This window comes from Marmota monax, unplaced genomic scaffold (genome assembly GCF_021218885.2).
Source record: "Marmota monax isolate L192 unplaced genomic scaffold, Marmota_monax_Labrador192_F-V1.1 WCK01_AAM20220418_F8-fsc00198, whole genome shotgun sequence".
Taxonomy (NCBI): domain Eukaryota; kingdom Metazoa; phylum Chordata; class Mammalia; order Rodentia; family Sciuridae; genus Marmota; species Marmota monax.
In genome coordinates, this window is record NW_026693558.1 from 554,546 (window position 1) to 626,634 (window position 72,089).

A 72,089-nucleotide genomic window follows, 5' to 3' on the forward strand; every position below is an offset into this window, starting at 1 on the left:
AGTAAGAATGAGTCCTGAAGCAGTATGATAAAATCTCTCACCATCATACCTTTACCTTATTCAGGGATGAAGTGTTAAAGGGCAGTACATTGTGTTTTGATTTGTTGCTATCTACAATGGCTGAAATAAAGGTAATACTAGAGAGAAACTCTAGGGACATTTTAACTTTAATAGCTATTACATGTGGGGTTATAGCCAAGTGTAAAACTACTAAAATGGAGGTGCTGTGCCATGGTTTTATGGTACTATACAACAATTATCTGGGAATTGCATCCATACTGGAAAACTCCACAAGTGATCAATCATACTCTTCAGAAGAAAAATAGCAAATGAATGTACAAGATTGCATCTGTGCAGGGAGTCACTGGGAGCCAATTGAAAGATGCTTGAGTTGCAAAAAGCACAAAATAATCAGAAATCTCAATTATCATCTATGCAAACTCACTCCTACCTTCACTGTACCAGGTCAACAATTAGATGTGTTGGTTGAAAAGCTAAGCTTGTTTTCTTAAAACCAAAGGATAAGATAATTTGTAGCACTCAGACCCCAAGGGCACTGGATAGAGTCAAGCTGTAGCTAATTTGGATTTTTAAAGATGGGAGAACATCCTCTGGTAATTTTATACCAGTTCCCCTTTTGAAGGAGTTCTTAAGCAAATGTTTACCTTGTCATCATGTGTAACTTGGGCAATATGTTCTGAGTATTATGGGGTTATGTGCTCCCACTGTGAGTTATTCACAAAATTTCCCTCTAGTTGTTGTGCAAAGCAAGTTACTCTGAAGGTTCTCCAACGTTCTGGTTGACTTGTATTTGGAATAAGTCTTTTGTTGTTATTTGCTCTTTGACAAGAGGGACTGGAAATTGTCTGGACTTTGGAACAGACTTTGTGATGTTTGGACAGTGTTCTCAAAGTAAGTGGTGTATTAGCATGTGGTTTACTTATGCAAAACAAGCCAAAACATGGTTTGAAAGTACATTTCTTAAGAGTTTTGAGTGTTTTTGAGAAAAGCCCTTAAAAGCCCAATGTGGTACAACAGACTCACTCTAGCTAAAACATCTAGCAAGGTACTTAACTATGGCCTTTTGTAATCTGAGTTTAGCAATGCTGCAAAAACAGCTTCTTCTCTTTCCACACATATGAAGTACAAAAGTATAACTTATTTCAGAACCACATCTTGAAAATTAATTAGTGATGCCACCTGCCTGCTACTACATGTTTCCAAGGTATAGCATTAAGTTTTTAAACAGCAGAAACACAAATCCAACTCAATTCTATAGTGACTAGCTCAACTTTTTCTTTTTTTTTTTTTTTTTTTTTTAAAGAAGAATATTGTTTTTAATGATACACCAATGAAGAGAGGAAAGGAGTGGCAAAAAATGGGAAAAGGTGAAAAGTACTTGCTTTAGCCATCTATCCATTTCAGCCCCAACTCTAACCCATAGTCACTGACCCAATATGGTAACTTACAAAAATTAAATACATGTCTTGTGGTTTTTCATAGGTTTTATGTGTTAACTGTGTACCAGGTGTTATGCTGAATCCTTTACGTATATCAACAAAGGCATTTGACTATTTGCTTTTAGAAAAACTCTGACCTAATAATGACTGACTGGAAGATGAAATGCAAAGACATGGCCCTTATGGGAGGCTCTTTTTTCACTTGGGCATGGTTATCTTCTGTCTCACTGTTGAATTTTGCAGCAGTGGAAATTGAATCAAATCAATGTTTAAGTCAGAACTCTTGAATACTGTTTTGTGAGGGGAAGTAAATATTTTCCAGTATTATTTACCAACTGTATGGCTTAAAGTAAATTAATCTAACACTTGTTTCTATCATACTTAGATACTTTGAACTTTAGAAAAATTAGGTTAAATGGTTAGAACTTTAGTAACTGTCTCTAACATTGTCTGATCAGGATTCTAATCTTGGCTAAAGATAATCATCATGGGGTGTGTGGAAAGGTGCCTATTCGTATTTATTATTTCAAATGGAAGCAGACATGGGAAAGTCTTAAATATACATACCAAAATTGAGAATATGATTTTTGCCCCTGGGGGAAAACATGCCTGTGATTATCTTTGTGGGAAGAATCTGAAACTCGGAATTAGCATTAATTTGCCCAATTTGGTCGAATCATTTTTATTGCACTTTAAAATATTTTCAGTTGTAAAAGAATTTTGAGTGGTGTTATATTTTCTGCACACACAGATACATAATCTAGGCTGGTCTAGAAAAATAACTGAATAAAGAAAATGTCAGCGGCTCAGGAGACTAAGGCAGGAGAAATGCAAGTTCAAAGCCAGCCTTAGCAACTTAGGGACGTCCTAAACAACTTAGTGAAACCCTGTTTCAAAATAAAAATGGTCTGGGGATGTTGCTCAGTTATTAAGCACCCCTTGGTTCAACTTTTTCTTTTATAATGGGAGGTTGGGGAGTAGGTAAGCTGCTAAATATATTAGAGGATGCACATTTTCATTTAAAAAATCCACACTTTTCCTTAAGTTGTATTTCTGTAGCCATCTATACAACTCCAGTTGGAAAACAGCAGTATAATAAATTTGATGCCCTTTGAAAATAGGGGTCTGTGTCAAAGGGCTCTTCTCCCCAATATGCATCCCCCCAAGTCTCCCTACACCACTAGGGGAAAAACACTGCATTATTTTATTCTAGCTCTATTACTAAGTCCCAGAATCTAAAAATAAAATAAAATTTAATTAATGATTTAATTGATATGCTATGAGTTGTTCACCTACAAAAACAGAACATCATCCTTACCTAAATACGTATATACACAGGCTGAACTGTGTACATAGGATAAATTTATCACATTCTGGATGTCAATTGTGAAACAAAGCACCTACCACTCCCCATGCTGGAGTACTGTACTGCCACCAACAGTACAAGACACTTCTGCATGCTCATCTCTTTTATCAACCAAAGGCACATTATTCACCACACAGAACACTATTCTGTTGCCAAATCCAGTGATTAAGGAAAAGTATTATGTGACCTTTGGTTTGTCCCTAGGGAAAATTCAAGTATTATAATAATAGAGCTTAAAAAAGTTATTTGTGTGACAAACTTAGCCACAGAAATTCTGACAAATGTGTATTTCTAAGAAATGCCCAGTTCCGGTTCTAGGACTTCAGCTGCAGCATTTGCTCTGGTTTTCTTTTCCTGGCTACCCCTAGCTCCTGCACTGTCAGCCCTACCCCTGAGTTGCTACCTCTAAATATTAATGACTAGAATGACAAGAAAGGCTACTGTAACTAATGCCACAATGTAATTTTTTTACTAGGTTTGTCCCCTTAAACAGTACAACACTAGAGAGAGCAGGAATAACAAGCCAGGAACATGTTTATCTTAAGATGCCCATTCCAATCCAGGAAGACAATAAGCTATCTTGCACATTTTTTCATCTAGGTCCCAAGCATTAATCTGAGATATGAAAGGTACTAGGAAAGCATATTTTTTTCAGCTATGCACCAGGGATGAAGACTAACAGCTTGTGAAAATCCTTTCTCTCTTTTCTCCACATTTGTATTTTCATTCATTCATTAATTTACTCATTTACTCTGAACCCTAAACTCAGCCAAATAAAAACTGGCTCATTGGTGGAACCCAGTAAATATCAGTCGAATGAATGAGTGTTATAAAAAGCTTTGGAATAAAATTAATAGAATTAATAGTTGAAGAATTTGTGGAGTAAAGACAACTTGGGAAGTGAGTGGGAATACTCACTTCTACAGATAACTAGGAGTGTCTTCTAAAAAAGAAATTTTATTTATCTAGAGCACAAAAATGCCAATGTGTAGATTTAACAGGAACTTCCAGCCTAATAAAAAACTTTCAATACTATAGCAGTTATATTTCAATGGATTTCCTTATATCAAGTTATTCATATAGCAAATAATCAAGAAAGGTACAAACAGAATAAATGAAATTATTATTGTATATCTGTAGTTGTTAAATTTGAAAGTAGAGGAAGTTGTAATGGTTTGCTCTATTCAGCTCTGACTCTAGATTTTATTTCACACTACACTTATCCATCAAAAGGTCAAGAATTGTTCACAAAAAAATACTTATTGTAACTCTCTAAGCTGTCAGGTGTCACCTCAGTGCCGTTGTACATGATCTCAGTTGCCATGAACCTGCATTCTACCAAGCTTAATTATCTAGGAAGCAAGTCAAATCATTTCTATGTCTATCTTTTCTTATTTTTTTGATATAGAAATAAGCTGCATTGATATGGCAATGTTCAACTATGAGAAAAAAAATCTCAAACCTGATGAGAGCCAATAGAAAATTCTCCCAAATCAATTTTATAATCTTATTTCTAAATTCATTATGGTACAATTTTAAAGATCTACTGACTTCACTATTGTTAAAGATCATGCTGCTGGTTTAGCATTGCATCAGCCTTTAGAAACATCTACTTTCTATGTATTTTCTTTACTTCTTTCTACATAATTTGAAAGTAGCAGCACAAGCTCTTATAACTATTCGTCAAAGTTTCATTATTATAATTATTACACCAATGATATTATTCTCCCACCTATACGTTTTTGCATATATTACTCTTATTACAGAGAATCTGATAATTCTCTACTCACCCCCCATTCCTGCTATCTATATTCAGTTATTATGAGTCAGAAAATAACCCTAGATGATTTTTGGAGACTACTTCTGTCACCCAAATTCAGAGAATTCTCTATTCTTAGAACTCTCAAAGCAACTGAGGCCCGATTAGGAGCTTAGTGTGGTAGGTATTCTCCAAAGAAAGCCTTCAAAAATGCCTCCACTGCCATCTGCTGTTCTCCACATCAGACGTGGAGCTTATGGCCCATCCCACCCTCCTTGAATCAGGGTTGATCTTGTGGCTGCTTTGACCAAGAGAATGTGGTGAAAGTGGATATTCTGGGAGTACTAAAAACTTTGACTTCCTGATTCTTAGAGGCCAAGAGTCTGAAAATTAAGAATCGCCTATTATTTAACTAACTGTTTCATCAATGAAAGCACCTAGTACATTTGACAGGGCATCATCCAGAATTCCAGACCTTAGGTCTAGTACCAAATGCCTCATAGAGTGCTATCACCCTAGATTTAGTTTGGATTTTGTTTGGGTCTTGAATGTCCCCCAAATGTCTATGCTAGCACTAAATCTAGTGTGCATTTTCAACATGACTGTCAAACTCTTGGAGTTAAGAAGCAATGGAGTGAGAATAAAACAACTGTGTGCTACATTGTTCCTGGAACAGCACCCTAAAGAAAAAAAAAAGACATTGTTAAGCAGAATTTGAAATGGTCCATTTTGGTGCTGAGATACAAAAAAACAAATTCTATGTAACATTAATATCTGTACACTAAAATTAGAAAGTCCAAGAAACTCTCTAAGAAAGTTACAAATTGGACATCAGGTTTTGTTTATAGCCAATCTATCTATCTATCTACCTATCTATCTATCTACCTACTTATCTATCTATCTGGTATTGGGAAATAAACCCAGGGACACTTAACCACCGAGTCACACCCCCAACCCTTTGTATTAGGGACTTGCTAAGTTGCTGAGACTTGCCTTGAACGTGTGATCCTCCTGACTCAGCCTCCCAAATCACTGGAACAACAGGCTTGTGCCACCATGCCTGCCCAGCCAACTAATTTTTGAGAAAGGGACCAAAAGCCCACAATGCAGAAAGACTAGTTTTTTAAATAAGTAGTGCCAAGAAAACTGGATATCCATATGCAGAGAATGTAACTAGACCCCGTTACTCAATAGTTACAAATAATATCTCAAAATGGGTTATAGACATTAGTAATAATAAGACCTGAAAATATGAAACTACTCAAAGAAAACAGGTAAAATAGTTCAAGACATTGACTTTAACCAATAGTTTTGCACACACACATACATACACACACACACACATACACACGAAACGAAAGCAAAAATTGACAAATAGGATAATACCAAACTAAAAAACTTCCTCACAGTAAAATAATCAATAGAGCCAAGAGAAAATCTAGAAAATGAGACGCTAATCAAATTCTAAATCTAACAAGGGGTTGATAGTTAAAATCTATAAGGAACTCAAACAACTCAGTATTAACAAATAGTCTGATTTTAAAATGAGCTAGACATGAATAGACACATCTCAAAAGAAGACATATAGCTTACAAACATAAAAAAAATGTTCAACATCAATAACCATCAAGAAACAAATATCACAACCACAACAGTGTGCCTCCTCACCCCAGTTAGCATGGCTATTACCAAAAAAGACAAAAAATTAATTGCTGGCAAGGATACAAAGATCTCGCAAAAAAAAACGGTTTGTGGGAAACATAAATTAGTATACATACTAAAGAAATGAAGTCCCCATGATAAGGAGATACCTACCTGGACATCAGTTTTAATCTAACCTGCACAGATACAGGAAATTTAACAAATTTGAGTTCCTTTTGGATGGAGAGGTTGATGGGAGATATCCTTGAATGAGTTCACTTTGATCTATTCTACTACATGAGATGAGATTTCATAAAGGCCTATGTGCTGCAACTGGAATTGTACTTGATGAGTTCAGAACCAAAGGTTCATGCTAATTACAAACAGAAATATGAGAAAATTTTGAAAAATATCATACTGAGAAAGAGAACATAACTGAGTCATGGCTAGGGCATGTCACTAAAATTGTCCAAAAATCTCAAGAAAAATACCAGATTTGGGGGGCTGGGGCTGGGGCTCAGTAGTGGGGTGCTTGCCTAGCATGCGTGAGGCACTGGGTTTGATCCTCAGCACTACATAAAAATAAACAAATAAAATAAAGGCCTTCTGTCCATCTACAACTCCAAAACATAAAAAAAAGAAAGAAACACCAGATTTTAAGTCTTCAAATGGACTCATGTACCTAAAAAATGCTGTATTTAACATAAGTAAAGCAGGCCAAAGAGGAGTGACTCAAAGAATATGTCCTCATCTAAAGGGAGGACATATCTTCTACTTATATCCGACTCATTGTGGATGTTTTATTGAAGCCAGAAATTAAATTGGCATATCAAAGTTAATTTTAAATGTTATAAACTAATTAAAAAATAAAAACTTTATGTAGGCTAAATAAAATTTATCTTCAGGCCAAACAGTACCTGAACTGCCAGTTTATGGTCCATTCCATGATAGATAGCCGGCTGATGAAATCCTTTCACAAATCTAAACAGAAAACACTTCCTAAGCTTATCTACTTGCTGTCCAGAACTCAATATAAAAATCACAGATTCTCTTCACTTGGCAGTATACTGTTTCTGTCTAGGCAGTGCTGCTGATTCACTAAAACAGAAATCTTGGTGGTTGTGAGTACACAAAGAATCCTCAAACTGAGACTTTACAGACCTAAGCCATCTTTCTCTCAAACTATTTTTCTATGTTAACTAGAAATATATTTTCAAGATAAAATTTAAGTATACAAGCCAAAACTGTTTCACAAAGTCCACACAAGAAATATCTTTGGAAGAACTTCTATCTTTCAGCAATTTGAATCTTCACTGAAAAATCTCTTTTCAGTACAAATAATTTTTATAGAAAGTTACAGATCATGGGGAAAATTTAGAATAGAGGAGGACATAGGAAGAAGAATTAAGTGTAACAGGTTTTTTAAAATGTTGATCATAAAATGGCTTCTCTCCTCCAATGCTCCAATACAAATGAATTTTAAAGTATTAGGGGTGCTGAAGTGATATAATCAATGTGGTTCATGAACTTGAGACAATATGAGTTAGGGTTCTAACCCAAATAATAGAACATGCTTTATGTTAGCTTTCTCAAAAGCCATTGTCTTTATTTCTTTTAAGAGTTAGAGGCTAGAAACAATTTCCTTCATATGCTTAATTTATATAGGAAGTAAATGAAACCACTTTTTGCTTAAGTGTAATTTGTGGCAGAATCAAAACATTCATCCAGATTTCCTTGCAGCAACGTTCTTTCCTTTGGATTTTCTTATTTCTAGAAGGCCATGAATGCACATTTATGAACATTGCTATTGTAATGCCAAATTTGTGGGACCCCAATAGACTTCCAGGAACCAAATCTGATGCAATCACACAAGAGTCTTTATTGCAAGCTTGAGCCTGGACTCACAACCATTTCCAATGCAGTGGTCCCTAGGAGTGAGTCCCGGTCCTTTGTTCAGTGAGATTTTATAGGTTTTTTGGGGATACTCTATGCGTCACAACACCACACAGCAAATCATTTCACACAACAAGGTGGATAGGGGTGGTTGGTTAGTACAAGAGGGGGATTCATTTGTACTGATTGGTTTAAGTCACGAGAGGTGTACGTGCTAAACTACATGGTTTCCTAACATGTTATCAACCACCATAAACTATGGGGGGGGGGGTCATCTGGCATCCCAGGTATTTTTCTTGTCTCATGCTGATTGGGGGTTGCTATGGGGCCTCACCTAGCCTGAGTCAGGGACACCTGACAGCAGATCTCTCCTGTTATTTGCAACCAAATAACTCAGCAGGGTGGGTATGTGCCTTGGAGTGCTCTGTGGGTTTTTCCAAGGACAAGGGTCATACCCCCTTCCTTGGACAGGCTTTGCTCTGAAGTAGAGGCTGGTTCTCAAAAATGGAGTCACATCAGTTTCTCACTATTGGCCGTGTGTTATTGGGAAGCAGCCAGTGCCTCCTTAGGGGGTTCTTCTTCCTGCCAAGAAGCATGTAAGCCACCTAAGAAATTAAAGTCTAGAATAATTTAATGAAGAACAAAAACCAAAGTTGGAAAGATAATTTCAAAAGATGGAGCCTTGATAGGTACAGTTGCACAGAAGCTGAAGCCAGACAATTAGAAAATGGATTCCATGGTTTATTTAAGGGGGTACATCAAAGGCAGGGATAATATTTCAGGGGTGGAGTCTTGCTTCAGGATGTCTTGCAGTTGCAGGTTGATTGGCATCTTGGCAGGTCACAGGGTTCTCAGAGAGGCCGTGCAGCTATAGCAGGTCACTCCATCTCTAGCGCTGTGTGGGACCTTTGGCAGAGCTTTGATAAGGGTTCACAATTTGTCTGGGCAGTCAAGCAGAGGAAATATCCACTGGAAGTTCCCAGACATCAGATTCTCTTATTCATTAGGCTGCAGTGTGCAATGTAATCCACACCAGCCCATGGATGGCTCTGGACAATGTACAGCTGGATGAATTGATGATTTCCCTTCATCATGGTCTGTCAGTTCAAACTCTAATGGTTGTTTTGGAAATTAAATAAAAATATGTATATGGGCTTTGAGGAATTAAAGAATTAGCAGCTCTTTCCTTAGAAGTAAAATAAGGATATAAAATTCAAATAAAATAAAAGACAGCACAAGTGCTATCACATGTGAAAGCTTTCAGAATGAAAATGGAGTCACTTTTGTTAAATCCTAACCAAAAATAGATAAACAACCAGGAAGTGACAATGTGGGAGATCTCAAGCATATAACCTAATGACAAGAACTATATATAAAAGACCATGCTAGAACCATAATCCTAGTGCAAAAAGACCACTACAATCTTATGCAAAAAAATGCTTCTGAAAGAATGTCTACCCAACCACTATTTAATCTTGGATGGATGCCAACCTTGTTATTGATCCTTGTAGACAAAGATTATGTTTCAAATATCTTATATAATTCTCATTTAACCTTTAAATATTTCCTGATCTCTACCTCTTTGATTAACCAATAATATAATATAGCATGTTTTTTTTTTCCCATTGCAATGCTAGCTGTGCTATTCCCAAGTAAACTTAATATTTAGAAAATTTCTCTGATTGTTATTTAGGTGACATATCTAGTTTCCAGAGAGAAACCTGAAGCAAAGCGAAGTTCAGAGGAAATAGAACGTACCTAGAACCAAGTATATCAACATTGAGCTTTTTCCACTTTGTTTCCATGGCTCAACTTTTTCTGCTCTAGTGAGTCTTCTCTCAAGTCAAGCTCACTTCTTTGTAGAGGATTCCTGCTGCCTTTATTTGGATCTGGTCCAAATAAAGAATGTTGAATAACTTTTGGAGACTCAAAAAGTCTTGTCTTTTCTGACAAACCCTTTACAGTATAAAAACACTGTCCTTTCATGAAGTCTTAGTACTCAGATTTCCACAGAATTTACATTCTGTGAGAACTTCATATGATTCCATGAGCCTAGTTTACTATTTTATTTGGTGTGCAAGCCTAATTTAAAATTGTTATAAACATCTTGATTTTGGTTTCATTTTGCTTTAGTTACATGCACTTATAAATGATTTGACTTTTATTTATTTTGTTTATCATTTCTTGTTTCTGAACTTCATTCAAGGGCAAAAATAAAAATTCAGTAATGAGCATGAGAAGGCCAATTAAAAGTTACCAGGCAGTGCCCACTATCTATGAGGGATTCTGATTCCCAAAGATAAAATCTCTCATGATGATTACCTGATCCTGGATAGTACCATTAAGGCAGCTTCCAGACACAAAACAAGTATAGTGCAATTAGGGAAACCTTGCTCAGATCAAACCCGGGCAAAGGGTGTGTAAAAGAATCCTGTCCCAGGTACACTTGTGAAAGCAAAACATTTTTTTCCAAAGCCCTTAAAATTTTCTCACAGGGTTTTCACTACTCTCAAGGGAATAGGAAACAAAATGGGACGTCCAAATCATAAACATGCAAAGTATCCCTCTCTTCAAGAACTCCACATGGCTGTATATATGGTTCATTGTTATGTAAGCTTTCTTTCTAATCAATAGAAAAGGATAATTCTAAACTGCAATTATAAAGCTAACATGTAAAGGCTTTTAGCTCTTTTTTTCTTGACCTATTTTCAATCTGCTTTTTTGTTTACATAAGATAATGAAAATGGCAAAAATTAATTTTTTCCTTAGGATATTTCAGCTAATATAGGAAAAAGCTTTCAAATTAAAGAGCTTACAAGTTATAATGGCCCCCTAGCTGATCTCATTTTGGAAATAAAAATTTAGGTGTGCCTAACAGTAGCTTAGGGTGATGAAATAGTTTTTCTTTCTTTTTTTAACTACCTTAATCTTTCTTAATTACATTAGTCAAAATCTTTAATTTAAGAGCAATAAAAAAAGATCTCTGTGTCTGGCATAAAAATTGCTTTGTCTGTCACATGGCAAAGGAAAAGTGTAAATAACGTTTGAAAAATGATTTCTAAAAGTATTTCCCACCCTTATTGTGAGGGGAGGCTTTTTGAAAACAAGTTTCTATGTGAACTACTTTACCTGAAATCTGATCCATAAACTTCAGAAAAGACTACCTATCAGCAAAAATTTAATTCTTAAAATTTAGCTACATAAACAGATGACCTTAACTTATTCCCCTTTTATCAGAAATGTAACTTGGAATCAATCATATTTTTATAAACTAAGTTTCATATTTTTTACTGTCTTATGATTAAATCCTAAAATAAAAGCTACAAGATCTTTGTGTATGTATTTCTGCATGTTACACATGTGTACATGGTGTCTGTTGTCTATTTTCTTTTAAGATATTATAATGAAACTAGTTTACAGATAAATGAGTGATCACATAAATTTAAATTGTTAAGATTAATTAACGCAAATACCTTTTAAGCTTACATGACTTAAATAAATACTTAAGTCATGTAAATTTTTTAAGTCATGTAAATATTTAAGTCATATTTTAAATATTTTTTAAATATGTAATTAATTCTTTTTTGTTTGATCTTCATTAGGAGTTTGATGACCCTATCAGTTTCTTCCTTTAAGATTTAAATATTTTTTAAATCAGCTGATTTAAAAAATTGTTGGCAAAATAAAAATGAAAATGTCTTCACACTTGTTTGGATACATTTTGGGTTGAGATTGCAGGCCAGGCAAAGTTATATTTATCTGTCAGATATTTAGATGAGAAAAAGCAGCAGTTCAATCTAAGAACAAGCATGTAGATAAAAATACAACACAGTATCCATTGCTTCTTGTGTATCAAACAAAACAATTAATTTTAGGGCTTATCCTTGAAAAATAACTTGAAATGATAAGGACGCTTATCTACTCAGTTTCCATAAATAATCTAGGTATAATTGCCAAAAATAAATAAATTACATAAATGTAAATGAGACAAACATTTATGAAGCTGAATCATTTAAAGTCTTAATGAAAATAACTGAACTTCCTTGTCAATTGCTGAATAATAGCTATGCTAAATCTTTTGTCATCCACAGCTCTGACACTTCTCTAAAAGCATTTGAAAGCAGAGTCAAAATAATTGTATTAATACAGTTTCTGAAAATTTTAAGACCAATGGAATAAATAAAACCTTTTAAAACTTAAAGGAAGAAACTAATAGGGTCATCAAACTGCTAATGAAGATCGAACAAAAGAGAATTATATGATACTGCATAAAATAATAAAACTCAGAGCTTTCGAAATCTGTGATTACTATAAATCGCATTTCTTGCTGTACCTAGGTAAATAATCAAGTCAAATGTGATACCACTGAAGTTATTTTGCAAGTAAATTGGGCTTTCTTTGATTATCTTTGGTAAAAAAAAAAATCACTACAACTACAGAGAAAAAAAGTTCCTTTTTAAAAAACATTCTTGGATATTTACTTAAATATTTATGTTTTCTGAAATTAATAAAACTTCTTTATGTATAGCTTACAACAATTTGGTAAAATTTCCTTTTGCAAACGAAATGGTAATATTTATTTTTCTCCCTACTTGATTTCTCCCAGTTACCAATTACTTCCCCTGCCAGGGAACCACACCAGACTAGACCAACAACTGAGAAAGGCCTATCTATCTCAGCACAGAGAGATCATCAAAATCTAATAACAAGTAGGGCACAGTGGCACACACTTGTAATCCCAGCTACTCAAGAGGCTGAGGCAGGAGGATTGCAAGTTCGAGACTAGCCTCAGTAAGACCCTATCTCAGTATCAAAAATAAAAAGTTCTGAAGGTATAGCTCAGTGGTAGAGTGCCGATGGGTTCAATCCCCAAATAAGGGATGGGGGGAAGGTGGTAGAGAGCTAATTACAGGACTATTAATCAATGAGGCTTTTGGTGAAAGAGCTGGATCACAAGTGGGAAATGTGAAAGTGGTTTGAATGGAGTAATTTCTGTCAAACCCTAACCACCCCCTAAAAAAAGTCTTTTCCATCTTCAGGACCTTATAAAGGAGATTCTGTATATGCATGGTTCATAATAAGAACTATTCACAAAAGTCTACCAGAACCACAACCTCCTTTGAACAAAGGCCACCACAATCTTACATAAAAAATACTTCTGCAAAAATGTCTGCCCAACAATTGTTTTTTTTTTTTCTTGCCAGAATGTCTCATAAAACACCAAATATACCTCTATAAAGACAGAAGGTAAAATAATGCTAATTCTGTGAATTATCACTTATCATATGAATCCACATACTGCCGCCAACTGACAAAAAGAACTCACGGAAAAGATGGAATTGATTGTTTAATATTAGACTGATTCTTTTTTTTTTTTTTTTTTTTGAGAGAGAGAGAGAGAGAGAGAATTTTTTTAATATTTATTTTTTAGTTTTCAGTGGACACAACATCTTTGTTTGTACGTGGTGCTGAGGATCGAACCCGGGCCGCACGCATGCCAGGCAAACGCGCTACCGCTTGAGCCACATCCCCAACCCCTGGACTGATTCTTGTAGCAAGATTATTGTCACAAAATATTTTAAGTAATCTCCCTCCCCCTCCCAATTTAACTTTAAAAACGTCTCCTTACCAAAATCTTTTGACTATGCCCATAGTTTACGGTAGCTATGTATTCCCACTGCAATGCCATACTGTTCCCAATAAACTTAAGTTTTACAGAATAGCTTTGATTGATATCACATTGACATACATGACAGATAATAAGTATAATGAATAGAAAATAAAATGAATCATAATATATAACTTAATCCAAAAGAAAACAAAAGCAAAAAGATACTTAGAACAGCTGTGTCACATAATAAACAAATGGTAAAATAATAACTATAAACCTAAATATAACACTATTACATTAAATGTAAATGGAGTAAAAACTCCAATGACTAAAACTACCAGACTAAAGATTAAAATGTCAATATATGCTGATTACAATAATGTACTTTAAAGGATACAGTATGTTTTGAAATATCAATATAAAATATATATAATGCAAATACTAATTCAAAAAAACTCTTAAAGCATGTCAGACACAGCAGAGTACAAGATTCATTAAGGTAGATCTCTTTAAAAAGAAAATTGCAGAGAACATAGTCAGAGATGACAATATCTCAAGATCATAAAGGAAAAGTTATAGTATACCGATTTTACTAAGTATCACAGTTCAATGAGGCATAAATAAGAAGTAATATAAGTAGCAATGGGTTCTTTAAATCTTATTGATAATATTTTGAAATAACAGTTGGAAAATAAGACTGACTACATGCATCAAATAAAAGGAATGGTTTGTTTTTTGTGTCTTTTATTTGTACTTTCTAGATATGCATGACAACAATAGAGTGTATTTTGTCCTATTGTACATACATAGAATAAGTACAACTTCTTGCAGAAGAGATCCCATTATTGTGGTTGTACATGTTATGGAGTACAATGGTCATATATTCACATATGAGGATAGGAAAGATGTCTGATTCATTCTACTGTCTTTTCTATTTCTATCCCTCCTCCCTTTCCTTCATTGCCCTTTGTTGAGTCCAATGAACTTCTAACCTTCCCCTCCCTTGCTGTGGGTTAGCATCCACATCAAAGAACATTCTGCCTTTGGTTTGTGCAGACTGACTTATTATCACTTAGCACAATATTTCCAGTTCATGCTGTCATTTCATTCTTCTTTATGGCTGAGTAATATTCCATTGTGTATACATATACCACATTTTCTTTATCCATTCATCTGTTGAAGGGCACATAGCTTGGCTGTTATGAATTGAGCTTCTATAAACATTAAAGTGGCAGCATCACTATAGTATACCGATTTAAAGTCTTTTGGGTATAAGCCAGGAATTGGGATAACTGGGTTAAATGGTAGTTCCATTCCAAGTATTCTGAGGAATCACCATACTTTTTTCCATAGTGGTTGCACCAATCTGCACTCCCACCAGCAATGTATGAGTGTACCTTTTCCCTCACAACCTCCCCAATATTTACTGTTTTACTTATATTCTTCATAATTTTTGCCATTCTGACTAGAGTGAGATGGAATCTCAGTTTTGATTTTCATTTCTCTAATTGTTAATGTTGTTGAATATTTTTTCATATATTTGTTGATCATTCATATTTCTTCTGTGAAATGCCTGTTCAGTTCGTTAGCCCATTTATTAATTGGATTACTTGGGGGGTTTTCGGTAGATATCAATCACTCTACTGACTCTGCATCTACTATCTTGCCTCATCTCAAACTATTCTGCACCCACCACACTTACACATACTTATCTTTTGAACATACATACAACTTCCTTCTTAGGCATCAAGAGTGTGGGTCTCTATAGAGGCAAAATCTTGAAGACTCACCAATCACCTAGTCAGAATCCTATTTTATGCATCAATTATAGACACCTACAAACATACTCTCTAGAAGCTTTCACAATTAAGGGTTGGAGTGTGATAGAAAAATAGCCCACAGAACTCTATTAACAGAGAATATACAAAGTGCAGATTATTTAAAAGACCCTCATTGGGAAGAAGTAGCCTCAACTAACTACATTATGCATGTTTATTAGATAGATATAGATGCCCAAGGTAAAGAAAAAGAGGGGTAGCAGGGAGGCATTCTTCCAAAAATATTTTTTTTATGTTACACAGAAAAATTAGGCTGCCAAGATGGATATGGCTACCCCATGATAGTCTTTCATAATTTGATTTCTGTTGCTCCCTTGGGGTAATACCTGGTTCTCTCTTGCTACATCCTGCACAGTGAATAAACAGTTCACTAAACACAGACTGTGAGAAGAATTGAGAAAATTAAAAGTTATAAAAGAAATAAAGACAAAGGGCAGGAAAATAGGTTAAAAGTGGGGTTTGGTGGGTTGGTCAGCCAGATGGGTCTGACCTCTAACAAAGAATGAGGGCCTGTGTGTTTTATTTTATATGCAAACACATCAAAGGAATTTATTGTGGGAAAAACTTTTACAAGATAAACAAAAGTAAGGCTGTGGGGGACATAGCCTAATTGGGAGATTATCAACTTGCCATAGTATTTCTTCCTCCTCTAGGCCGCTGGCACCTCAAGGCTATTTGGACACACTGATATCTCCTCTACCCCTGGGCAGCTGTATTTGAACCTACTGTTGTTTGAATGAATAAATTCTGTGGAAGAGAGAATTCTCTCAGCGCAGGGTGTCAGCAAAAACTGAGCTCTCTCTAATCAGTGAAATATCAATGAGAGTATCAGAGGAGCAACACCCCTGCCTTGAGGTGGCTGAATTCATTCGTGGATCCTGAAAGTTCTCTGCTCATTAACATATTCACCTAGCTGGAAAACTTGCCAAACAACACTGCACACAACACTGTACCAGATCATAATTAATGTTATACATAGCTTCCATTTTAGCCAAGACAAAAGTAAGCCACTGAAGGTTTTTCAATAGCTGTATGAGATGATTATGTTTACATTTTAGAAAGATGACTCAAGAGTTGTAGGGACTATGGGCTATGTAAAGGTAGGGCAAGGAAACAGAGATTGCATAGGATACTAAAATAATCCAGGTGTGAGATACAAGTATTCCCATCAACAATGAATAAAAGTTCCCTTTTCTTCAGACCCTCACCATACTTCCAACTTTAATACATGTAATATGGCATTTTCATTATTTCTGAAATGAATATCCCTGTGAGGTTGGACACATTTTCATATTCCTGTTTGTCACTTATACATCCTCTTGGAGAACTAATAACATCTTTACCCATTTTTTAAATGGAGTTATTTTATTTTTGCTATTGGGCTTGTAAATTTATTTTTTTTTAGATACTAACTTCTGATATGTTTTGCAAGCAATTTTTCCCATTTCATAGGATGCTTCTTCACTGTTTCCTTCTTCAATGTTTCTTCACAAAAATTTTGTTGTGCAGAAAGTTTTGTTTGATGAAATTTTGTGTATTTTCACTTCTGTTGTTTATGCTTTTGGTGTCATACCCAGACCAAGGTTAAGAGCTTTATTCCTATTTTCCTCCAGCAATTTTATAATTTCAGGTCTCTCATTTAAGTCTTTAATCCATTTTGAGTTGATTACAGAATGAAATAGGTGTCCAACTTCATTTTTCTGTATTTGGCTAATTTTCCCAGCACAATTTATTGAAGAAACTACCTTTTCTATGCTGCCTTGGCACACTTGTGGAAGATCAATTTTCATTCAACACATCCACTTATTTCTGGGTACTCTGTTCTACTTGTCTGTATGTACACTTTTATGCAAACATTTCTTTTATTACTGTAGCTTTGCATTATATTTTGGTGGCAGCACATGTGATACCCACAGCTTTGTTCTTCTTACTCAAAATTTGACTATTTGGAGTCTTATTGGCGTCCATATAAACTTCAGGGTTTTTTTTTTTTTTTTCCCTCCCCTCCTAAAAGAATGCCATTAGAATTTTTTTTTAAATACCTTTGTTTAGTTTTTTTATGTGGTGTTGGGGATAGAACCCAGTGCCTCATGCATGCTAGGCAAGCGCTCTATCACTGAGCCATGGTTTTGATTATCATTAAATCTGTAGATTGTTTTGAGTAACATTACATCCTAACACTATTCTAATCCATGAACATTTCTTTCCATTTATCCTTGTTAATTTCCTTCATCAATGTTATAATCACGTATGAGTTTTTCACTTCTTTGTTCAGATTTATTTCCCTTATGGGTTTTGTTGTTGCTTGCTATTGTGAATGGTATTGTTTTCTTAATATCATCTTGGGTTGTTTCATTGTATACAGAAACATGACTGATTTTCGTATGATCATTAAGCCTTAAAAAATTCAGGTTTTGAATATATAAAATATCCTGCAATATGATCAAGTGAATTGAAAACAAAGATTTTTATTGCTTACTTTCAGACTTGAGTATCTTTTCTTTTTCTTATCCAATTGTTCCAGAAGATCTGTAAGGCTATGCTGAAGTGATAAGTATAGACTGCTTTCTCCAGATATTAGAGGCAATGATCTACAGTTTTTCCCATTAATGCTACCGCAGACCGGCTGGCTGGGCAAACTAACAGGGGTGTGACAAGGAATTTGTGTTGATTGATACAGCAGGAGTGGGAGCCATTTATTGTAGGACAGGAGGGGTATATATACATTCCACACAGCTTATCTTAATTAACATAAACTAGATACAGCAGTCAACCAATAAGGAATCTCCACACTTAATGGCTCCCTGGCGTTACTTCACAAACCACTCCCTCTGGCAAAATGCCAGGCGCCATCTTGACTAGTTTACAGACCCTAACAAACGTTAGCTAGGAGCATTCATATACGGTCTTCATTGTATTGAAGTATATTCCTTCCAAACCTGTTTGGTGAAGTTTTAATTAAATAGATGTTAAACTTTATCAAATGCCTTTCTGCATCTAAGATGATCAGGTGCTTTTCATTCATTAATGTGTTATTTGCATATGTTGACCATCTTTACATCCCAAACTCAAACCCAACTTCGTGTTGGCTTATGATCCGTTACTGTGTTGTTTGCTAGCATTTTATTTTTATATCTATGTACATCAGGACAGTATGTTTGTGTCTGGTTTTGGTATTAAAGTACATTGGTCTTATAGAATGAGTTCCCTCTTATATTTTTTGGAAGAGTTAAACAAAGATTTATATTCTTTTGAAATTCTGGTAGAATTCACCCTTGAAGTTATCTGGTACTGAGTTTTTCTTATTAGATTTCTGATTACTAATTTTTCTTAGTTGTTATTGGTGTGTTCAGATTTTCCACTTCGTAATTCACTCTTGATAGGTTGTATGTTTCTAGGAATTTATCCACTTTTCTAGTTATCCAGTAATTGGCACATAATTGCTCAAAATTGTCCTTTATGATTCTTCTTACTTCTGAGGCATCAGTTGTAATGTCTCCTCTTCCATTCTAATTACTTTATTCCCTTAGCCTGTTTGTTGATCTTTTTTCAAAAAGTTTAAAAAAAAATAGTTCTCAAGAGTGCGGTTAAGTTTCCAAATATTTGTTAATTTCCCAGTATTGCTGATGTTTTCAATTTCATTCCAATGTGGTCAGAAAAGATTCTTGGAATGATTTAAATCTCCTTAGATTTGTTAAGACTTATTCTGTGATATGTGGTCCATCCTGGAAAATGTTCCATTAGCATTTGAGAATTTGTATTCTACTGTTGAGTGGAAATTTTTATATATGTCTGTTAGGACCATTTGGCCTACAGTTTTGTTCATTTAATAATTTTTGTCTAGATGTTATCTCTTGCTTTAAGTAAAATACTGAAGTCCAAACTATTTTATTACTGTTAATTATGTCACATCTGTCAATATCAGCTTTAAGTTCTCTAATGTTAGGCTCACATATATCACTATCATATCTTCCGGTTGAACTGGCCCTTTTATAATATTCTATCAACTTTTGTGGTGCCTAGAACTTTAGACTTAAAACAGTATTTTGTCTATGTACAGACATTTCTGCTTTCCTTTGGTTATCACTTGAGTATATTTTCCATTCATTTCCTTTCAGCTTATGTGTCTTTAAAGAGTATCTTGTAGCCAATATATCACCAACTTATTTTGTTTTTAATCCTGTCTATGTTGATTGACTGGATTTAATCCATTTACATTTGACATGATTAGTCAGCCCAATGTATCCACAGGTTCTACATCTGTGAATTCAACCTGAAAGATTGAAAATATTTTCTTAAAAAATTGCACATGTACTTAACATGTGAATTTTTTTCTTAACCTTACTCCCTAAACAATCCAGCATAGCTATTTACACAATGTTTGTTATATCAGGTATTTTAAGTAAACTGCAAAGGGTGTATGCAATGACTAGGACACTGGGACACAGGCATGCTTTCTGTAGCAGTGGCATCGGTATCAGAGATACAGCCTTCCACAAAATGGCCTCAGAGCTAGGGTTCTGAGTATAAGCATGCAGGATGCAACCTCAGCTCCAGGATATACGTACAACTGCATTGAGACAGAAGCACAGCAAGTCAGGCCCTTGGGTGGCTCATCAATGGCTATTCCTAAAAGGTTGAGGGCAAAGTTGCATAGCAGTGTGTGTTGTGAGCAGGTGCAATAGCTGGGATCATCATTGGCAGACTTCAAAGTCCTTGGTGGTAAAAGTGGCAGATGTTCACTGCAATGACAAGTGCTGCCAGATCTTCCTGCTATTGTTTTGCCTTGCAGAGAGAGGTCATGTAGAAGAGATTCTTCTTGGTGACAAGTTATCCTGGGTTAGTGAATGTTAGAACATACATAAGATCTTCTATACTATTTATTTTTGCCATCCTTTTTTGTGCTAGGAGTTGCTGAAAGTTCCTCATTATACAATGAAGTTTTTCCAAAGATAATTTCAACAATATTGTTTGTTATGTTTTATTCTACGGGGAACACATGAGCACTGAGACCTCCTAGTCCACCATCTTCCCAATGTCACTTTCTGGGAAATTATTTTATAAGTACATCCCAAGAGTAGCAATTTTCTAACAGGATGTCTTAGTTCCAATGTCAAAGTGAAATTTTTTGCTTAATATATACCATCATTAAACAAAACTGTTTTATTCAACTTTTTTTTTTGTCATTGTGAACAAAATACTCCACAAGAAAAACTTAAAAGAGTAGGAAAAGTTTATTTGGGGTTCATAGTTTCAGAGATCTCAGTCCATAGATAGCTGATTACACTGATCTGGGCCCAAGGTGAGGTAGCACATCATGGGGGAAGGGTTGTGTGGGAGAAAGCTACCCAGCTCATGGCAGGATCAGGAAGCAGGGAGAGAGAGAGGGGGGTAATGGGGGAAGAAGGGGCCACAGCAAGAACAACCCTTTCAAAGCATCCACACACACACTTCTTCCACCCAGTTAACAGTCCACTGAAACTAGGATGGACTGATCAGTTTACAGCTCTCATAATTTAAACATTTGACCTCGGCATATTCCTGCATTAACAGGAGCTTTGGCCAGTGGGGGGCATCTCATCTAAACAAAAACTAATGAAGAAGCAACTTTATGTTGAGAACTTTTCAAAATATTTCAAAACTCTAAGAAAACCAGAACACAAGTGTTAATTTAGGCATGGTGACACACTGATCTCAGACTTCCAACAATGAGAACTGAGAAGTAAATTTGTTGTTTATAAGCTGCTCACTTTATACTACTTTGTTTCAGCAGCGCAACTAAAACGAGTATAAGCCATTACAAAACTGCAAATTAAAATTGTAAGAATAACTAAAATTTAAAAAATTAACAATAGTAAATGTTTATGAGAACTTAAAGACAGTGATCTTCTATATACTATTAATAGAAATATAAAATGATACAGCCATTCTAAATAGTTTGGTGATTTCTTTTCTAAAAGTTAAACATATATTTACCATTTGACCCAGCAATCAAATTGCCAGGCATTTATCCCAGAGACATGAAAATTGATACATGTATAAAAACTGTACAATTGTTCATAACAATTTTATTTTTAATAGCCCAAAACTGGGGGGAAAAAAAACGGAATACCGATCAATAAGTAAACAGTTAAAACTGTGATATACTCACACCATGAAAAATCGCTTGGGAACACAGAGGAACCACCAAAATGTGACAACTTCAATGAATGAATCACTATACTGAGTTAAAAAAAAAAAAAAAAAAAAAAAAAACCTCTCCAAAGATCATCTCTTATGTAATTTCATTTATATGACACAAAATTACAAAATTGCAGAGATGAAGAACAGTTAGTACTTGCCAGGAGTTAGGGATGTTTGCCAGGGTGGAAGACATGGTGGGCCAGGTGTAACTATAAAAGAACAGCATCAGGAAGATTTTGTGGTAATGACATAGTTCTATATATTGATTATGGTAGTAGTTATATGAATCTACACATGATAAAATGGTGTAGAATTATAAACACACTACTTGTAAAAAAAATTCCTGGTTCTGATATACTGTCAGTATGTAAGACATAACCATTGGGAAAACTGGGTGTAGAATACATGGGTCCTCTTTGTACTACACCTTTGTAGCTTCAAGTTGGAATCTATAATGAGCTCAAAAAGTTAAATAATAATAACCACTATTGGATGATATGCAATAAACTTCTAAATGATTTTAGAGGAGGAAATATCCCATCTACTAAATCCACACAATTTGAAGAAAATAACTCAATTTGATCCAGAATTTCTATTTTTGGTTTGGAGAAGGAGATGTGTTTTGAAAAAACCCAAGTGATGTTTACAATCTTTCAGATAATTATATTGTTACTATTGACATAACAAAAAAGTAGACTGTATTGCTTTGTGAAAGCACTGGGGGGAAAAACACATTTAAAATGTACCTAGATCTGACTCCATATTGTCCTTCTGTAGAAATTAAATTTGTTGCACAGTTGTGGTTAAATCTAAATATATAAACTTAATTGTATGAAGTGCATCTCTTCAAGCCACTTAAAACAGTCAGATTTCATGTTTGATAGTTAAAACATTTATAAGAACAAAACAAGTAAAAAGAACTAGGGTTCTCTTAAAATAGATTTTTAAAAAATGTAAAATAGTCCTTTGTGTTTGAGATATTTCAATGCCAGCAAAAAAACAGACATTCCCCATCTAGCCAATATTTTAATAACCCAAGAATAAATCCATACATAAAAATATGTTAATGACTTGTTACCACCTAAAACAGCATATCATGTAATTTTCAAGAACACGTTCCTTGACTTTTAACCTCTGCTCTTCTTTAGAATTACCTATGGAAGGGAAAAAAATGAAAATTCATATTATACCTACAGAAAACAAAACATAATTCCTCATAGCCCTTTGTGAGCAATATACAAGTCTTTTTCTCACTTTTAAAAGCCAGTTCAGAAGGTAATTAGGGAATACTTTTCTTATAATAATCTTAAATTCCTCTAAACTAGTCTACTTCTCTCATTGAATGTAAAACATGTTTACATCCTCAAAACTTGGTCTTACTAATTACCTCTAGCTGTTAATATCTTCAATTGTCTTGTAAAAGGATACAGATTAATGTTCTCAAACTTGAGGTTTTTAGAAATTGGTGATAGAAGGATATAGAGAATGCTCTAAACCTCAAAAAGCTATTACAAATCAGGTATTTTCACAACAATAAAGTAGCACAAATCCTCTACCAAGTAAAATTTCTCACATCTGGGTTAGAATTATATCAGTTGGAGACCAAGACCGATCATCTTGTATTGAACAGCCTAGTAAGTAGAAAATTTTCAAAACACTTCACTGTGACAGAAATAAGACAAAATAAGATCTTTACTGGTCTCCCAACTTAAAAAAAAGAAAAGAAAAAAAAAGAACTTGGATACTGTTTTGGCTAGGTACACTTACATAGTTTATTAATAAAAACAAACCTAAATTTAAACATGCACATCTTTAAGCTCTGAGTTCTTGCTTTCCTTTCAGAGGGGAAAAGTTTATTGTGACTCTTAACAGTGGAATGTTTGTAATACCAAGAGAACATAAAAAGCCTCTTTTTATTTATTTATTTTTTTTAAGAGAGAGAGAGAGAGAATTTTTTTTAATATTTATGTTTTAGTTTTCGGTGGACACAACATCTTTATTTTATTTTTATGTGGTGCTGAGGATCAAACCCAGCACCCCATGCATGCCAGGCAAGCGCGCTACTGCTCGAGCCACATCCCCAGCCCCATAAAAAGCCTCTTTAAAAACTGACAGATCATGCACGCTCCAAGGCTTCCAAAGAGGCCCTCAAATAGGTCTACAATCTAGACCAGCAATTCTACTAATACAGACAGCAGAAAAGAAAGCATCATGTACTCAAATGAACTTACAAAATGCTAAATATTTATATGTACTCAAATAAATTTATAAAATGCAAGTTGAACAGAGTTCAGCAAGTTTTATATTGGTACATTTCTCATAACCTTTCATAACTTTATAGAACTATAGTTACATAAGATGTTGGCATTTGTGGGAAATGGGTAAAGGGTACATGGAGCACTAAACTGTTTTTGCACATTGTTAGTCTACAATTATTTCAAAATAAAAATCTATAAAAAGTAAACAAAAAGGTAATCTGTCAAAACTAATTCTCTCTTCTACACCATCCCATCAACTACAGTGACCAGTTTCTTGCAGATTCTTATAGAAAAGCTCTACATATAAACAACACTGTGACTAATAAAGGAGATATGGTATATTCACTCTTCTGAACAGAAGCTTATGAGGTGGGGCATCTATAAACATCTTTTGGAAAGAAGGTTCTCAGGAACATATCTGGGAAATTCTGTCCTAGGCATCATATTCTAACATTATAAAGGTATACCAATAAAATGCAATCTTCTCTGATTGTAAGAGATTTAATTTGTAAATCAATCAAATCTCAAAACAAAGCTAGAAAATAATTCAGGAAACTTAAAAAAGTTTCGACAAATTTCAAGGTTATAAAGTTTGTTTGCCCACAGATTACCAAACAAACAAATAAACATTCACTTTCTCCCATTTAGTGATAAAATGGTGGCCATTAAACTTGCCATCAGAAATCCATAATATACATATTATGTACATCTGTGTGTGTGTGTGTGTGTGTGTGTGTATGAAAAATCCATCAATATGAAAAGTCAAATAACAACTTAAACAACAAAGCTGAAAAAGGTACCTTAATCAGGCAGAGGTAATGACTCAGGTGGTATTTTTTAAGTTAATTCTTTTTTCTTTTTTTTAAAGAGAGAGAGAATTTTTAATATTTATTTATTTATTTATTTATTTATTTATTTATTTATTTTAGTTTTCGGTGGACACAACATCTTTGTTGGTATATGGTGCTGAGGATCGAACCCAGGCTGCACGCATGCCAGGCGAGCGCACTACCACTTGAGCCACATCCCGAGCCCTATTTAAGTTAATTCTAACTCAAGAAAAGAAATTCGATTTTACCTTTGCTGCAGCCACTACATGATCCTTGTTAATGACTCCACATTTATTCTCACAAGCATTTGCCCTGGACTCTTCTGCTAATCGATGAACAAAGAGTAAACAGTTCAAATGAACCTTTAAAAGAGAAAATCCAAATCAATTTTTAAGCTCAAACACTAATGTGTTTGAAATAATATTCCAAAATGACTTTCAAAAATACAATCTTCTCTATAAGAGGTTTCATTCATAAGCCATTCAAACCTCAAAACAAAGCTGGAAAATAAAATAGGGAAAATTGAAATCACTGCAAAGAAATTTCTGACAGATTTCAAGATTATATAAAGTTTCTGGTCAAAATTTATTCTATTATTTGCTACTAATAGTTAAGTCAAGTAACTACAAAGCTAAATAGAAACCAGTTTAATATAACTCAATCTTAGATTTCATCCATAGAGGTAGTCATTGTAATATAAGAAACAAGGCTATATATAAGGTAGACCAAAGGCCACAGACAACATCTTTGAAAAGCATCACTATATAGCAAAACTTAACGAGTCCTACTTCTGATTTCAAATAAACTTAAACTTGTAATGTATTTAAATTTCCAGAAAATGTTAAATCAAAACTCTTAATTCACTATAAGACATCTAAGAAGATATCTTAGCCAGATATTTAATTACAAAAATTTATTTAAAAATATATTAATAACTAAAATTTCTAAAGAATGTTGAAGTACAAAATTACATGCCAAAGTCAACCTACTTATCTGTGAATTTCATAAAATAATCATACCTACAATTAATAATCTTTAAACCTCCTTTTTAAAAAACTATTTGATAATACAAACAGTACAAAATTCAAAAGCTTAAAGGGTTCTAATTGTGTAAGAAATTGTAGAAAATTGGGTAAAGGATACATGGGAACTCTGTACCATTTTTGCACCTACTTGTGAGTCTGTAATTATTTCCAAATAACAGTACAAAATAAAAAATATAAAAGCATAGACTGTCAAAAGTAAGTCACTCTTTCACATCATCCTTAGCCAGTTTCTTATATATTCTTACAGAAACAAAATTTACATATAAGCAAAACACATATATCATCAGATTTATATCATGTTCTTATATATGTCCCATATATATTTATATATACACATATATATAAATGCTTACATTAGAAATTGTATATATAAAATACATGTGTGTGCGTATATATATGCATATATATATACATATATATATATATGCATATATATATAAAATCTCACTATCTGAATATGCTCTTTAACATTACTAATTTTACTCAAAATAGAGATCCAAAACCAAAAAAGTGCTACTCAATCTGTATGCACACACCTTGAAAACAGGTAAAATACATACAGCTCAAGCAAGAGAGAATAAAGGGTGCACTGAAGTCCTATCTCAATCCTCCCTCTAGGATCATATGTAATGCTCCTTTATATTACTGTTCACACCTTTCCCATTCTTTGCTTCTGCAAGGTGCCTGAGGGCATTAGCAACTTGGATCCAGTTAGTATCCTTTTTATTTTGTTTTTCTTTTTAGATATACATGACAATAGAATCTATTTTGATATATTTATACAAACATGGACTATATCCTATTAGAATCCCAGTCTTGTGAATATATATGATATTGAGATTAACTGTGGTATACTCATATATGTACATAGGAAATTTATAGCAGATTTATCCCATTGTCTTTCCTATTCCTATCCCCCTTACCTTCCCTTCATTCCCCTTGTCAAAACCACTGAACTTCTATTCTCCTCCAAACCCCAACCCTTGTGGTTTAGCTTCCACATATCAACAAAAACATTTGACCTTTGGTTTTGAGGGATTAGCTTATTTCACTTAGCATGATAAACTCCAGATCCATCCATTTACCAGCAAATGTCATAAAGTCATTATTCTTTATGGCCGAGTAATATTCCATTGCGTATATATGCCACAATTTCTTTTACCATTCATCTGTTGAAGTGCATCTAGGCTGGTTACATAGTTTGGCTATTGTGCTGAATGGTGCTGCTATAAACAATGATGTGGCTGTGTCACTGTAGTATGCTATTTTTAAGTCCTTTCTGTATAAACCCAGGAGTGGGATAGCTGGGTCAAATGATGGTTCCATTCCCAGTTTGGTGAATCTCCATGCTGCTTTCCAGAGTGGTTGTACTGATTTGTAGTCTAGATAGTATATTTATTTATTTTTAGAGAGAGAGAGAGAGAGAGAGAGAGAGAGAGAGAATGGGAATTTTAATATTTTTAAGTTTTCGGAGGACACAACATCTTAGTTTGTATGTGGTGCTGAGGATCGAACCCGGGCCAAACGCATGCCAGGCGAGCGCGCTACTGCTTGAGCCACATCCCCAGCCCAAGATAGTACATTTAACATATAACTTCTGTTGTTATTTTCATCATAATGCACAATCTCTGCAGTTAGAACAATTCATATACAATACTTAATGTTCATCATCTTGTGTACAGCACACAAATACTTCCTCAGAGTTCACTAAATGTCAATTAGATAATGTTACACCTCTGAATTGTTATTAGGTGTTTAAGAGTATTCCAATGGTATATGAAGAAAACAGGAGTTTAGAAATTTAAATTTAATAAGATGAAGAACCTATGGAAGATAATATTTTTCTTGTACTTGACACATTGTCTTCCTGGATTTTCAAAGTACCCTGAGGCAAAACACTACAATTCTAACTCTACATTTTACCATGAAATTTAATTTTTTTTTAAACTTCCAAAGATATTCCATCTCCTTTTATAGCAAAAATACTCCATGGGGTTTGGGATATAGCTCCGTGGTACAGCATTTAAATAGTATGTATAAAGCCAAACAAACAAACACTTCCATAATACAGCACAATTTCATCTGTTAATCTTATTTTCCACTTTTAAAAATAAATAGCTTCCAGATGCCCTCAGGGTAAATTCTATATCCCTTAACACTCCACTCTACTTGAACTGGCCTTTCCAGTTTCACCTCTGATTTGTCTCAGCTCTCAGTTTTACACTAAATCTTCTGAAGTTCTTTTAGAATTCCAATGAATTCTTACCTCCAAAAATTCTTTTGGTGGGTAGACTGCCCTGAAAGCCCAACTTCCGTAATATGGAAGATTATACAGATCAATGATTGCACCCTTACTTCCTATCACCACACATACTATATTATACATTAATTTCACACTTAACTTTCTTCTCCAATGTATTTTAAGTGCAAGAACTACTCCTGTCCTTATCAATGTTGTTTCCCAAGTGACCTTCAGTCCACTTCCTAATACAAGGCAAGTAACAAATTATTCTTACACGACCAAAAGATCCCTCCATATATCCCCAAATAAGGAGAAAAAGAAAAGAAACTTTAAGGGGGAAAAAAAAAAAAAACCAACTAAACCATATTGAGATCATGCTAGTATTCTTGATGTCATGTACTTTCCTCTTCCTTTTCACGTCCACAAGCTAAACAGCATTCCTTTTTAGATATCTCTCTCTCTCTCTCTCTCTCTCTCTCTCTCACACACACACACACACACACACACACACACATAAACATTAAAGCAACCTATATCCGTGAAATCAAATAGTTAATTCAACTGAGTCACTGAAATGAACTACAGCTTAATTTTTTAAATAGTCAGAACAAAAACTAGTTTCAAGGAATTTAGTTAGGTATCCAAATTTTAAAAAGACAAACTTTTACATCATTAATTTACTTTGAAAAAATCAGCTTGCTGTAATGGTAAATCAAAAGACAACCTACGAAAATATTTCCATTTCTTTACAGTCTCAATTGACCAAAAGCCTGGGTCACCCTGACTTCTTTCTCCCTTTATCGTAGCACTTTTCAATATTTTTTTGGGGGGTGGGGAGGGGGGCCACCATGGATTCAACTCTGGGGCAAATGATCACTGAGCCACATCTTCAGCCCTATTTTGTACTTTATTTAGAGACAGGGTCTCACTGAGTTGCTTAACACCTCCCTTTTGCTGAGGCTGGGTTTGAGCTTATGCCTTAGCCTCCCAAGCCACTGGGATTACAGGTGTGCACCACCACACCCAGCCAGCACTTTTCAATTTTATATAAACCATAGCCCCCAAATATTTGCAGGGCATTCTATGATAAATCTAAAAATTAAGTGAACCATTAGAAAACTGAATGATTCATTTAAATTTAACAGATGTTAAATAATCAAGTAACACATAATACATACAAAATAACAAAAAGCCAGTACAGAAAAACTGTTAAGAAAAAGAAACTTCGAGTAAATTGCTAAAATCTATATCAATCCAAATATAGGTACCATGTATTTCCAATATTATCAATGCACTTGGAATTTTCAAGGCATTGTGCTAAACACTATGAATTCAAAAAGTTCTCACTTCAAGTTTCCAGATTAGTGGGTAAATAAAACCCATGAAAAAAAATCAGTCAAATGTATGACAGCAAATAATAAAAAGGAAGCTAAATTTGATTCCATTTAAGGAGATTAAGGTGGCTTCACTGAAAAAGTAGCATTTGAATTAGAGTTTAAAAGAATTACAGTTTGGGCTGGGGATGTGGCTCAAGCAGTAGCGCGCTCGCCTGGCATGCATGTGGCCCAGGTTCAATCCCCAGCACCATATACAAACGCCGAAAACTAAAAAATAAATATTAAAATTCTCTCTCTATATATATATATAAAAATTACAGTTTGCCAAATGAAGGGTGAAGACATCTTCAGGCAGAATAAGTATGTGTAAAATAAAATAAATATCATGTTAAAAAGCACATAAAAATAGACAGTTTTCTGTTAAAAAAAAATAAAGGGTGATAGATATGTTTTTTCCTCTCAAGAACTGCATATTACACTAGGAGCCAATATCAGCATATGAAACTTCTAAAGAACAGTGTTAATCGTCCCAGTAGCTAAACTGTATAATATATATTCTTAATTGATGTTCATAGTCAGAAAAAGAGATCAAAACATACTGCTTTAATTGTATAACATTTCATAGTTAATGTGGGACACCTGCTGGGTAAGATTATGAAGTGTCAATGGTAAGCAGAGACACATAAACGAAGAAAGCAGGTTGATGCATGCCATATACAATACAGAGAAGGAGAACTGTTTTAATGAACACCACAAAAAACATGCATACCACCTGAGAATAGCTAGTGGCCACAAGACTTTTCTTTTCCCCACCACTGCCTAGGCTTGGAATTTCCACTCCCTTTTCTCTTCCAATGCCAACTTTATCCCACCCCACCATGGAGCCCATCTGTCCATGGTTACTCTGGGGCAGAAAAGAGTAGACATTAAGAAGCTGACTACTTGAGAAATTCCTCCAAACCGTCTGCACCAGTTGGTAGATTCCTGAATATCCTTGATGAGATACATTTTCCCCCCACCATTCCAAAGTCCCTGTAAAAAATCCAGACTAAACCACCTAAAATTGTATTGAAAGTCAATTTCATCTTAATTCAGCCCATTTGTACCATCTCTACTACCACCAAAGGGGAGGGATAGAACACAACAGCATGTACTGCCTTTTCTTATAGAATATTAACAAAGAACAAAAATGAGGGCACAAGATATTAGAAGTAGTACTTTTCTAGCTGGGTGTTATGGTTTGAATGTCAGGTGTCCCCCAAAAGATCACATGAGACAATGCAAGAAGGTTTGGAAAAGAAATTATTATGTTACCAAAAGTCTGAACCAAATCTCCTGATAGACTAGAGATTGAAGATGGGTGGGGTGTGGGGCTAGAGGCAGCAGGTCATTAGGGAAGTGTCTGTGGGGAATATATTTTGCATCTGGAAACTAGAGTCTCTCTCAGCTTGATAATCATCATGTGAGCTGCTTCCCTACTCCACACACTTCTGCTATGATGTTCAGCCTCACCTAGATCCCCAAAGAATGGAGCCAACTTTTTCTCCCATAAAATTGTTCTGGTCAAGTCTTTTAGTCACAACAGAAAAAAAAAAAAAAATTACTAAAACAGGAGGAAAGGTTGCCAAAGGCTTTAAAGACTAAATTAGAGAAAAGTGGAGACAATGTTACAATAGTTTAGAAAAAAACAGACTCCCTTAAAGAAGGCAACAGATGGAAAGTCGGAGAATTTTGAGAGGCTAGAGAGAAAAGGGGAGGTTGAAAAAAAAAATTAAATTTAAAAACAGGTGGAATAGTGCATGCTGAAGAGTATCTGTGCTGTATGCCTTTGTTATCCAGAATTCTGTACCTTGATCTTCTGGAAATTAAATGTCCACTTATGATGGCTCCTTTACTCACAAAAAGTTCTTATGACAAGCCTCAGGAAGTGCTTCCTATGGTTTAAGCCTGGAGGAATAGTGTTCATTCTGCTAGAGGAATATGTATTCCAAGTATTCAACACAGAAACTAAATTTACTTCAAGCAGAAACATCATACAGTGATTTGTTTGAGGCTACTTATTAGGAAAACATCATGCTTCAGGTAATATGGGTCAGTTAAACAGGCTTTAATGGGCTGGCGTAAAAATTGAACTAACAAGCATTATATTAATTGTCTAGAAAAATGAACTCACAGTTAGGTGCCCTTTGGGATCAGAGTTCTTTAGTAAACAGCCTACTATAGAGGAAATAGGGCAATGAGTTTGATTAACATTAAAAAAAATGAGGGAGCGAAGAAGGCAGAGAAGAGGGAAGGAGCTTAAAAATGCTTCTCACAATAATTACACACACACAAAAAAAATATGACCCATTCTGAATTTCAAACGATTTCAAGGGTATATCATTCATAGTCTTCTCAAAGAAGCAAATCACAATGCCAAATGGTACTCCTAAACATTGACAACGGATAGTTTTCTCCTTGAGCTGATGTTCCTGACAGCGTTCCTTTAAGAAGTTCCAGATATCCATATTCTGGAGAATGCCAGTGTAACCAGGCATCACGAGTAAGAACGGACGTTCCGGCAGGGGCAAAGCTGCCTCGTTAAGGCTGGAAATGCCTGAAACACCGGCCTGGAGCAAGCAACTATGGCTGAGGCCATTTTCTCTTACTTCCCCCGGGCCCACTCCCAGCTGAGAAAGGATGAACTCTCACCAGTAAATCTCCACGCGACTCCAGACGAAGGTGAGGCTTCCGTTGTTTGAAGACGCGCTTGAGAAAGCCTCGGGGAGCCTTCCGCTTGATCTGCTTCCTCTGGGAGACCGTGGTCGAAAGCGCCATTCTCCAGCTCGGGCACCAGCCGCCTCAGCTGCCGAGGTCCTCTCGAGGTCTGTTCAAGCTAACCAACACTGAGGAAGTAAGGAGAACTATAACGCTCTAACGCCGCCTGGGTCCCGGAGACTGCGTTCAGCTGTTTGAATCCGCCGCCAACTGAGAGCCCACGGCGCTCCACAATGACGTCAGCCACGCGCGCTCCGCCGCCGGAAGCGCCGGCGGTTAGGTGGGAAACGCCCACGGGGGCGGGTCCCGGGTGCTCCTTAAAGACAATAAAGTGCAGAGCTTGCTGAAATCGGTTCTGCATCCAAATGGCTTCTTCTAGGTTCCCTAAAAAAGATGAGAAATTAGGAAGAGATTAATTGGTATGCCAGGGCAGCTACACTTGTTCTTCAACCTTTTCCTCTAAAACTGAACCTAGTACCAATGGACTAAAAAGTAGATTAATGGGGAAAAAAAAGTGGTGTTTTTATCAGGATTCCTTAAGAACCAGTCCCTTCCTAGCAAGGCCTGGTCATCTAAAATGAACAGTTAACTGTTTTCACCTTTCCATAATTTTGTTTGATCCTGCCTTATCTCTTTTCATGTTTCTAGTTTTTCTTTACAAATGCTGCTCCCTTTCATTTTAGGAACCCTCCCATTGAGCCTTGCAATAATGCTCAGGTATAGTTTAAATACTAATTTATTTCTTCAAGAATCTAAAGTTTACATCTTCTGCGCTACCTTAAAAGTAGTTCTCAAAGTTACATTTGCGTCAGAACCACCCAGGGAGCTTGTTAAAACATTCATAGTCCCCCAAGTCCAGATTTTCTGATTTACTACATGTGAATGTAACTCAATTATTTGTATTTCTACCAAATATTCAGGAGGCGCTGATACTGCTGGTATGAGGTCCATCCTTTGAGAACCAACATGATTATAATGACCTCTAACAGTAATGGTATAATAATTATTATGCTCCAAATATCCACACAGATGATCCTTCCACTATTCTTACCCCTTATAAGCCTCTCATGCCTGTGGTCATACACTAATCCTTATTGTTACAAATATTTTACTCTTCTATATTCTCAATGCAAACATCTTATTCTTCAACCTCATCTCCAGCTTTTGAACTTTCTTTCTTCAGAATCCCAAATATAATTCTTAGATACCACTAGGATTACTGCCCTCTCTCTTTTCTGTCGCTCCCATACCTCTGTCCCTCTGATGCCCCAGTCCCACCTTGTGCCTTCTCTTCCCTTTGGCAGTCGATTGTATGTCATTATGCTCCCTTACATTTCTCCCCAACTCTCTAGTCATTCACTCATTTTCTCATACTCCCCCGACAAATCTCAACCCTGCCTAAGCAGGCTTTCTGACTAATAATGGATTAAGAAGACCACATACATACTCCTGTGTCCTGTTTCAAATTAAATTCATGTCCACTGGCATGAGCTCTAAGTATTGCTGAAATCCTTGGATATTTCTAAGGCATTTTGTGCAACCATCCTCTTAAATAACAGTGTCATGCATTTTCTCCTCAAACCTCCCTACACTTCCTACTCCATCCCCATTTTCAGTTGATAGCATTGCTTCACTGAAAAATCAAGTAACTGTAAGGAGTTTCTACATGTTTTCACTACATCTACTCACCTAACCTCCATTTGTTCCCATGTACGAAATGCATCCCACTCCCATTGTGCCCTAGATTCAAGCCTTCTCCCTATTTAAGGATGTTTCCCTAGCAGTTCTCTCATCACTTCTGCTTCATGAATTGTCCTTCTTTGATGAATTTTTCCATCAACATACATACACACATGCTATATCTTCAATCTTTTAAAAACTCACACTTGGCTCTGTTCAGTATTTCCCTTACACACACACACAAAAAAACTAGAAACAGTTGCTCAAATCTGATATCAAAACATGTTTTTCCCACTCTCTTTTGAAGCCAATGAAATCAGAGCATTTTACATCTCTCTCAAACTAGTTTGATTAAAATGACAAACAATATAACACTTTAAAATCCAGTGGTCAGTATGTTACCTTTTTCATCGCTGTGACAAATATACCTAACAAGAACAACTTAGAGGAAGTAAAGTTAATTTGGGGACTTATGATTTCAGAGGTTTAGTTTAATTCATGGTTGACCAACTGCATTATTCTGGGCTAAGGTGAAGTAGAATGTTATGGTGGAAATATGTGTCAAAGTAAAGCTGCTTACCTTGTGAAAGCAAGGAAGCAGAGAGAGAGAATGGAAGGGACCACAGGGAAGATGAACCCTTTCAGCCCCCCAGTGACCCACATCCTCCAGCCATTTCCCACTTGCCTACAGTTTCCACCCAGTTAGTTCATTCAAACTTGAAAGGACTGATTAGGTTACATCTCTCATAATCCAATCATTTCACCTCTGAGTGTTTTTGAATTAACACAGAAGCTTTTTGGGACACTTGATATCCAGACCATCATAGTCAGTTCCCTGACTTCAGTTTATTTGACCAATCAGGGGTATTTATTTGATTTTGTGATTCTTTCCTTCAAACATTTTATTTAATTGGATGTGATTCTCTCTGTGTTTTCTTCCTATCTTTTGGCCCGTAGGTCTCATTTTCTGGTTTCTTCTTGTCTCCTTGAAATCTAAATCTTTGCGTACTCCTTGACTCATTCTTCACATTTGTTCTCTGCTTTTATTCTTTATGTGATCTCCTCCAAAATGGCTATAAGATCAAAATTTACATCTCCTGATTATTTTCTTTCCTAAATTTCAGACATGCATACTCAGTTCTTTACTGGACTGAAACTAAATATCATCTTAAATGTAATATGACCAAAATTAGCCTTTGATCTTCCCCTAAACCCCAAAACTGTTCCTTCCACCATCATTCCTATCAGAACTTACGGTACTTCTGTCCTTTAAATTTCTCAAGTCAGAAATCTTGGAATCAGCTTGGGCTTCCTGCTTCTCACTCCCACATTCAATCTTTTAGCAAACATGTCAGCTCTACTTAACCTATCTGGTCACATTGCACTATATCTACTACCACCCTTGGCCAAGCCACCATTGTTTCTCACTTGGATGCTTGGATTATTGCAACACTCTCCTAACTGTGTCTCAGCTGGTTCCTATTTATCTTCAACAGAAGAGCCATATTTAGCTTAGATTATGTCACTCTTTCCCTCAAACCTCTCCAGTTTCCATCCATCTCAAAAAAAAAATGAAGTACCTGCAATGACCAGTGTGAACCGAGAAATCATAAATGATGTGAAAATAAAAGCAGAGACCATTTTGATTCAGATTTTCAAATCAGGAGACACAGATTTAATTAGAATCCTAATGAGTTTTCTTTCTGTCAAGGGGAAGGAGGAGATTTTTAAAGGGAAAAATTAAAATAATAGGGTAAAGAGAAATAATTTGTTCTGAACAATTTACCACTGGCTATTGCAGTTACACAAATTGTTTTGAACAAATTTAGATTGGTGCTGAGGATCTGTATAGGCATTAAACTATAAGTGATTGTTTGCCAGGCCATGATCAGTAAGCAATAATTCTCTTGAAACAGACAGCAGTTCCACTGAAGTACCAGGAGTGAAAATTGTTGGGGTCTTGAAGGCACATTATTTCCCAACAGCACTCTTCAAATGAAGATTAAAAACGGAGGGACTTGTGTCTGTGAAGAAAACTGCTCCCTGTCACATTTGATTTCTGAGGCTCACAAAGACGTTTTTGTCTTTCTCTCGATCACACAACAGCCATTTTAATTACCCGCCCCCTCAAGTTCACACACAAACATATAATTAGCTCTCTAACCTTATTGTGAGCTAGAAATTGATCATGGTATAAGCATTTTTAAATGCAACAAATCAGGCATTTTCATTGTGTTTTACTGAAAGCAAATCATCAACATAAACTGCACATATCCCTGTTGGCCTGAAATCCCTGGCTTTCTCTTGTATTTCATTTTTCATAATCTAGTATATGCTTCTGCATATTAAAAACTCTTATTGCCATTTTATTTATAACAAAAAGAACTGGAGATAAGTAATGTCCATTAAGAGAGGAATAGGAATACCAATTGTCATGTGTATTAGTTTTCTGTTGCTAATGTAACAAATTACTAAAAACATAAGGTCTTAAACCAAAGCAAACATAGTGTTGTACAGTTCTGAAAGTCATGAGTCCTAAGTCATGGCAACAGGAGGCTGCATGCATTCCTTCTGGAGGCTCTAGGGGAGAATTCATTTTCTTGCTTTTTTCCCCCAACCTCTAGAAGCCACCTGCATTCTTTGGCTCATGGCCTCTTCCTCCATTTTCAAAGAGCTTACTCTAATTTCTGTTTCCATCATTAAATTTCTTTTTTTGACTCTGAACATCTTGCCTTCCTTTCTAGGGAGTCCATGTTATTTATTGCATTGGGCCTCTTTAGATAATCTAAGATAATCTTCCCATCTCAAGCTCCATAGCTTAATAACATCTGCAAAGTCATTTTTTGTAATGTAAGGTAGCATTTTTCAGGTTCTGAGTATTAGGACATAGATATTATGGCAGTAGCATTATTCTTTCTACCACATGCTCTCTTCCTGGACTTAATTCTAGAGCAGTGTTGTATATGAAAGTTTCTTTATTGATGGATATCTGCCCAGTATAGTTGCAATATGTGGTTTCTCTTCAATAAATTTGTTAAAATATGACTAGTGTGACTAACAATATTAATTTTATTTAATATAGCTTACTCACATGTATATTAAATACTCACATAGAGATAATGGCTGCCATATTTGACCATATAGTTAGGTCAAGTATTAACAAATAGGTGATCCTAACAAGTAATTTTCCCCCCAAAATTTTGGGGCTGATAGGAGGCAGAGAACAGAATTCAAAGAGTATTTTCAATTTATCTGTATTTTTCATACCTTTTACAATGAAAATAAACTTATGGGGTTTTAAATTTTTATTTACTTAAAAGAATATTTAAGTTGAGCATGAAACTAATGATTTTATTTATTCCTATAATGAAAACATACATTATTAAGTTTTATCCTTAAAAAAGCTATGAAATTGGTAGGGCTGGGATGAATGCTCTAATTTCTATTCTACACAAAATGAAGTAGTCAGAGTGAAAAATTTAATGCATTGAACCAGGTGTTGTGGTTTGCAAATATGTTATACTGTCCTTAAGTATAAGAGAAGCATCAAAATCCTACTGAATTCCTTTTCTTTAATATCTACATTTTTAATAGATTCCAACCCTCATTTATTAAAGAGTTACAGAGGAAAACATTGTAAAATTGCATCACAATCTAAATTTTCAAAGTGTTCTCATTTTTCACTAATTTAAGTTTTTATGGTTCAAAAGGTCAAAAAACACAAAGAAGCTATTGGAACTCTATTCCTTTCAGCCAAAATTGAAAGTGACTTAAGGACCTGACAGTTCTTAACTCCAAAGCCAGGGAAAGTAAAAGGAATCCGCGGATAGGTAAGGAAGGATCTGGATGGAAGCAGCAATTATACAAGAGGCATAAATACTTCATTTTCTTTATCCAATCCAGTCCTTCCTCTAATATAAATTTTGCCCTGATTTTTAAAGAATGGCCCCTTTGATTGTGCTACTTACTGTTTAAATGTAACCAAATTTGTTTAAGGAAAATTATTGAAAAATTTCTTTTTGTCCTGTCACACTACTCCAAGAAGTTGGTGTTCATGAGAAACTATTTTAAGTACATTACGCTATCAGATATGTTATTGTATTTAACGTGTGCTAAAATATTTTTTATATTTTTGCATTTGTTTTTCAGAATCTACCCTAAAAAATTTTTTTAAACGCAAAATATATTTTGTGCACAAATTTGAAAATAATGAATACTTGAAAAAATATGTCTAATGTATAATTTTGTACATACATTAAATATTATTATGAGCTAATTAAAATGATGTTTAATAGCCTAGTAAGAAATCTACATTAATGTCAAATGAGAGAAAAATACTTGTATGCAAATAAGTGTGATCCTAAGAATATTGACAATAACACCTATGTATGCATGCATGCATATGCACAAGACTCAGAGGAAATATATTAAAATGTGAAAATAATTTTTGAGATAATGGAAATATGCATAATTTTAAAAATTATCTTTATAGGTATTCATATCTTCTGCTATAAATATACTTTCAAAATGATATTTTCATATTTTGACTACTTGATGTTGTTTATGGTTTAAAATTTTACTGAATATATTTAATTATACTATTTCTCTAAGAAAATTATTTACATTAAGAACTGAAAATATTAATACTTTCTGGTATTTGACACAATCTTGAAAAATAATTTGATTTTGCTTTTCATAAGTTGTCTTAATAATGATCACATATGGATGTGTGCTAGGTTATATGTTACCAGGTAATGTAGTTCTGTGAATTAACATGTTTAATCATTTTAAGTAAAATGAATGACTTGGAAGATTATTTCTGACTTGCTTTTTTAAAACTTATTAGCAAAACATCACAAAAATGAAAATAATAATTAATACAATTTGGATTGATTCATATTTTCCAGAGTTTTTGCTTCACATTTTATTAGAGCTAAAAATTATGTTGATTATAATAATGATTTTAATAAATGTATTAATCTTCCAGATGCAATATAGTTGCCCAAATTTTTTATTAGTTTATAATATCTCTGTTATGGCTTCATTCATCATTTGTGAGATCCAGAATTTTACAAAATTTTGGAAAATGTGCTGTTTTCGTTTTTCAGTAGTCCATTCTAAGACAAATTACTCCAGAAGTGTAGGAAAATTTCACCTTACTTGTGCGGCCTCTTAGCTAATATTCATAATTCAAATCCTTTACCTCAGCCAAGTGTAGCTCTTCTTATCACCTTTTCCTCCCTGACTATTCCACTTTTCATAGTAAATATAGGGTGGCTAAAGAGATACAAATCTGTTTCCCAGCATTGATGAAAGATATTGGCTTAAACCTTAGACTTTTTTCAGCAATTATTTAAGATGAAAAAAAGTTTACCTGAGTTAGAAGAAAAGGAGAAAAATAAAACTAATTTGTGCTTACAAAGCATTGTTTATTTTATTCAGTAATCTCAGGCTATTATAAAAATTATCAACAAATAACTGAATAATTTATGTGTGTTTACCATGTACCAGGAACTGCTCTAAACACTAAACTCATGGCCAGGAGTGTGCACCCACGCACAGCACACACACACATGCATATGTGCATGTACTCACATATAACTATAGCAGTTAAGTACTATTACTCCAAGAATTTTTACAGAAAAGGAAGGAAAAAAAAAACAGAAGTAACTTCCTAAAAGTCACACACTTAGTATATGGTGACCATGAGATTTATCACAGCACAAAATCAGGACATCGTAAGAAGTTCAGTTAAATCAATGAAGTTTCACAGAGTGCCAAGTACTCACTTATAATAATGATTTTACTACTCAGATAGAAATTTATAAAATATATATCTTAGTATTGTAAATGAATAAAATGTGTTAACAATAAAGTTTAGAAGAAAAGGCTGGAAGAAAAATTACAAAATGTAAATGAAAATACTAATTTTAAGGGAAATTTTCTAATTTCCTATTGATTTAATTTAGCAATATTATTTCTCATTTGAAAAATAAGTTTATAATAAAATGGGGGGGGGTAATCCAGTTGTGACTGTTTTGATCAAACCTAGTTAAATGGCTTATGTTTAAAAATTGACTTCATCTAAATGTTTAATATTGAGAGACTAGTAATCTAAATAATAAAATTGTCTTATTTCTTACTGAGAACTATTTTAAAAAAAACACTTGATCTTCTGCAAGCATTTCTGTGGTCCAACAAACACAAGGAAGGAGGTAGAGGTGAAGCACAGGCCTCCTTTCTGTAAAGTCAATAAATAGAAGTTACATGTACATCATTTCTGATCCTTCGGCTATAGCTCTGAAACATGACCACACCAACATGTAAATCAAAGTAGAAAATGATGTTAATATTCTAGGCTTATCATGTGCCTAGCAAAAACAACAAGGAATATGTACTAATTTGCAATCTCTGCCACAGGAGGCATTATGGAAGTCATACCAGATGTGAGCATGAGTGGAGATTTTTGTTGGAGTCTGAATATACTTCGATTACTTACTATCTGTGATTCCTTAATCTGTAAACATAATTATATGATCTTAAAAGGGAGAAATACCTAACACTCTAATTATATGTTATATTTCCCTATATATTAGCTGTCCAGAATACAAACCTCTTTCCTATTATGGCAGCAAATCATCATTGAGTACTATAAAACTACCATGATGTATATGAAACAGATGATTGTCTACTTATGTCAAGTACTACCATTGTGAATTGATATAATGTTCTCTTAAGATATATTTTCCAATTAAAAATTTATGGTCAATTCAGTAATCATAATCAGACACCAAAATGTGAATACATGTTTTAAAAGAAGAAAATCTTACATTTGACTCACAGCAAATCACCATATTGTCATTATCATGACAATATCCTTGTAATATCCTCCCCAATTCTAGCTGCTAGTAATCTCCACCTGCCTTATGCTGCTCTCCATAAACTTACAGTGCAAAAGTAGAAAACAATATAAAGAAACTAAACATCTGCAGCAAGCACAAGAGAAATAATAGACATTTGAGACAGACTTACAAGAACATCAGATAAAGACATGATTGAATATAGAATGCAAAAGATTTTTAAGTTTTTAAAAAGAAGAAACTTTAAACTGTTAGTGTAAAAAAAATGAAGCCAGCCATATTTTTAAAATCCAAATGAACTGTCAATAAAGTATTTGAATGTAATTAAACAAGACATTAAACCCACAGAATAGAGAAGTAATGAATTGTAAATTAAAGAAATTATAAAGTGATGTACAAGATGGAAGAGACTTTTTAAAATATGGATAGAAATAGTAGGACTTTCAGGAGGAGAAAAGTAGAACGAGAGAATAAAATCAGAATATGCCAAAAATCCAAAATCTACAAAACATGTTATAAAAATTGCCAAATGCTATTGACAAAGGAAAGATTATAAAAGCAGCTAGAAAAAATAAACAGAACATAATTCTGTATGGTAGCAAAAGAAGCCAAAAGACACTGAACTAAAAAATTAAACTGCCAAAAATCTAATAATACTCAACTTAAACTTTAATAATCAAACTATCATTCAGAAGTGATGGTAACATAAAACACATGTTCAGATAAACAAAAACCAAGCATTAACACCAATATCTTTCTCAGAAAGATTGTCTAAAGGATGTCTTCCATGAAGAAAGAAATTAACACCAGAAATAAGAAACTGGACACAAACAGTTGTACATAGTGAGTAAATCTAAACAAACTTTGATTCTGTAAAATAATAATAATCAACTTGGAGGAATTTGGGCGTGTTAAATCATGGAAAATAATGACATATGAGAACGTAGGAAAGATAATCATAATTAAAATAGTCTTTTAAGTTCTTATTTTTGTGAAAAGTGAGGTAGAATATTGAATAACTACATTTTATTGAGTGTATATATTAAAATATTAAAGGGATTTTTAAAAAGAGGAACAGAAAATAAAACTCATACACATTTTTAAAAATCAAGAGGAAAGCAGAATTAGCCAGTCAGAAGATTTAGCAACATTATATATACAAAAATATGAGATAATAGAACAAAAATCTAAAGATCAGCATTTTGAAAATGATTAAATATAATAAAAGTTAAAGAGAATTATTGAACTGGAAAATAGATATAAAGAAATTATCTAGAAGTAGAACAGAGATGTAAAAACCTTGGAAACTACTAAAGAGAAATTGAGGCATTGAGAATAAATGAGAATTTACAATATAAATTGAAGGTGGGTTTCAAATGGAGGGAAGGGAGAGTATGAAAGGCAATTCTTTTTTAAATGGCTTAGAATCTTCCCGAGTTGACAGAAGATATAGAATCTCAGATTTTTAAAGTGCAATCAGAATAAATGAAATTAATTATAGGGAAAAACACAAGAAGTAGGGAAGATATTAAAAGAAGCCAGATGAAAGGTGTTACTTAAATCTTTTATGAAGATAATATAGCATTAATATAAAAATACAGGTGCAATTAAAGACAGAAAAATTATAGGTGGATCATATCAATTAGACAGAAAACCCTAAATAAAAATCTTAGCAAAAAAAATTAGCACTATATTGAGAAATAAATTTTACCCAGTAATGTAAGGATGATTAACTCTGGACTAGCTATTAATATAATTCAGCACAATATCACACTAAAAAAGAAAAACATCATATGAATATTTCAATAGAAATAAAACATTTGCATAAAATTCATCAGACACTTGTATTTTAATTGAACAACAGGCAAAGTAAGATTAGAGTGAACTCCAAAGTGAAGGTTATTTCTCAAAATTCACTGTGGACATCAAACTCAATTTTGAAATATTATAAGCAGTTCCTTATAATTCAGAAGAACATGAGAGTATAGACATTCAGTGCTGCTAGTCAACATTATGTTGGAAGACCTTTCCAGTGATATAAGGCAAAAGGGAGTTATTAAAGATTAGGAATAAGAGAAAGAAAATTTTGGAAATGAAGAAAAAAGTTGCTATTTGTAGAAAAAAATTATTGTGAGACCCTACAGATAAATAATTTCAGTAGGTAAAAAAGATTACCAAGTTTGATATGACCTCAAAAGTGAGAGTGGTCCTATACTTTACAACAAACAGAAAAATGTGATTTTAAAAAAGATATGCTCTACTTGATGATCAAATGTATATTTCCTTCTGAGAAGTGTCTGTTTGGTTCCTTAGCCTATTTATTGATTGGGTTCTTTATTTCTTTGATGTTAAGTTTTTTAGTTCTTTATATATCCTGGAGATTAGTGCTCTATCTGTTGTGTGTGTGGCAAAAATTTGCTTCAAAAATGTAGACTTTCTTGTTTCTCATTGATTGTTTCTTTTACTGAGAAGAAGCTGTTTAATTTGAGTCCAACCCTTTATTAATTCTTGATTTTATTTCTTGCAATTTAGGAGTCTTTGTTTATTAAATTATTTATTTATTCTAATTTGTTATATATGATAGCAGAATGCAATTCGTTTCATATTATACATATAGAGAACATCTTCAAGTCACTTATTGGTGTCTTCATACATGTACTTAGGGTAATGATGTCTAACTCATTCCCCCATTATTCCTATTACCTTGTCCCCTCCCTTCCCCTCCCTCCTTTTCCCCCTATCTAAAGTTCCTCCACTCCTCCCAGGCTCTCCACCCCAACAGCATTATGAGTCAGCATCCTCATAACAAAGAAAACTTTCGGCCTTTGGTTTTTTGGGATTGGCTTACATCTCTTAGCATTATATTCTCTAATTCCATCCATTTACCTGCAAATGCCATGATTTTATTCTCTTTTAATGCTTAGTAATGTTCCATTGTGTATATATATATACCAAAGTTTCCCTATCCATTCATCTACTGAAGGGTATCTGTTTTGCTTCCACAGTGTTAAGGAAGTCAGGGAGTAATTTGATGTGATGAAGATTTGGGCCTACTTTTCCCTCTATTAGGTGCAGTTTCTCTGGTCTAATTCCTAGGTCTTTGATCCACTTTGAGTTGAATTTTGTGCATGATGAGAGATAGGGGTTAAGTTTCATTTTGCTGCATATGGAGTTCTCCCAGCACCATTTGTTGAGGAGGCTATCTTTTCTCCAATGTATGTTTTTGGCACATTCAACATCTCTATCAATTAGATAAATGTAAATCAAAACTTTAACGAAGATTTTATCTCATGCCAGTCAGAATGGCAGTTATCAAGAATACAGACAACGATAAATATTGGTGAGGATGTGGGGAAAAATGCACACTCATACATTGCTGGTGGGACTGCAAATTGGTGCAGCCAATCTGGAAAGCAGTATGGAGATTCCTTAGAAAACTTGTAATGAAACCACCATTTGACCCAGCTATCTCACTCCTTGATCTATACCCAAAGGTCTTAAAATCAGCATACTTTATTAATGCAGCTACATCAATGTTTATAGCAGCTCAATTCGCAATAGCTAAACTATGGAAGCAACATAGAAGCTCTTCAATAGATGAATGGATAAAGAAACTTTGGTATATAGTTTATAAACATAGTGGAATATTATTCAGCATTAAAAGAGAATAAAATTATGGCATTTACAGGTAAATGGATGGAGTTAGAGAATATCATATGCTAAGTGAAGCAAGCCAATCCCAAAAACCAAAAAGACTGAATGTTCTCTCTGATAAGTAGATGCTGATCCATAATTGGGGTGGTGGTGGTGGGGAATGGTAAAAATGGAGGAACTTTGGGAAAAGGGAGGCAGAGGGGGCATGGGGCAGGAAAGATGGTGGAATGAGATGAACATCATTAACCTAGGTACATGTATGACTGCACAGATGGTTTGATGCTACATCATGTACAACCAGAAAAATGAAAAATTGTGTGGAAATTGTGTATAATGAATCAAAATGCATTCTGATGTCACATATACTAATTACAATTAATTAATTAATTCAAAATATGGTCTATGATAGTAACAAAACCATAATAAATTTCATGAGAATTTAATATAATATGAAACTTATATCAAGATATTATCAAAAGCATACAAAGGTATTAAATATAGTGTTATAACATGTTTATGAATAATAATCATAAATAACATAAATATAACAATTTTTCCAGAATTATTTCTTAAAATCAATGTAATTTCAATCCACAAGGTTTTTTTGGAAGCTGACAAACATTCAAAAATTTGTGTGCTATAGTTAAGGGATTATAGAAACTGGATTGGGAAAAGTAAGCATATAAAAACATGCTTAAAATCATGATAATATCAAATTAAGTAAAAATCAGGTACAATTCAAAATTTATTGTCATAAATTATTAGTTTGGACAATAACTAATTTTTGTCAAATCTGAGGAAAAGCAAATAAATTGGAAATTCTTGGAGAGGTTGTAAAGAAGGTAGCACAAGATGTACCTGCTTTAGCAAAACAAACATTATTCTCATAGATTTCTGCCCTTAATAAACTTTCATGTACATGCATAAAGACAAGTTGTCATTTGAACATTCTTTGCAACAGCAAAACTTTGGAAAAATAGAACCACCTCCCATTAACTGTCTTGTTCATGCAATGGAATAATACCATGTAGCTGCTGAAATGATTGAAATAAGTCTAAATGCATTAATACAGATAAATCACAAAAAAACCATAATGTCTGAAAAAATGGAATTTGTTGAAACTTATGGGCAGTATGGTAACACTGATTTCAAATATGAAATGTTGAGATGTAAAGCAGCAATATAATTTTACATAGATAACAATCATATACATCACCCAGGAGCAACACAAACTTCAGAAAAAGTACCTCTGTAAAGAAAGGGACCACACATACCAACTTCAGAGTAGTGGGTGCCTCTGTAAAGGAAGGGAAAAATAGATGATAGAGCTCTAGCTGCTCCTGTTTCTTACAACCAACCAACAAGATATTCACAGAGATTGAAACGAGTATGACAAAATATGAAAAGCTACATAAGCTCACTAGTAAGGACATATATTTGCATGCTTAAAATGTTTTATAGTTAAATATATTAAGGTTTGCATAAAGTTAGACGCTTATAGATTTTTATTGCAGCATTGATTGTAGTTACAAAAAGCTAGAAGCAACTTGAATATCCATAAGCAAGGATGTCAATACACACCCATGAATGCTATAAAAGATTAATATATGAATATTTGTCCCTTTTATTTTATTAAGGGCTCCATTTCTGTATACCTCCAATCAAGGGCAAGGCATTCTCCCCAACAATTTGACTTTGGGCTGGACTATATGACTTTCTTTACCCAGAGGAATATTATCAAATATGCCCAGCCAGAGCCTTGGAAAGTTCCTATGCAATGGGACTTGGTCTCTTGCTGCTCTTGCTCCTTTGCCATGACTAAGAGGACATGCCTGGGCTAGCTTGCTAAGGAAAATCAGAAACATCTGGAGGACAGCTGAGTTGTCACTATCTTGATCATCCTACAACTATCAGCCCCCTTCTAGTCTCCAGTTGACAGTAGATATTAGAGAGTCCAGCTAAGATCAGTCAAGCTAAACCCAGATCAACAAAAATGCTTGGCCAATCATATACTTGTGGGACAAAAAATTATTTGTTTCAGTCCTTTTACAGAAACAATACAATTTACCAAGGAAAGAATTCTGATTAAAAAATGACTGTCATAGATTGTTTACAATGTGATTTTCCTATCTGAATTTTTCAAAAAATTTATCTTTTGGGTAAAATATCTAAAACAGCACTTTCTTACCATTATTTTACCCTAAATGTTTCCTTCCTTAATTGGCTCTAACAAGAATTAAATTTCTATCCAGTACTCCAGTACCGTTAGCATGTAGAAACGTAACTTTGTTGAGAGTATTGAGTTAGAAAAACCTTGTCTCATATCAGAAAGAAATTTCTAGAACCAGTTGCTTCCAAAGTATAACCTTTTAGTCAGGGGTTAAAGAGAATGAAATCAATTGTTGTAAGTCTGAAAGCGATTTCTTCACATCAAAAATGTAAATAAATTTTATTATTGTAAACAAATAAAATTGGAAGAATCCATAAAGTTCCTTGATTTTAACCTTAGTAAATAACTAAAAGTTTGACAATAGGTTAATATGTGTATCTATTATTTATCCCAACTTTCTATTTTATAAAATATCATGATATCTAGAATAACTGAAGTCAGGATTTGTTTGCCAAACTTCTGCAAAGCAGGTACTCTCAGCAAACAAATAGCAGGCATGCTTTTTTGTTTAGGTAAATGTTAATAACCACAGCTGCTTTGGTAATTCAGTTATTCAGCAAAGACATTGTAAACTACTTGAAAAGAAACCATCTGGTTTGCAGTTGTAAAACTGAAACCAATTAAAACATTTAAACGACATTTTGCTTTTTCATTTTAATCTGTAAAAATATATTTTGCAAGTTCCAATTAGTGGTTGACTTTTCTCTATTGCTTTTATAACATGAGTCTGACTCTAATAATTTTTAAGTTCAAAAAGCTGTTCCTATAATTGATATTATACTGAGACACCAAATCAATTAAACAATAAAGAATATTGTGTGTGTATGTATACATACATACATACACATAGTGATACACATAGACAAGAACAGTAGAACACACAACATTTCTATGTATGAGACGGATAAAGTAGGACAAATTGTCTACCACATCATAAGAATCAATAGTTAGATATACCCTAAGAACATAATTTTTGTTTCTTTTATTCAGCAGTATGAGCTCTTCCCTTTGATCCTGGAATAAAGTACAGGTAGGCGCATATTATTCTTCTCACTTTATTTTATTGATTGATTGATTGATTGATCGATTGTGTGTATTTATTTATTTATTTATTTAATTTATTTATTTATTTATTTATTTATTTAGTCGAACTTAGAGGTGCTCTACTACTGAACTACACCCCCAGACCTTTTCTTTCTTTCTTTCTTTCTTTCTTTCTTTCTTTCTTTCTTTCTTTCTTTCTTTCTTTCTTTCTTTCTTTCTTTCTTTTTTCTCTTTAGACAAGTTCTTGCTAACCAACCAAGGATGGCCTCAAATTTGTGAACCTCCCCCCCTCAGCTTTCCAAGTGGCTGGAATGACTGGTGTATGCCACCATAGCAGGCTCTTCTCACTTTTGGATAACAAAAAAGCACTATAATCACTCTAGTTTTCAAAGTTTTGAATGTCAAGATTTGTAAATCAATGTATCCAACTCCATTAAAATTTAGAGCTGCTCCCCAGGTGAAACTTAGGTCTACAGAGGGAGGAAGCCAATAAAGGGGAGAAGGGAACTCTTGTTCTTTTTCTCTCTCTTCCTCCTAGGCTTCTCTTACACCTTCCATCTTCCCAACCATGACTGTGAATCTTCCTTCAATGTGAGAACAAGGAAAACAGATTAGCTGGGGCAGGAAAGTTCTTATTTGGTTGACTGTTTTAAGTTGCTTTCTGTCTTTCACAAGCGTGCAAATGCTGAAAGTTAACACTGTCTCCTGAAGAAGTTTCATTTTTATTTTTTTGGAAGTCAAACCCTAGTCACTTGTCATCCCAGATGGTCTCTAGCCTGCAGTCCACTTAAATGTACTGTATTTCAATGATAAACTTACTTCTTCCTCTGCCACAGAGATATATACATATATATGCACATACACACACACACACACATATATGTGTGTGTAGACACATATAGATATTTATTTATATTTATACTATATATAGTGTTATGTTATATATGTTATATAATATGATACATACAATAAATATATAACATGATATACTATATGTATAATCCACCTCTCACCTCTCCTGTTGAGGCTTGTTTGCTGTCCTGTAGACCTGCCTGCACAGTACCTAATAAAGCAACTATGCCAAATCTCACTTTTGACCACATGAGGTGCCCAGGACACACTCAGGCATCCTTGACCCTGCAACGACCAGGCCAGCAGGACAATCCCAATACTGGAGCTTCATTTCATGCTCATTGCAATTAGCCATTACCTCCCTTCTATATACTCCCTAACTGTGGGGCCATATCTCAGCCTTTCTGATTGATCCTGGTAGAAATTATCCATCTTAACTTGAAATCCTGAGGAAATAACAACTTTGTGTTTTTGGGGGGGAAAAAATCACCTTTTTTTCAATTTTTCCTTCATGCTTTCTCCTTTTTATTATTTCTACTCCAAATGAGAGCAAGAAGATTTTATAGTCAAGAAACCTATTCATATACATTGCCTTTGAAAAAAAAAATTCATCTTGGCCTGGCATTGCATTTTAGAATTTCATAACCCATTACATTCTCATATTTCAATTACATTTTCACATTGACACCTGGCCTTAATAGTTTGGAGGATTTTTCATAATAATACCTGGGCAGCGCAATTATTGAAATTCTATGGAGAGAAAATCTTTCCACCTTTAAACAAAAGTAGAATTATACATATACCCGGAGAAAATCATCTGTGTTTTTATGTCCTCTATAATGCTACAGAAGGGGACACAAAAAGGTTTCATTAAAAGGAAGAATGCAAGAATCAATAAATGGGATAGATTCAAACTAAAAAGCTTCTTCTCAGCAAAAGATACAATCAGTGAGGTGAAGAGAGAGCCTACATCCTGGGAACAAATTTTTACCCCTCACACATCAGATAGAGCTCTAATCTCTAGGGTATACAAAGAACTCAAAAAGTTAAACAAAAAAAAAAAAATAATCCAACCAACAAATGGGCTAAGGACCTGAACAGACATTTCTCAGAAGAGGATATACAATAAATCAATAAACACATGAAAAAATGCTCACCATTGCTAGCAATCAGAGAAATGCAAATTAAAACTACTCTAAGATACCATCTCACTCCAGTAAGAATGGCAGCCATTATGAAGTCAAACAAGTGCTGGCGAGGATGTGGGAGAAAAAGGTACACTCAAACATTGCTGGTGGGACTGAAAATTGGTGCAGCCAATTTGGAAAGCAGTATGGAGATTCCTTGGAAAACTGGGAATGAAACCACCATTTGACCCAGCTATTCCTCTTCTCGGACTGTACTCAAAAGACCTAAAAACTGCATACTACAGGGGCACAGCCACATCAATGTTTATAGCAGCACAATTCACAATAGCTAGACTGTGGAGCCAACCTAGATGCCCTTAAATGGATTAATGGATAAAAAAAAATGTGGCATTTATACACAATGGAATATTACTCAGCACTAAAAAATAATAAGATCATAGCATTTGCAGGGAAATGGATGGCATTAGAGCAGATTATGCTAAGTGAAGTTAGCCAATCTCAAAAAAAAAAACAAAACAAAACAAAACAAAAAACAAATGCCGAATGTCTTCTCTGATATAAGGAAGGTGACTCAAAATGGGGTAGGGAGGAAGAGCATGAGAAGAAAATTACCTCTAGATAAGGAAGAGAAGTGGGAAGGAAAGGGAGGGAGAATGGGAATTGCATGGAAGAGGGAAGGAGAGACCCCCTTCGTTATACAGATTACAGGTATGACAATGTGAGGGGGGGGAAGTGGGTCACATTAGGTTGGGTAGAGAGAAGTGATGGGAGGGGAGGGGAGGGGAAGGGTGGAATGGAAGGACAGCAGAATAAAATAGACATTATTATTGCTGTGGGTATATACATGACTGTATGACCAATGTAATTCTGCAACCTGTACACTCAGAAAAATGAGAAATTATATCCCATCTGATTCAAATGTATGATATGTCAAGATCATTGTACTGTCATGTGTCACTAATTAAAACAAATTTAAAAAAACATAAAAATGGCTGGCAATGTGAGTCAGTGGTTAAGTCCTTCAATTTCTAGGACCAAGAACTAAATAAATAAAGCAAAGCATAAAAAGAATGAATTCTAAAAGAATAAATTACTTAAAGTGGAAGGAAAATCAGTACATCATAAAACTTTTATGTACATCCAAGCATATATATGTATGTGTATATATATACATGTATATTCATGTGTGTGTGTGCATATATATATATATATATATATATATATATATATATATATATACATGATTTTTCTCTTGTCTTTCAAAATTGACTTAAACTAACAAGAGAGCATTTGGATTCCATATCAAACAATTTGAATCCTGTATTCAGATGTTGCCAAAATACAAAAGATATACTATGCTTGTAGGATCACCTCATGAATAATTTTTCCATCATTATTTGATATATGATATTTTTCATAGAAAGCATAAAAGTGAAATCCATTTAATTTCCTTAGAATTTAGAAAGATATATAATATAATAAAGTTTCAGACTTAAATAGCAAGCTGACTTGAATTATATTCCTTATCTTCAAACACATTAGAGAAAATTGTAGATTAGGGGCATAGAAACAGGTTCATACAGAATTGAAAATAAAGTCTCTGCATGAGTAACTTAACTGAGATCCAGGGTTTTGAAATAAAATTTAATCCACTACTTTTAATTCATTTACTCATGTATTCATCACATATTAAGCTTTTGACATAGCAAGTGTACAAGTGGAAGAAGATGTTTTCCATGTCTTTAGGTAATGTTATTATCAAGTAAAGGAGATGATCAGGCAAACTCAGAACATGCATTAAAATGCGATCATGGCTCTAATGAAAACATGTCTATTTATCCAAGTTATGATAAGATTAAAAAAGGAAGACCTAAATTCACCTGGTTTGTGATGGGATTAGGATATGGAAGAAAATTTCACAGACGAGGAAACATTTGATTTGAGAATTAGAGAATGAGTTAGAATTTCCAAGTAGTCATAGTAGTGCAAGGCATTCTGGATATGGCAAATATCAGGTACCTGGTTACCAACTCCATCTTGCTTGCCATGAGAGAAAGCAAGATGGAGTTGGTAACCAGGTAATTTAATTTCTCCTAAGGCAAATGGTAAATGGAAAGGCAAGAACCATACCATGAAGAACATGTTTGAATTTTTATCCTACAGCTTACTTTTGGGGTGTATTTAAAGACTTCTAGGCAAGGATATAACATAATCCAATTTTCAATTTAGGTGTAAAAAAAAATGACACTGGTAGAGAAGTTACTTTCACCACCATTCTACTTTTTTTCATGTATCTGTATTTGCATAAGTTAGAAGGACATTGATGCTGAATTCAAGTTGGAAGGAGATAGTCAAATGCAATAAGTATTACAGACTAGATGGAAGGTAAATGCCAGCTGATCCACTTAAATTCATCAGACCTTCAAGAAATACATGGAGCTTCTTAAAATGGATCTCACATTTCTTACTGCATTATTTTTTTAATTAATATTTTAATGTTAATTATTAGTAAGCATTCTTTAAATAGTAATTTTTCCAAATATACAGATGAAATGGAAAAGTATTCTATTAGACATTCATTTTAAATTAGAATTTTTTAAAAAGAAGAAAATAGTGTGCCATAATCTTATCATTATAAAGTAGCTTATCTGGTTAAGTGGGGGTAAAGGCCATGAATCAAATACAGTGATTCTGATTGTAATTCATATATACTCATTATAAGGTAGAATATCCAGAACAGAAGTAACTTTAAACTTTTTTGTCAAACAAACATGCCAATATTGCTTTTCATAAGTTTTTTATCATTCTTTTTACTATCCCAGGCAATTGTAAAAGTTATTATACCAAGTTACTATATTTAAACAGAGCTTTGCTGCTTCCTGGCTTCAGCTCTCCTGATTGATTGATTGATTGATTGATACTGGAATAGGGACTGAACCCTCAGGCACTTTACCACGGAATTACACCCCTATCCCTCTTACTGATTGTTTGAGGCAGATTCTCGCTAAATTTCTGAGGATCTTGCTAAGTTGTTGGAACTGGCCTCAAACTTGGAATCTTCCTGCTTCAGCCTCTCTAGTCACTGGGAAAACAGGTTTGCACTATTGTGTCCAGCAAAATTGTCCATCATTTTGATCCTAAAATTGAAATGGTGAATTTGTGATATCAAAATGTATTCTAGGACAACCATTGATTTCTGTAGTCAGTCATTCCTTTTGTGGTTAATTATTGGCTCTCTTAGAGAAATAAGAAAAACTGCAGTAAAAGGATATTATCCAAATTATTTAAACAGTAAAATTTGATCTCATAGCAATAGAAAATAACAGCTAACATAGCTGCTTCTTTATTAAAGCCTTTGGTGTATGCATTCACAGAAATATAAAGCATATTTGTTTTTAAAATTAACACCACTACTTTTTAAAAGTCTATTCTTAAATGCATGCACATGCACACTGTGTATATGAAAGTTACAATGCAATGGACTCAATTGATTAGGCTTAATAAGGTTTGGAGCTAGGAACCAATCAGAAGGCCAGAAAGAAGGTGGGTCAAACACACCCTCCAGGGCTTTGCACCACATTTCTTGGCATCTAAAACAAAAGCAAACTTATCCTCTGTTCCTGCAGTACTTTGGTACAAATGTGTTTTATGCACAAGGGTCAGATATTTGTATTTTCCTCTATTATAAGGGATTGAGTCCCATAGCACTGTAATATCTGTGTTTACAAATAGAAACCATATTTATTCTGAATGTATTTGTAACTAAGTGTACAATTCACAGCTTTATCACTTGTTTTATGAGTCCATTTGGCTTGGCATGGAAAAAAATAATTAATCAAGTCTGTAGATTTCAGGGCCTGGTCTTTATTTATGTAGAAACTGCTTATTTATTAACATTAAGCATCTCCCATTTGGTCTCAAAGAGACATATAGTCACATGGAAACAGCAGTTTTCAGTAGATGATTGCACAACTACAGATGCTTTTTTTCCAACACCGTCACAGCTGAGGAGGTCCAACCAAATGAAAAACAGTTCTGATGAAGTGAGAAACAGAAAATCGGTACCATGCAAACGCTATTACATAATAAAATGCAGACCAGCACACATTTTTTAAACTCTCTTTATTAAATTTATGTGAATCAAGAGGAAAGGGTGAAAAGTATATTTACTGATGATAAAAATGATTCTCTGGATAATTTCAGTCATCTCATTTAAAATGTGCTCTTTACAATTTTCTAGCTTTCCTTGCATACTTTTCAGCTTGCTGTCATCTACTCCAAAGTTAAATTTTTTTATTTAATAAAGAAATAGAATTTGCAGGTGGTATGTTCCTGAACAGGCAGTCTAATATCAAGTGATGTAACAAAACACTTAAATGAAAATTGGTAAGCTGTCCTCACTAATCCCAGTCTTAAAATATTTTCAGATGACTCATCTTAACCTGTTGTGACAGTCATTTTAGTATATGTGCATCTATCCTGCCCCACTGGGAACAATGCCAGCCATGCAGCACATGAAATCATGGGATGTGTTATGATGCTATCCCTGAAAGATTTCCAGGCTAAGTTATATTCACAGGATTATACCACAGGGAGGCTAGCACCCTGATGGATTCTTAAAGTACATGCAGATGTGCACTTCTGAATATGTAGTGCTAGAAATATTGCTTATCCTTCTGGAATGTATAATAAAGAGACAGATTCAAGTAGCAGAATAATTTTAAAACATACAGAAGGAGATTAAGCATGTTAATTTCTTGCTACCAAAACTTTTTTCTCCATTCATTGTATATATGCTTATGTGTGTCTCTGTTTATAAATATATGTATATTTATGTATATAAAGTTTTACCATATATTCAATTGTTTCAGTTAAAGTAGTCATCCTTAAGTATATTTCTACATATTCCACTAGTGTACTTACACTAGACTAGAAAATAATATTTGTTCTTTTTTTTTTACTTTCACTCTCATTATGAGAGTATTTTTTATTTGTTGGGTAAACTATGCTGAATATTTAATACTTTTCTTCATTTAATCTCTACAAGTAGAAATTTTTCTGTCTGTTTCACCTATGAGGAAACTGTGTTTCTGAGAATTTGGGTCACATGTGAGACAACTAATTAGTAATTAAGGAAGTCAAAATTTAAATTCAATCTTAGCTCTGCAACCAGTACTCTTAACTAATATCTCTTTTAAGTCAGCTAACCAATAAATAACTCAATATATTAGCACAAAGGGGATATGAAAGTGATTTCAATTAATTATGTTTAATCAAAGAGATCACAGTAAGTGAATAAAACATTCATCTTAACCAAAGGTAGTACAAGGGAATGTATTGCTTCACTGAGTCACCAGTTCCAAATGTCTTCTAACTCTCTTACACCAGTATCCAAATCACTTGATATAAATATAAATCTATCATACAGTCGGGGTATTTTGACACTTTGCATTTATATCCCATTTCTTTAAAAGTTATTGAGGACTTACATTTCTATTGTTTCATTTAAAGTTACCCAAGACTGCTTTACATACTGTATTTTGGAAACACTGTGTCACATGCTTAATTTCTGTACAGGGAGTTCTATTCTTCTGGCATACATTTCCATTTCTGCCTCTTGTACATTCTTTATACATGTATCCAAAGATAGGAAAGATAGTGATGGACTGAAAAAGCCCTGTTTTCATTAACTTCAGAAGAAGGAAGATAATGTATTAGCAAAGTTTCTTATTTTGTTTGAATATACCAGTCATCTGGAGTGTTATTTGCAACAACAGCAATTTTTAGCTCTTTTCAAGGGGTACTACAAAAAAGATGAAACTATCAACTTACAAATATATATCAAGTAAATCCAGAGTCTGCTGTGCATGTAGGCAAGTAATTTTTGAGACCCCAATCTACTGGACTTCTCAAAAAAAGCAAGTATGGTCTTCACCTACTGTGTACAAACCAGTAGCATAAAATATGCTTTGATGCTATAGCCAGTGTGACTGTTTTTGACAGAAGTAAGATAGAGTCACTTTATGTATGAAAAATTGTGCTCTCTATGTGTAATATGAATTGTAATGCATTCTGCTCTCATATATAACAAATTAAAATTTTGAAAAAAAAGAAGTAAGATAGAGTAAATCGCTTTTTCAAAATATGGGAAATCAGTTAATATTGACCCTGTAAGTCCCTTCCTTTCTACCTCTCTTCCTGATCCAGTGAACCCATGTAAGCCGATCATGAAGGACAGAAAGAAGTAGAATAAAGAAAGTGTGCAATACATGAAGAAAAGATCTCTTTCCAGGATACTGAGTGATATAGCAAGTGTTGGAGAAGAATAGAAATCTTTTCATGTTGTAATTTTGCATGGATCTTTTCTAGAGTAACTTAGAAAAAATAGTAGCTTTCATCACAAAAATACAATTGGATATGACTAATGTTGAACTCCAAGGTACTGCAAATCAAAGAATTATGTATTCTCTTTAGTCACTATAAAATCATGATAAAATAATAGAATCATGCTGACATTGTCTAGCCTGAGATGCATTGTTGAAAGTGAAAGAGAAAGCTATTCATTATTTAGAGCTAGGACAATAATGAAGAACAGAATCTAGATAAAAATATGAAAGAGATTTTCCATAGCACATCTGAACAAGACTCACATCATTTCTTTATAACGTGGTATTAAAAGTAAATATAAACTTCTAATATCAAAATTACAAATTCATGTTCTCTTTGAACTGGGTTAATAATTATGACATGATTAACCACTACAGCTTTTTTATAATTATTGAAGATTAGAACACACTCCAATTTCTATCAGAGGGGACTAGTTTTCTGAGCAATGGTATATCCATACAATAGAATACCTCACAGATATAAGAAATAATGAGAAATTTTTCTGTGTACCAATAGGCAAAGCTTCCAAAGTATATTAAGTGAGAAAAGAAAAAAAAACTAAAATCCATCTTACAGAATACTATGTGTTTGGTGAAAACTCAAATATACATTGATATTTTCTTGCACTTTAACAACTCAGAAAGCTTACACTAAAAACTAATAAAAGTGATTATCAATGGAGAAAGAATAGGACCTGAGAAAATGAAGAATAGGACTACTTAGCACTTTTTAGATATTTGACTAATATAATTATATTAACTGAATGTTTTAATTAAAAATAAAAGGAAATATTAGTATTCAAATTGGACATTGTCTTTATATAAAGCAAAAAATTTGGCATTCATTAATGATAGAACTCAGTAAAATAGAAACAGAAGGAAATTCTGTAGCTGGATAAAAAGCAACTAAAAAACAAAATAAAACAAAGTATACATATTTCATATATATACATATTTATATAAAATAAATGATGTTTTATATATAAAATACATAAGAACATATAAAATTGTGTATGTGTATATGCTATCAACAAACAAATGGAAATTCAAAATTATAAAATATCACTTGCAATATTAGAAGAACTTATAAAATACCCAGGCATAAGATTAACAAACTATATAATAGAGATCTGTACCAGAAAATTCCAGAACACTGTTAAGAGAAAGTAGAGTGATATAAATGGGTTCACATACCATATTTATGGAAATACTGTTGTTAAAATGTTAATTCTTCCCAAATTGGTCTGGCCAGACCATACACAAAGAGCAGAACAATAAGATAAAAAAAATGATAAATTAGATTTCATTGAAATTTAAAACTTGTATTCTTTGGAAGACATTGCCAAATAAATAACAAGGCAAGCCACACAATGGAAAAAAATTCATAATACATAGTTCTGATGAAGACCTTATATCCAGAATACATAAAGACCTCTTATAACTTGGTACTGTGATGACAAACTACAGAAGTAAGAATGGACAAAATATTTGAACAGATATTTCACAAAAGAAGAAAAATAGACTATATACACACATACAAAAAAAACTACTCAACATCTTTATCTTTCAGTGTTTGCCTGGAGGTACAGAAAAGAAGGCTTGGTCATCACAAGCCAAGAGAGAATTTGTGGGGAACTAAATAATGTTTTATGCTTTTAATTGATGTAGGGATTTTATTTTGTTGTGACATATTCCTCAAATTTTTATTTTAAAGAAACATTAAAAAATAAGCAAGCGAAATGTGAAGATGATGTGGAGAAAGAATGGCAAGGAAGTAAGAGAAATCCCAACATAAGATAAGCATTAGACTTCTCTCGGCACCACCAGAAACACCTTCAGCCTTACTACCTTACTCAGTCTGCAGCTGTAATCAGCTCTGTGTACTCTTTCACCGCAGGTGCACCATAACTGACCCTCAGCACAGACTGTGCTCTGACCCTCTCACTTCTTGCCTTCTCTGACATGCAGAATCAGCTGGGAACTAACAATTTCTCAACCTGAAGGTATAGGGAACCTAGGGCCTATGGGATCTGCTTCGATCAATAGAGTATGAGAGATAACCAAGAAATGTAATGAGTTGCAATGTATTTCAAATGTTTCTATTGCAATAGCCAATCTAACAATGTACCCTTGTATTGGTTTTTGCTTCTTCCTTATTTAATTCCTTTGGTTCCTCATGTCTTCCTTGGGATAATTTCACAGCAAACCACCTTTTTGTAATCTTTGATGTCAGGCTCTGCTTTCAGGAAAATGCAGGCTAGAACACAGTTGCACAGCAACTGAAAATAAAGTAGTGATAATAGTTTTAAAAGTACGCTATGCTTATTATGTTCTAGACATTACTTTAATATGTTACTTATTATTCATATATTTATATTTATATTATTTAAATCTCACAACCCTATTTTATAGATAAGAAAGCAAAGATAGATGAAAGACAAGTGATGGGCAGAACAGCAGTTAGTAAAGCAAACACTACTTAAAAAATCATGAAATTCAACAGATTTGGCAGGTGGGATATTATTTATAAACATCAAACAAGAATTTTCAGCAGTATAGTGAGAGTGGAACCTAGATTTGATGAGAACTTTTTAAAAAAAAGTTTAGATAAAAGTCCTCAATTGCACAGAAATCTGAATATCCTAACACTTGGAGAAACAGTAAGAAATACCATTTTAGATAAACTTAACAAAGGCTTTGCTTTAGTCAGCTTTTGTGTCACTCTAACCAAAACACCCAAAATGAATAATTTAGACAAGGAAAAATTTATTTTGGTTCATGGTTCGGTACAAAGCCAATTAACTTCATAGCTCTGAATCTGATGTGAGGTAGAACATCATGGCACAAGGGCTTGGCAGCTCAGGACATGGCAAACAGGAAGCAGAGAGAGCTCTGCTCACTAACAACAAAACATAAACTTCAAAAGCAGACCCTCCAGTGACCTACTTCCTCCTCATCCTACCTACCTACAATTACCACCTAGTTAATCCATATCAGTAGATTAACCACTGATTAAGTTGATGCCCTCATAATCCAACCGTTTCACCTCTGAACATTCTTGCATGGTTTCACGTGAGCTTTTGGGGGACACCTCATATCTAAACCATAACAGTTTTCATATGCACTCAGATTATAAATTTGTCTGATTCTCTTCAGTATAGCAAATTCAATATCAAGAAACTGCAAATATGCAGGAAAGGAATATTCTTATGGGCTTTCAAAGATATAAGTTCTGTTGTGAATAAAGTGAAAAAATAATGAAGTTTGCTGTCAATTACGAGCAAAAAAAGAAGACTACCATGGTAGTAAGAAGAAACCTAAAAATATTCAAGGCCAAGTCTGATGTCCTTCACCCATTTATCATGATGCAACTTTTGGCATGAATTCACCAAAATAATGTATGCCACATTTCAGTTTTCCTTGCAGCAATGCTGGGCTGTATAATATTATTTCTTTACAAATGCTCAATATTAAAAAAAACACGAACATGCACATGAGTATAAACATAAAAAGAAGATTATTGACTGGAGAAAATAAAAAATTCTATATAATATTTGTCATTCTTTTGCCATCCACAAGCCATCTTGTTGGTCAAAGGAAACTTCATAACTTTTAATCATTGGTAAATGAACATGTGATATATTTATAATGAGCTCACGAGGTTATGATTATTAATCATTTTTTAGTTCTGCAATTCAATATGTTAATAAATAACAAAGAACTAAACATAATGAGTTCTAAACACTCACTCTCAAAATTCTAGCCCTTTGTTTTGACTTTAACCAAAGCAAAGTTCAGATTCGAGTTAGTTAGCAATATAAATTATAAAATGAGTTAGTTCCAATATAAATTCCAATGAATAAGACAGCAGTTGATATTCCTAGTAGAATTCTGACAATTGGCATCCATCCACCATCTCTGTTGGCACATCATCCCACCTAACATTCTCATCATCGTAACAAGTGCTGTCATTTAACAGGTGTTCCTCACTTTAAAATGAGACTAAACTTGAAAAAAAAAACTGAAAGCAAAACTTCATAAGATGTCTGTACACTCTAGAAATAAGAAGAAGCTTGGCAGGAATAAACATGTGCTGGCAACACATCTCTTCTCATATTTCAAGGACAAAATTGAAACCATATTTCCAAGGGGTGCAAACATTGATTGCTATATGTTCTTATAAACAGAGAGCTACAAACAATATTGCAGCATTCTCCTGATCCTTCTTCACTTTTATGTGAAGTCCAAAAATGTATCAGTTAAAAGAGGCTTCTGAATTTAATTCCAAAAGCAGACAGGATGCATATTTTAAGAATAGAGGCAGAACATAATTATAGGTAAAAGTAAAGACAAAAGTTATATTGTGTTCAATTTGCAAGACTTAAACTATTATCTACCAATGGGTATAAAAAGGCTAAACACAAATCAGAGCTTATCTCAAAGCTTCACTCAAGTTGTGAGTTTTGTCCTTTTGTAACTCTTCCTCCCTTCACTGAAGGTCAGGCCTAGTCATTCAGTCCAATGCTGTCAAAGTATTTTTTATTAGTACATTGTAGATATACATAATATTGGGGTTCATTTTGACATGAGCATAAAAGCATGGAATATAATTTGTTCTAATTCAGTCTCCAGGACTTCCTCTTTCCTATTGTCCCATTCTCTTCCCTTTACTAAACTGGTCCTTCCTTCTATTTATTTATAGTTTTTAAAAATTAGTTCTCTCTCTATGCATACATATATAAACATAAATATTAAATTTACTGTGGTATATTCATATATGTTTAATCAGTAGTTAAATGTTTATATGTGGCATATTCATATATGCTTAATCATAGTTTAATGAATTTCATTCCATCATTCCTCCCTTTTTCCATCCTTCTCCCCCCCCCCCTTTATCCTTTCCTTCACTCCAATGATCTCTCTTCTATTTTCATGGGATTCTCCCCCTCCCTTTTTTTCTTTTATTTTGGTCTAGCTTCTGCTTATAAGTGAAAACATTTGGCCCTTGACTTTCTGAGTCTGGATTATTTCACTTAGCAGTTCCATCTTATTTCCCTTAACAGTTCTCTAGTTCTATCCATTTGTCAGCAAATGCCATAATTTCATTCTTCTTTATGGCTGAGTAAAACACCATTGTGTATGTATACCATTTTTTTTTTTTTTTTGGTACCAGGGATTGAACCCAAGGGCACTTAACCACTGAGCCATATCCATAGCTCTTTTTGTTTTTTTATTTCAAGACAGGGTCTCACTAGGTTGCTTACAGCCTCACCAAGTTGCTAAGGCCTCACTAAGTTGGCGAGGCTGGCTTAGAACCTGTAATCTTCCTGCCTCAGCCTAGCAAACCTCTGAGATTACAGGCATGCACTACCATGCCTAGCTACCACATTTTCTTATTCTGTTCACATATTGACAGGCATCTGGGCTGATTCCATAATTTGGCTATTGGGAATTGTGTTCCTATATATTGATGCGACTGTATCACTATAGTAGGCTGATTTTAGTTCTTTTGGATAATACCGAGGAGTGGGATAACTGTGTCAGATGATGATTCCATGCCTAGTTTTTTTTTAAGGAATCTCTATACTGCTTTTCAGAGACTACTATTTTATAGTCTCACCAACAATGTATGAGTGTACTTTCCCCCCACATTCTTGCCTGCATATATTATTATTTGTATTCTTAGTAATTGTCATTCTGACATCTTAATATGGTTTTGATTTGCATTTCTCTAGTTGCTAGAGGTGTTGAACATTTTTTTCATATATTTTTGGCCACTTGTGTTTCTACTTTTGAGAATTGTCTATTTAGGTTTTTTGCCCATTTATTAATTGTGTTATTTGTTTGGGTGGTTTTTGTTTGTTTGTTTGTTTTAGTTCTCTACATATTCTGGTTATTAATCCCCTATCTAAGAAGTAGTTGGCAAAGACCTTCTCCCATTCTGTAGGTTCTCTGCATGTTTATAATTGTTTCCTTTGTCATGCAGAAGCTTTTTAGTTTGATGCAGTCACAAATATTGATTCTTCTTTTTATTACTTGTACTTTAGGATTCTTGTTAAGGAAGTCAGTGCCTGCATCAATACATTGGAGTGTTGACGCTGTGTTTTCTTCTGACACTTACAAAGTTTGTGGTCTAATTTCTAGGTTTGATTCATTTTTAAAAAAATAAATTATTTATTTATTCTAATTTGTTATGCATGTTGGCAGAATGCAATTCATTTCATATTACACATATAGAGCACAATTTTTCAAGTCACTGATTGTACACAAAGTATTTTAACACCATTTGTGTCTTCATACATGTATTTAGGGTATTGATATCTAACTCATTTCACCATCATTCCCACCCCCTCACCCCCTTCTTTTCCCTCCCTCCCCTTTGCCCTATCTAAAGTTCCTCCATTCCTCCCATGCTTCCCCCACCCTCATTTGCCTTTATGAGTCAGCATCCTCATATCAAAGAAAATATTCAGCCTTTGGTTTTTTGAGATTGGCTTGTTTCACTTAGCATTATAATCTCCAACTTCATGCATTTACCTCCAAATGCCATGATTTTATTCTCTTTTAATGCTGAGTTATCCTCTCTCTTTTAATGCTGAGTAATGTTCCATAATGTTCTGATGAATGTTTCCCTATCCATTCATCTACTGAAGGGCATCTGGGTTGATTCCATAATTTAGCTATTGTGAATTGTGCTACTATAAACATTGATAGGGCTGTGTCCCTGTAGTATGCTGTTTTTAAGTCCTTTGGGTATAAACTGAGGAGTGGGATAGCTGGGTCAAATGGTGGTTCCATTCCAAGTTTTCCAAGGAATCTTCATGCTACTTTTCATATTGGCTGCACCAATTTGCAGTCCCACCAGGAATGTATGAGTGTGCCTTTTCCCCCACATCCTCACCAACATTTATTGTTGTTTATATTGTTAATAGCTGCCAGTCTGACTGGAGTAAGATGAAATCTTAGAATAGTTTTGATTTGCATTTCTCTAATTGCTAGAGATGTTGAACATCTTTTCATGTTTGTTGATTATATATCCTCTTCTGAGAAGTGTCTGTTCAGTTCTTTGGCCCATTTATTGATGGGGTTATTATTTTGTTTTTTTTTGGTGTTAAGGTTTTTGATTGCTTTATATATCCTAGAGATTAGTGCTCTATCTGATGTGCTTGTGGTAAAGATTTGCTCCCATTCTGTAGGCTCTCTATTCACCTCACTGATTATTTCTTTTACTGAGAAGAAACTTTTTAGTTTGAATCCATCCCATTTATCGATTCTTGGTTTTAATTCTTGTGCTATAGGAGTCTTATTAAGAAAGTTGGGGCCTAATCCAACATGATGGAGATTTGGGCCTACTTTTTCTTCCATTAGGCGCAAGGTCTCTGGTTTAATTCCTAAGTCATTGATCCACTTTGAGTTGAGTTTTGTGCATGGTGTAAGATAGAGGTTTAATTTTATTTTGTTACCATGTGGATTTCCTATCAATCTAGAAAATCCCAGGACCAGATAGATAGACAACTGAGTTCTACAAGGCCTTTAAGGAAGAACTAACATCAATACTTCTCAAACTATTTCATGAAATAGAAAAAGAGGGAACACTTCCAAACACATTATATGAGGCCAATATCATCTTGATTCCAAAACCAGACAGACACATCAAAGAAAGAAAACTTCAGACCAATATCTCTAATGAATACAGATGCAAAAATTCTCGATAAAATTCTGGCAAATCAAATATAAAAACATATCAAAAAGATAGTGCACCATGATCAAGTGGGGTTCATCCCAGGAATACAAGGTTGGTTTGAAATATGAAAATCAATAAATATAATTAATCACATCAATAGACTCAAAGATAAAAATCATATGATCATATCAATAAATGCTGAGGAAGCTTTTGATAAAATACAGTGTACCTTCATGCTCAAAACACTAGAAAAACTAGGGTTAACAGGAATATTGTAAAGGTTGTCTATGCCAAGACCCAGGCCAACATCATTCTAAATGAAGAAAAATTAAAAGCATTCCTCTAAAAACTGGAACAAGACAGGGATGCCCTCTGTCACCACTTGTATTTAACATAGTTCTTGAAACTCTACCAGAGCAATCAGACAGACAAAAGAAATTAAAGGATACTGAAAGGAAAAGAAGAATTCAAATTATCACTATTTGCAGATGATATGATTCTATACCTAGAAAACTCAAAACATTCCACCAGAAATCTCCTAGAACTAATAAATGAATTCAGCAAAGTAGCTGGATATAAAATCGACACCCATAAATCAAAGGCATTTCTGCACATCAGTGACAAATTCACTGAAAGAGAAACTAGGAAAACCACCCCATTTACAATAGCCTCAAGAAAACTAAAATACTTAGGAATAAATTTAATGGAAGAATTGAAAGACCTCTAGACATGCTAAAGAAAGAAATTAAAGAAGACCTTAGAAGATGCAAAGATCTACCTTGTTCTTGGATAGGCAGAATTAATATTTTCAAAGTGACCATACTGCCAAAAGAACTATACAGATTCAATGAAATCCCAATCAATATCCCAATGGCATTCCTTATAGAAATAGAAAAAGCAATCATGAAATTCAAATAAATCTAACCTCCTTAGTTAGATTTATCCCCTCCCCCTCGAATTTTGAGGTTATTATAAATAGCATAGTTTTCCTGATTTCTTTCTTAGCAGATTTATTATTGGAGTATAGGAAAGTGATTTATTTATGTATGTTGGTCTTGTACCATGCTACTTTGCTGGAAGTCTTCTGGGGTATTCTTTACATGTTCTAAATATAGGATTGTGTCATCAGCAAACAGAGATAACTTGACTTCTTCTTTTCCTTTTTAAAATTTCTTTAATTTCCTTCTTTTGCCTGGTTGTTCTGGCTAGAGTTTCAAGTACTGTGTTGAATAGAAGTTGTGAGTAGTCGAAGTATTTTTAATCCCTTTCCAATTAGTTTCCTTCAGGAACTTTAGCATCATCCATGAAGCATTACCTTATCTGGCTCTTTGCTCTCTGGATCTTTGTCTCTCACCATCCTCCCTTCTTTACCTAATATGCTGTAGTCACACTGAATATCTTTAAGTTCCTCAAAGACTACCTTAGTCTTTTCACCTAGAACACTAGCACATTACTCCTGAAAGACCACTTCCCATAAAAGTTCATCTGGCTGACTTGGATATATTCTTAAGATTTCAGCTTTAATGCCACTTACTCCAAGAAAATGACCATCTCCCCAAGACTTTCTCAAAGGTTTTATCATGTTTTTTAATCACATTCAGTGCTGTGCAATATAAATATAAGGCAAGCCACATGTATAATGTTCTATTTTCTAGTGGCCACTTGCAAAGCACATGGAATTAATCTCATTAGTATATTTTATTTAACCCAATATATGCAAAATACAACAATTTCAATGTGTGATCAATATTTTAAAGTTTACTAAAGGACTATGTCACATTAAAAATATATTCTTTCCTCCAATATTGGCAGATACAGCATTCAAAAAAATATGGGTATAGCTCTAGTTTTTATGTGAATTAAAGTCAATAAAGACAAATGAACTTAATTAATGGGCATTTATGAGTACACTGTTACCAAGCTACCAATGCCTGGGTAAGTAATAAAGACAAATTGGGTTTATGAATTTATACCATAAAATTCATTTGCCTTGCCTTCAAATTTTGAAAATTATTAATTATGTTATCATAATCAATAATTTATGTTCTATTGACAATGATGGCAAGTTATACATTTTTAAGGCAATATAGTCTTCAGTATTTTACAAACTATAGTTTGTAGAAACTATTTACTTGTGGAGTAATACCAATAAACATCAATAAGATTCTAAAGAAATTTTAAGATGCAAATATGAATCCTGTTTTACATATTTTGTCCAAACATTATAAAGGAATCACAGAAATATGCATCACAGACATTACAAAATATCACAATTTCATCCAATAAATTATTCTTGCTTACACAGAAATCTTCACCACATCATAAAATAATATCAGGATTTGTATAATAACTATGCTCAGTATCATCCTTCACTCCTGATAGAATCATACATTCTTTTGATAATAATGAGAATAATTGTTTAATATTGCTGTTATTCAACCTCCATGTGCAATGGTTTTAAAGAACCACACAAATTTGTGACTGCTTCTGAAACCATAAGATGAAACATGAAAAGAAGGAAGGAATGGACACTGGGCCAGGTATCACCAAATGTCCACACTTCATCATGTTAGAATCTAATGCATTAGTGTTATCTAAAAAGAAGAATTTGAAAAGTTAATTTGTCTTCTTTTACACAAAGCACTTTTGCTCCTTAAATCCTCTCTCTACTTCAAAGCTGTGTCCACCACCAATACTGACAACAGCATAACCCTCAAATTTTCAAGGTATTCAGGAAAGCTCTTTTGGTTCAAGAAGGTAAGTCAAGAGATGTAGAGAATTTCCATAGGGCTCAAACAGTTTTAATCATGAAGGTAGATGCTAATTTCTACAAATGTTGAATGTTGGACCCAATTAAGAAAATTATTGGTTTTTAAAAAAATAATGCTTATCAGTAATTCATTTTAAAGTGAAAATAAACACTTTAACCAGGCATGGTGACACACACCCATAATCCAAGCAGCCCAGGAGACTGAGACAGGATTGCAGGTTCCAAGCCTGCCTCAGCAAGTTAGTGAGACCCTAAACAATTTAAAGAGACCCTGTCTCAAAATAAGAAAAAAAAAACAAAAATGACTAGAAATGCAACTCAGTAGTAAAGTGTCTTTGAGTTAAATCTCCAGAACCTCCAAATAAATAAATGTTTTAAAAATGAAGACTTTATACTTTACCATAAATTTCTTACCAAAAAAGCTACATTGCCTTCTTAACAAAAACAAAGGGTTAGTGAGAAGAATAGAGTTATTTTGTTATTTGAAAATCTCATTTAAGTCTGACTTAATGGAAGATAGCTAAATTGTCCTATTTGTTTCCATATTCAATCTGTTTCCATAAATTGTGAAGTACATAAAGAAAATCTAGCCACAGACAGATATGTAATGAAAAAAGGAAGAAGTATTTTAGAATAATCTTTTCAGATAACTTTGGATATCCTTCTTTGATAACACACCCAAATTAAACAAAAGGAAGTTTCTTAAATGTTAGGTCCAATTTGAATGAATGTTACATACTCTGTGATATGAAAATCATTGTCTTGCCTGCATTTTAAGTGGATCATTCATCCATGTATCGTTTATACATGTATTGCAGTTTGGATCTGAAATATTCCTCTGTCTCCTGGTTGGAAAGTTTGTTTCACAATGCAGTAATGTTCACAGTGGGACTTTTTAAAAATGATTGGATCATGAGGGCCCTGACCTCATCAGTGGATTAAGCCATGGATAGCTGAATGGACTACTGATAGGTCGTGGAAACTGTAGGTAGGTGATTTGATTAATTAGTTTACTGGGGGTGTGCCCTTGAGAATTGCATCTTGTCTGTGGCCCTTCCTCTCACTCTGTCTTTCTTCTCCTCCATGCCATGAAATAAGCAGTTTTCTTCCACTGGGACTTTCTGCCATGATGTTCTGTCTCACCTCAGGCTCAAAGCTACAGAGTCAGCCAATCATTGTCTGAAACCATGGAACCATGGGCCCAAATAAATACGTCCTCCTCTAAGTTGTTTTTGTTCAGCATTTGGTTACAGTAATAAAAAGCTGATTAACACACATCCTATATTGATTATTTGTAAAACATCACATTGCTGAGTTATACTAATCCTCTAAATGTTGACATGTATAGTTATATGTCTTAAAAAATTCACATTTGGTTTTTTGAATCATTTGGTTTATTTTGATAAAATGTTTACCAAATACCAACATCTAAGTGGCCATAATTTTGTCAGTAATTCTTTCAAGAAGAAACAGTGTTCCAGAGACAAAAAAAGAATAGCCATTTCAGCATACAACTGAAGCAATTGCATGAGCACCATTTCTCTTGACAAACATCATACTTCAAGTGCTTTATGCATATTTTCCCTTTAAACACTAAATATTAAAAGACACATAAGTATTAAAGCACTATAATTTAATAAAAATAATTTTTACTACTTTATCAAAAACATACTTAAACAAAACTGGATCTTTTTTCCTGCCTGTGTGTAGCAGTTACAAAGCAATGACTACAAACTCAGTTTGAGACCATGGCTTTGATGTAAGTTTTTTACTTACCAATTGCTTTTGTACCATAAGTATAAATGTCAACATGATTTTTTTCAAAGAAGCCATATAATTCAAAAGAAGATATACAATTCTTTGACTATTTTAACACCATTTGTGTGTTTTTTTGCCAAGCATTCACATAAAAGATCTTGAATAAAATTGCTTTGTACTAAACCATAGGCAAAACAATAATCCCAGTTCACATTTGTAGTTGCTTCCATTTGTAAGGAAGGAAGAAATATAATTCTACAGAGAAGATATTGAATTAATCTTTATTTTTTTCAGCTAATTTTTATTACTTACTGTAGCACTGGAAAATGGCAGTTCCACAATTTCTCTTATTGAATTTTTGCACAGCAGGCATTCATCAGTATCAACTATGCAAGGTATAATTGTTTGTGATTCCCTAGACAAAGCCATATAACTTGCCCCATAATAACTTATTAGTTTCTAGATTGAAAACTGTGACAAAGACCCTGTCTTTTAAAGAGTTCATCATGTCTACATTTAAAAATCAATTTACTTTTTTAAACACTAAATTAGTTTCAAAATGTCATTGTAGTATAATTGGCATCAAAACACTATTCAAAATGTTTGAATAAGACATAATAAATTATTAACATCTATAAAACTCAGGGAAGAGTCTATTTATGGTTTTTAATTACAGTTTCATACTAATTTTCTTGTAGTAGATCCTTGCCTTCCAACAGTCAAACTCTACAATTTGTCATTTCTTCTTTTTCATATTATCTTTTGAGAAATATCAAGCCAGCTATGGATTGAGAAAACAAGCCTTCTAATCTCCTTGTTAGATCCAGGAGTTCATTCTTCTGATATAGCCACTCTAAGATGCTGCAAATGGAAATCAGGGTGGTGTTGTCACACGTAACTACCAGTCTAGCACTGGTGTGACTCATCTTATTCTCAAAATGTTTTGTGAGGTATATGTCATCATTATTGCCATGTTAAATTATACAAATTGGAAAACACCAAAGTAAACTGTACATATTGTGTAACTTCAACTAACGCAAAAAAGAAAGGGGAAAAAGACTTAAGATTACAGCGCTTCCCATAATATAGCTGAAAGTCATTCCTCACCCACAGTGCAATGAAAGGGAGACACCTTGTAAACTACTTCCAACTCCAGTACAAATCATCTTCAGCTTTAAAAAATTAACTGTTTCAATGTGTGCAAGCTTTGTTTAAAAACAATTAGGAGTATAGATGTACAGTGTTCTTCCATGGCCAAATATACTTAACATGATTGTATGACACAAAAAGGAAAATTTATGGTTTTTATAAATATATTCTCATGATTTTCTCTTCTAACTTATTCCCTCTTCCCCAAGCAAAAATACATTCAACTCTTCTGTGCATAAAAACAATACCAGCTACTAAAACCTCTAAGCAATGAACTATTTCTAAGATGATTGGACCTCATCCATTTAGTTCATGAAAGATTATATTTAGCACTTTTAAAAAAAATCATCTCATTTATTGAGAACAGAATCTTCACTATCTACTGCAATGCAGTTTCAAGCCATATTGTGGTCGTTTTCTGGGACTTTCAGTGGAGCATCTGGGTTAGGGATAATTTATATTAACGATGAGACAACAATGATATTCACCTTCACTCCCACTGAAAAAGTAATCTCCGACATTCAATAGCTTAGAGGAAAATTAGCCTTAGCACTGAATTAAATTTTATGATCTGTAAATTTTAATTAGGTGAGTTTTTCAATTGCTTCTAAACTGAGCCTAAGTTGTCAAATAAAAAGAAACTGAATCATGCAGGAAGGAATTGGTGTCAAAAGTCTAATAAAAAAACAAAATAAAGAAAAGCAAAACATGCTTTAGCTGGGGTGATTAGGACTTGAACAGTGGACAGAAGGGGCAATGTATTTTGAAGCCTTTATAGTTTAACTCATGCTTGACACATAGACTTCTATTTATATGGGAAGGAAGTCAGGAAGAATATAATGCCACCATGGGGTTTAGTCAAGTTTTTTGTATCCAGTTCCACCTATCAATGAGAAATCAGTCATAAGTCATACAAAAGTCTAAAGTAAGAATAACTCACTTATGTTGGAGATAAAAGACACTTACACATCATTGACTTTTAATTTCATACAAAACATAAAGCTGTATTCAACAAGTAATGAAATGCATACCTCAATCCCATTTGAGAGACTAGGAGAAAGACAAGTCTGTAGAGAGGTGTTGTTTTTGCTAAGCTTCCTCCATCTCCTGTGTATGGGACTCAACATATATTACTAACCCACATATTAATCCATCTTGCTCTTATTTTATTCCTTTTTAGTTGTTTTGTTTGCTTGGTTTTTATGGTTCTCTATAATTACTGCCTCCTTCCCTTCTAATTGAAAAAAAATAAAATTAAAAATTAAAAAAACCTTCCCTTGATTGCAGGTCTCATTAGCTAACACCCTTAGCTACCTTTTCCTTTTCACCTAAGCAGCTTTAAAATAAAGTGGACCCTCATTCATTTCTCAAATCACTGAAGCCCATCTTCTATCCTGACAATTTCATCCAAATTGTTCTCAAAATACTATTATTGTTGTCTGGATTTGAATCCAAAGGACAAACATACATGCCTATATTTTATTTGTTTTGCAACATTTGCCGTCATTTTGTTTATCCTCTAGCTTTCTGATAGACTGCTTTTCCATGCTTATTTGTAACCATCTCTCCATCTTTTCCATTGTCTCCTCTTGCTCTAATAAACACTGAAACAGTGTGCAATCAAGGATTCTACTCTAAGGCCTTTGAACCTTCTCTTATTCCCCAAATCTTTCTATGTGAGTTCCTAGATATCTATAACAAAAAAAAAAAAAATAGATGACTGGTTTTGATCCTCTAGATTCTTAAACTTGGCATGTGTCAAAAGTAACTTAACTCCTTCACAACTCTTTCAAATTCCTCCTTCCAAATTTCTTTCTGAGCAAATTTCCATTCAGGGACTAAAGTAACTCCTGTCTTCATCTTCACATCAATTTGGTCTTGTTTCTTTCCTTTCTTTCTTCCTTCCTTCCTTCCTTCTTTTCTGCCTGCCTTCCTTTCTAGTAAATACTCCTTAATATATTTCCTCCTCTCAAAACGCACTACCCACTACCTTCAACCCCTGAAACCTCTCTGGATTATATCAGTAGATGCTCTATCTCTTTCTGTCACAGCCTGTCCTTTCTCCTACCAAACTTCTCTGTTGCTTCCAAACTGCCATTTCTAACAAGGCAGATCTAAGCATTTCTTTGATTATTTAAAATTGTGTATTAAAACATCTGTCCCACAATATCCATTAACCAGAATCTTGCAGGCCAAAGTCAGGCAATAAGATTATTTTTTAAATGCAATGAAATTCACTGAAAAGTTTTATTCAAGTGCATGTAATAATCTTATTTTAATCAGACTGTGGGGGCATGGATTATAAGATGGCAAGAATGGAGGTAGGGACATCATTAAAGAGGCTCACAGCCCAGGAGATGTTGTCTCATGCTAAGATATTGACTATAGACACTGGTGGGTGATCAAGGTCAAGAAATACTATGGAGATAGAAGCAACAGGTCTTGCTTGTGAGTTGGATCTTAGAGGATAAGGAAATTAGAGGACTCAAGGATAACTGGCTCCAAGTTTTGCACTTAAGCAACTGGCAAGATAATTGTGCTGATAATGCAATGTGAGAAAAAAAGTGTAATAGAGTTTGGGAAGCTGAGGGGTATGAACTGGGGAAAAATCATGTAATCTATTTTATACATGTTTAAAGTTGATATAAACTTTGCTATGGACAGAACTGTGATCCTCTCAATTCATATGTTAAAACACTAATTTCCTGGTTGA

The 72,089-nt window shown here is 34.0% G+C and overlaps 1 protein-coding gene across 1 annotated transcript; it reads right to left on the reverse strand.

The window, feature by feature from the left end:
• Nucleotides 1-21,616: 21,616 nt before the first annotated feature.
• On the reverse strand, nucleotides 21,617-32,459 carry Cenpw (centromere protein W). The gene is made up of 3 exons (XM_046458664.2): nucleotides 32,156-32,459; nucleotides 25,088-25,201; nucleotides 21,617-22,905 (listed from the first exon to the last, which is right to left on the reverse strand). Exons 1-3 carry the CDS (start codon nucleotides 32,279-32,281, stop codon nucleotides 22,879-22,881), a joined length of 267 nt encoding a protein of 88 aa, XP_046314620.1. The 5' UTR covers nucleotides 32,282-32,459; the 3' UTR covers nucleotides 21,617-22,878.
• Nucleotides 32,460-72,089: the final 39,630 nt, after the last annotated feature.

Bases quoted from the DNA above. Each gene is read 5' to 3' on its own strand.
- Cenpw (XM_046458664.2), bottom strand. From the start codon at position 32,281: ATGGCGCTTTCGACCACGGTCTCCCAGAGGAAGCAGATCAAGCGGAAG. The intron at 25,202-32,155 runs GTGAGAGTTCAT...TCTCTTTTAAAG, and splicing joins AGTCGCGTGGAGATTTACTG to GTTCATTTGAACTGTTTACT. The intron at 22,906-25,087 runs GTAAAATCGAAT...TCCCTTCCATAG, and splicing joins ATGTAGTGGCTGCAGCAAAG to GTAATTCTAAAGAAGAGCAG.